This window comes from Talpa occidentalis, unplaced genomic scaffold, assembly GCF_014898055.3.
Source record: "Talpa occidentalis isolate TD23 unplaced genomic scaffold, MPIMG_talOcc4v2.1, whole genome shotgun sequence".
Classification (NCBI taxonomy): Eukaryota; Metazoa; Chordata; class Mammalia; order Eulipotyphla; family Talpidae; genus Talpa; species Talpa occidentalis.
In genome coordinates, this window is record NW_026555331.1 from 153111700 (window position 1) to 153172647 (window position 60948).

Below are 60948 nucleotides of genomic sequence, written 5' to 3' on the forward strand. Positions count from 1 at the left end.
TTGGGCTGTCAGCGGGTCGGGTTTCCCAGGTTGGCGCCGCCGCTGCGGGGCTGAGCTGCAGTGCCCGGCCCGTCCGCCAGGAGGCGCACACTGTAAGTTTTTGGTTTTGTTTTGTTTTTTAATTTATTTTTTTATTTTTATGTTCCCCATACAATTGAAACCCCCTGATTTTGACCCCAATCCCTCCTTTCCCCGCCCCCCCCAAAGTGTGTCTCTGGTTCATAGTTGTTTGTTGATTTTGATTTTTTTCTTTCTTATATTCTTTTTCCTGGTCCCTTATTTGGGTTTTCTAGATTCCTGCTATGAGTGAGACCATCCGGTATTTTTCTTTTTCTTTCTGGCTTATTTAGCTGATCATGACCCCTTCCAGCGCCATCCATGTTGCTGAAAATGGCATGTGTTTATCTTTTTTGATTGCTGAGTAATATTGAAAATAGGTTCATTGATTACATGTTTGAGTCTATAGGGCTGCCTCTCTCCCGTTCTGGAGATTCGTGAGAGGGAGGAGAGCGGCCTATGTGCTCGCGCTCAGGCCTCCCAGAGCCCCTCCGTGGGTTCCCAGGCCCTTGCTCCCCCGCCCGGGCTGGGGAGCTCCAGCAGGGCACGTCCCTGGGGCTTCCTGACCGCTCGCTGGTCCACGGGGTCACCCGCAGCTCTGCAGTGTGTGGGGGACTCGCTCTCAGCAGGAGTCTGGGGCCCTGGGAAGGTTCCTGGGAACAGGCCGCCTGCCTTGGGGCCCTGCTCACCCAGAAGGCGACACTGTCTCCCCAGCGCCCTGCCCTGTTCATCGGCGCATCAGGACTCGCAGAAGGGAGCCCCCCTGCGCCCGGCAGCGGCAGAATCCTAAACCTGTCAGCCTGCACTTAGGGCACCCGGGCAACCCTAACTCACACCCTCATGACCCTCCTCTCAGCCGCAGCGCCCTCGCCCAGGAAACAGGGCCCACTGGCCTCTCCTGGGAGGGAATCCAGCCTCGGCAGGCAGGCCCTGCAGCAGCCTCTTCCACACTCCAGGGCTGGCAGTGCTCTGCTGGCTCTGGCCTCGCCCAGCCCTGGGGGTTTGCCCTTGGATGAAGGACGTTAGACCTGTGAGAAATCACATTATTTTTGTCATTTGGCAGTTTTCGCCAGAAACACAGCTCCACAAGGGCTGACGTCGCTGGCTCTGCCGTGCCCGGGGGACACCCCTAGCAGCCGGCACACAGTAGGCGCTTGCTGTTTGTTGGGAGGACAAATGAGAGCGCAAAAGGGGCCTGAAAAGAGGGGGCCAGTGTGGGGATCTGGGGGGGCTGACTTCCTGAGCGCAGCATGCAGGGCCGTGTGGGGAGCCCAGCAGTTTTAGGATTGTGCCCCCAGAGCTGGGGGGCTGCACTGATGCCCATCCCACCCCAGACAAAAATCTGCCCCAGGGAGGAGGTGGCCTGCCCATGAGCCGGCCCGCCAGGCAGAGCTGGGCACAGAGGGGGCCCTGAGCCTTGCTTGCCAGCTCCATGCCAGGCTCAGTGGAGCAGGGGACCCTGCTGCCTGTGCACTGTCACCCCATCTGTTGCTCAGAGTTGCTGCCATACCGTAGGGAGATGTAAGAGGGCAGGGCACGAGGAAGGGGCAGGGAGGCAGGCCCCCTCTGTGCTCGGCCCAGAGGCACCGGTTCTGGAGGCGCAGCTGGGAGCAGTGGGTGGGTGACTCTCCGGGCTGACAGGAGCAGCAGAGCCGGAGCCCAGGATTTAGGCCTTTCATGGCATCGAAGTTGTGGGCCAGATGGACTCATCACCACCTGCTGCCCTCAAGGTCCAGCTGCACCTGGACTCCCCACCTGCCTGCCTGCCCCTCCTGCGTCCCTCTGACCTGGCACTGCAGGCCTCTCCCTGAGGACGCCCCCTCCCAGGCCCCTGTGGACCCCCCCTTCTCCGCCTGATGCAGGACTGCCCCCTCCCCTCGCCTCGCACGCTGACCCAGGATCCGCATTCGCTCGCGTTTGCAGTCATGACATTGCACCTGGGCCTTGGTGGTGTTTGTCCTCACTGCGTGGAGTCCCCCAGGCCCTTGGGGCTCAAACACTGGGGTGGCTGCGGGGGGACTAGCCCTGCGGGGGGGAGCGGAGGAGGGCCGCAGCAGCTCTTCCTTACACTGCTTGGTCTGCTTTCGCTTGTGTTTGACATTTCCCCTGCAAACAAGTTTCCCCCGAGACTGCGAGACTGCGAGGCGGACTGGAGCCGCGCACCCAGAGACCTGGCCGGGGGAGGCTAGGGGCTGGCGCGGGCTCTGACGCCCCCTGGCGGCCGTCTCGGGACCGACCTGGGGGCGCTGGGGTCCCCCAGCCCCTCAGGGCCCCAAGTGGACAGAGGCCTCCCAGGGCCCCCTCAGGCCTGCGCTCCCCACTCCGCCTTGGAGGCCACGGGCTCGGGCAGTTCTGGGCGGGAATGAGCATCTTCCACACTGGCCGGGGGGCCGGGGTGGCGGGTGGGCCGGGCCCTCACCACGCAGTCCAGGCAGCTCCTCAGGAGCCACTTCATGTCCTTTTAACAGAACCACAGAGTTTAGGGGGTGCTCGGCTCCGGCTCCCAAGTACACTCCCGCGGGGGCTGGGCCTGAGGCCCCAGGCATAGGGACCCCCCACCATGAACAGCATCCTGTCTGCGCTGAGGCCCCACCCCAGCGCGACAGGTGTCTTCCAGGAAGGGGGGATGGCACAGACAGCATGGGGGGGCTGCTGTGTGAGCCCAGGGCCTCACTGCCACAAGCCAGGGGACCCCAAGGCGACCCTCAGCATCTGCAGAGAGAGCCTGACCCTGTGGCCTTGGGCTTCTGACCAGGACAGCGAGACAGTGACTCTTTCTTGCTACAGCCCCTCGAGAGTGTGGTCCCGCGTCAGGTGGTGGCCCCAGGAAATAAGTGTGTCACCCCAAATGTCACCTGGTTTCCGCCTCCTGCCTGCCAGGCTGGTCTGTCTGTCCGCCTGTGTGCTGTGGTTGTTTCCCAGCCCCCCGATGCAGTAGGTAGTATCCAAGAGAGGTCACGAACCCCCCCCAGCTCCATGGACTGCATCTGGGGCCCTGTAGTGGCAGGAATGACACTGAGCAGGTTTTCTAGGATCCGGCAGACCGGGTAAAGGAGGAGGCAGAGTTGTAGGGTAAAGAAAATGTCAGGCTTTTCTGCCCTCCCGCCATCAGGAGAGATGATGGATCCTTGTCCTGAATGCATGCCTGATGGCGGGCACCTGGAATAGGGTGTGGGCATAGGGAGATGGGATTCAGCTGAGCTAAGACTGGGCTTTTAAGGGCGGCGTCACGGGGACGCCAGCAGCAGGAGCAGCAGAAGCAGCAGCAGCAGTAGAAGCAGTAGAAGCAGTAGAAGCAGTAGAAGCCGAAGCCGAAGCCGAAGCCGAAGCCGAAGCCGAAGCCGAAAGAGAAGCCGAGAAGCAGCAGAACGAACTCCAGAGAGCCCAGAGAGAGTGAAGACTTGCTGGGGGCTGGGAGGCCTGCCAGCCTCCTGGCCCCCCAGCACCCCTGCCTGCCATATGCCTGGCGAACCCCAAATAAAAAACCTGCAAAAACCCACTAAGGACTCTGACTCCTCCTTTACCCGGTCTGCATGGGATCAGAGAGCCTGCACTGCAGTCCAGTTCCTGCCTTTACAAGAGTCCTCAGTGGTTTTGCAGGCTTTTTGGGGGGATTACCAGGTACACGGCAGGCAGGGGCGCTGGGGGGCCGGGAGGCTGGCAGGCCTCTCTCGGCTTCTGCTGCTTTTGCTTCTCTTTCGGCTTCTGCTGGCGCCCCCGTGACGCCGCCCTTAAAAGCCCAGTCTCAGCCCAGGTGAATCCCATCTGCCTAGGCCCACCCCCTAGTCCAGGTGCCGCCATCAGGCATGCGTTCAGGACCGCAGGGATCCATCATCCATCCTGATGGCGGGAGGGCAGAAAAGCCTGATACCTTTTACCTCAGCCTACAGGCCCCCACAGGGTTCAGGAGAGGTCCAGAGGGACCGGCTCAGTGGAGACACAATGAGAGTCCCTGGTGGGGGCTCTGGGGGCGCAGCTGGAGGAAGAGGGTGGCCACCTCCTCGGAGCCTCTGCAGCCATCTCCCCTCTCCCACCCTCCCGGGCAAGCAAGGTCCAGGGCCTCCCACCTCAGGCGCTCGGCTCGGTTCTGCTGGTGGCCCGGGCCGGTGGGCACCGCTAGAGTTGGGGAGGGCGTCTGGGGGCCTGGACCCAGGGCCGGAGTCCCAGGACTGCATCCGGCAACGGGCGGGCCGGCCCCCTGCCTCCCGACTTGCCACCTGCTCGCTGACCCCTTTCCTCTCTCGGAAGGACAGGGCACGTCTCTTGGGTGCGCGGGGTGGGGGAGGGGGGGTGCCCAACCCCACGTCATTTGCATGTGCAGCCTTTTAGGTGATTTGACTTGTAAATTTCCCTCAATAACTCCAGCTACACCCTGATGGCAGCATTTGAATTTTCAGTGTCCCGCACACCTCCCCGAGAGGCGCGGGCACAGCCAAGGCAGGCGGCTACCCCGGCCCCCGAGTGGAGGTCCTGCTGCGCCGGCAGTGCCCGCGGGGCTCTCTCACCTTCCTGTCCTGCTTTGGGTCTCAGGCACCCCCCCCCCACGGGCTGCACCCCCAGTGGGAGCTCCAAGGTGGAGGACAGGAGCCCGGGCCCTCCTCGGAGCGCCAGCCCTGTCGGCGCTCCCGCAGCAGCTTCCTCCCTCCGCCCGCAGCTTCCTCCGGGCCTCGGCCTTTGCTGCCCACAGCTTCGCAGTCCCTCCTGTCCGGCCTGGGCGCCAAGCTTCCTGCGGGCTTAGTCCTCCACGGCGGTGCTGGGGTCTCCTTTTTGGGTTTTGAAGGAAACAGTAAAACAACAAGGACAAAGCGAAAATCAAACACCCGCTGCCAGCCCTACAGCTCCCTTCGCTTTCTCTTCCGCCCCCAGAGCCTCAACTCAGTCAGCGGTGCCCCCTAGTTTAACTTTGTTTCGCTTCGTGGGTCCGCCCCTTGGCTTCCTGACGGGCTCACCCACGTGGGGTCACCCACATTTGCCTTTAGCTTCCCACCACCACTGCGCACAATCCCCTCAAGTTCCTTCCATTTTGCTGGACATGGCAAACTTTTGTCTTTCCTTCCAGCGGAAAGAACGCCTCCGTGAGAGGTAGGCAGAGTCTGTCAGGCATCAGCGTGCGGGCGGAACCCCGAGACGGCCCCCAGAGCTGCTCCCACACCCCAAGTTTGAGCTTCTTCACAGGGGAGGAGCAGGGAGATGCGGGTGCTGGACATGGGCTCGGTCCCCGCGGGCCTTCTGGCCTCCGTTGTTTTGACCTAAACGTGTCAGGCGTGGCGAGGCTGCAGTGAGCCGGAGAAGGCCTGTGAGGCTCGGGCCTGCCGCCCTGCAGAAGCCCCGGGAGACCGGGCCCCACTGTTACAGCCTCTGTGCCCGGCTCCTTGGTCCCCAGTGGGGTGCAGGGACTGGCTTCACCTGCGGGCGGCACGTGGGCACAGCTGTCTGACTCCAGCCTGCGCGGGACACGTGGGTCCGTGGTGAGGAGAGACCACATCTCTGGCCAGTCCGCCAGCGGGCGCTTAGGCGGCCGCCACACCGTGAGTGATGCCACAGGAAATGGTTTTGCCTCTGGCCTCATGGTTGAGGTGAGGCCACAGGGAGGTAGTCATCCTGTTCCCTAGGCCGCGGCTTCCACTGGGAAGACTGGACGGCCCAGGCCAGAAGCATCTGGAGGGGCCTCTGCTCTCCTGAGGCCTGACCCAGGAGCCTGGCTCCTGTGGATCCCCCACCTGCCCTGGGTGGTCTGGGGGTTCAGGAGCCCACGGAGCATTTCACGTGGGCTCACCACTGCCCCGGCTGCAGAAGCTGAGTGGTTGGCCACTGGACCGGGAGATAATTTTTGCCTGACGACAGGCTCCCCTCCCACCTGACCACAGACACATTACCCTACATGGAAGACTTGGATGCTGGGGCTTCCAGAGTCCAAGGGAGAGAGAGCTGACCCTCGAGCTGGAGACATGAGCTCCGCCTTGCTTGCAGAACGGGCTGGGCTTGGGGCGTCCCTCACACCCAGTCAGCAGAGGCTACAGCTCCATGTGGGCTAGTGTTTTTTTGGATGGCAATGGCATGTTTGATAAAACTTGAATACTGCCCTTCACAGTCATTTCAAAAACTGTTGTGGAACTTTTTAATGTAACAAGTAAAACTTACAGATGCTGGCTCTTGGCTATATGTATGAAGGACACCTTGCGCTGGCATCTTTAAATTCAACTCCAGATTAATGGAATCTGAAACATAAGCCATCAAGAAGAGAGAGGAAATCCATAGTAGTTATTCTGACACCGAAAAGCGAATTATAACAAAAAAACATTCAGATCGCATAAAAAAGATTGATTCAGAGAAAGAGAAGAATTTTGAATAGAAGCAGTGAATAAGTTTTGGGATCGCTTGATAACCCAAAATGAATCATGTGAACGTATCGGAAGAGGATATAATTTCTTTGCTAACTTGACATGAAATGCTGACATTGACAAAAACAAAATAAAATGCACACATCACCACTTCAAGGAGGCCATCTGTGACATGTGATTAATACATGTCATTAATTTAAAAGGTTTTAAAAATTAGTCTCCAAGCTAAAAAAATCTTGAAATGCAGGCCTCCCTGGTGATGCAGGGGTTAAAGTCTCAGCGCTATCAAGCTATCATCAGACACTGTGGCACAAGTTCGATCCCCAACCCACATGGTGCAGCAGACCTCTCCTGTCTCCCCACTGCTCCCCTCAGCAGTGTATTTTTTTTAATTTTATTTTATATAATTCTTAGATCATTTTTCATCTTTGCACAATGTATGCATTTTCATTTTGGTTATATTCCCTAAATAGTTGCACCCCCCCTTATTTTGACCCTAGTCCTTCCTCTCCCCGCCCTCCCCCACCAACCCCGTAGTGTGTCTCTGGTTTATAGTTGCTCGTTGATTTTGATTTTTACTTTGTATTAGTCTTTTTCCTGGTCCCTTATTTAGGTTTTCTAGATTCCTGCTATGAGGGAGACCATCCGGTATTTTTCTTTTTCTTTCTGACTTATTTCGCTGAGCATGATCCCTTCTAGCTCCATCCATGTTGCTGCAAACTGCATGTGTTTATCTTTTTTGATTGCCTCAGCAGTGTATTTCAGTAGATCTGCCTGTTCTGCTCCCCACTCTGTCTCTGGTGAATCCTCTCACCCCCCGCACCTCTGGCCTGTACCCCAGTTCTTGTATACATAAATAAAATAAATCTTTAGGGCCTCCCTGGTGGCACAAGGGGTTGGGATGCAACCTATGAAGGCATTCACAGCCACTGAAGCATGAGTTCAATCCCTGGCCAGAGAGCTGCCCACACGGCACAGCAGACCTCTCCTGTCTCCCCGCTGCTCCCCTCAGCAGTGTATTTCAGTCAACCTGCCTATTCTATTCCCCACTCTGTCTCTGGTGAATCCTCTCACCCACCACAGTTCTGGTCTATACCTCAGTTCTTGTATGCATCAATAAATAAATAAAATATTTTTTAAATAAAAAAATAAAATAATTCTTTAAAAAAAATCTGAAATCTGACAACTCAAATGTGAAACTTGTTATGTGAATTGAGATTTCACCAAATGTGTTAATAGTTCTTAAAACTTATCATAATTATTACCAAAAATGTAAGGATGTATTTGCCAGGGTTCAAGCAGGAGGCAGAAACCACATAGCAATTTGATCAAGGAAAGTTGAACACAAAGAATGAGCTTTAGCAGGTTGGAGTAGTAAGGGATTCTGAAGATACAAAGGCAGGGCAGGGAGAGAGCAGCCAGCACCTTGCCCCTGTGGGTTCCTGCAGGACTGAGGTGCAGACTTTAGGGGACTTTAGGGGACATCTCTTGCCTGGCAGAGATATCACACAGGTCCAGGTCAGCACAATTTGTCACAAAGTCATGGGAGAAAATGCCGGGAGAGGCTCTTCATGGGACAGCTTTACAGGTCACGGACCCCATGAAGTTGCCCCAGGGGTGCCAAGGGAGCAGACAATTGTGGAAACCGGATGCTGCAGAGCCACCCACTGCAGGAGCCAGGGCCAGTTCTCAGGAGCCTCCCAAGGAGAACCCACCAGAAGGAGGAAGAGAAACCTTTGCTATCCTGTGTCCCTCCAGCGCCCTCTGCTGACAAAATTTAGCACAGCGCCATGGCCAAAAAATATTTCTAGGGTCAGCTTAATTGCAGGAAAGCAGCTGATGAAGGTTTATTGGAGCTCAGGTGCAATAAATTGACAATTGATACAGAAACCTAAACTTTTCTAAACAAACAAGTCACTAAACATTTATCCACCATGCTGGAGGTCTGATTTCTCTAATGAGATTGTTGTCATTTGAAATCCAAGAACTGGCAGCCAAAACCATCCAGAGCAATGTATTACAGAGGTAAAGTTAATCAATTAATTAAAGTTAATTTGTTCACGAAGCTATTTTCTTTTTCTGGATTTTATCCTACCTGTGCATTTTTCCACTTTGAAAAAGTTGTAACTTGTATTTTTCTCATTCTAAGCACATAACTGCTTTCTAATATTGTATTTGTAATTGTATTATTTTTTATTAAAGGGCCTCCTTACTGAGATTAGCCTCAGGGCCCCCAAATATGGATTTGCCAGGGGAAATGCTCCTCAAACTCCTTGCAGATGTTGCTCATTAAGACCCAGGCCAAGGGCCTCCCCGGTGGCGCAGCAGTTGAGCGCTGGGTTGCAAAGCTGCCCGCAGCCTCTGCAGCGCCGGTTCGATCCCCGGCTGCTCCCCGGCCGCTCCCCAGCCACCGGAGGAGGGTCCCACATGGCGCTCAGACCTCTCCTGCCGCCCGCTGCTCCCCTCAGCAGTGTACTTCGGTCCTTCTGCCTGCTCTGCTCCCCGCTCGCTCTGGCTCTGGTGAATTCTCTCGCCCTCCTGCACTTCTGACTGTACCCAGTGCATGTATAAACAAACAAGCAAACAAACAAATAAATAAATAAACATGCCTCTATTTAAAAAAAAAAAAAAAAAGACCCAGGCCAAATCCCCGCTTCCTTGTGAAGCTTTCATTGAATACCTGAGTCTAGACAGACTTGCCCCTCCATGAATTTCTGTGCTACTAAATGGGAAGATGTTGATTTCCTATACTTCTGACACCAAACGTGTGGGGTTTTTCTCCAGTTCTCCTTGGACATCAACTGGGCATCCTACAATTCAATTCTGACCCCTTTTGCCTGAAGTTAAGGCCAGCCCCACAAGACTGCCCCCCTCATTAGACACCAACTAGAAGTTCCGGTTATCAACTGTGCTCCGACCAAGGGGCTAGGCGCCCTACCCAGGCTTGGGAATTTGCTAGAACCAGTTCCAGAACTCAAGAAAATGGTTTACCTACTAGACTGCCCGTTTATTATAAAGGGCACCAGTCAGAATAGCCGCGTGGATGAGATGCGTGGGGCAGGGATGGGCACAGAACTTCCATGCCCTCTCTATTGCCCCCTCCCAGCACCTCCCTGGGCTCAGTAACCCAGAAACTCTCCAAACCTGTTCATTAGGGATTTTGATGGAGGCTTTGTCATGTGGGCACATTGATCAAATTACTGGTTGTGGCCTCCCTGGTGGCACAGGGTTAAAGCCTCAGTGCTATCGAGCTATCGCCAGCCACTATGGCCTGAGTTCAATCCCCGGCCAGGGAACAACTCCCATGGTGCAGCAAACCTCTCCTGCCTCCCCACTGCTCCCCTCAACAGTGGATTTTAGTAAATCCACCTGTTCTGCTCCCCACTCTTACCCCCCCACTCTTAATCTCTGACCTACATCCTGGGTCTTGTAGGCATAAATAAATAAAAACAAATCTTAAAAAAAAAATCACTGGTCATTCTGATTAATTCAGCCTCCACCTCCCTTTTCTTTCTCAGAGGGGGAGTGGTTGGTTCCCCCAAAGCCCCCACCATGGTGATCCAGGAGCCCTAGTCCCCCATCATATCGCCAGCTGCAAAGATTTCACTTCAGGGGTTCCCAGTCCTCAGGAGCTGTGCCCCAGAATGGGGTAGAGAGCAAATATGTTCTTCTGGAGTCACGGGCACTGCTGTGTCTGCCACTCATCTGGCACTGAGCCCCTGCCACTCTCTGGACTGAGCTCAAATTTCTATCTAGCGCCCCACAAGTGTGTCTCCTTTCCCTTGAATGCCTGAATAATTCTCTGATGTGTGGGAGCATGGAGACCGCAGTGGGGCAGGCCCCCAAAACACCGAGGAGCCGGGCTACAGGGGTCACGTTCCAGCCCGGTGCTCTTCCCGCCCTCCGCGTGTGTGGCCCCGTGGCTGACTTCAGGCGTCTGCAGCCCTCTCCTCATTCTCGCACAGGCGTGCTGAAGTGGAGCCCGAGCTGCCCGATGAACTTGGAGGTGGTTGGGGACATGTAACCTCAGGGCCACACAGCTTCTGGCAACCTCAGCAGCTGGGGCCAGAGCCGGACACAGTCCTTACAGGGGAATGACCAGGGCGAGAGGTAGGGACTTAACGAAAATTAATATTCCTCATCCCCTCCCCCCCATAGTGGCAAGCAGTGGGTGAGGACGGGTATTTCCCAGGCCACCCACCTTGTTAGCCTCAGGTGTTGTCAAGCCGGGCCTCTGCTTCATCTCACTGTGGCGAATCGTGTTGCTTTAAGTACCGGGGGGTTGACCTCTGTTCAGATGCTTGTGGGTCTTCCACAATTTTTTTGGTGTTAAATCAGTATTGCTGGTTATTGCTGGCTCCTCTTTTTTTTTTTTTTTTAAGATTTATTTATTTATGCACACAAGAACTAGGGTACAGGCAGGTGAGAGGATTCACCAGAGACAGAGTGGGGAACAGAACAGGCAGATCTACTGACATACACTGCTGAGGGGAGCAGCGGGGAGACAGGAGAGGTCTGCTGTGCCCTGTGGGTCGCTCCCTGGACTGCAGACAGCTTCACAAGGCTGAGACTAACCCCTTGCACCACCAGGGAGACCCCTGCTGGCTCGTCTTTTATTTAGGTCCTTCCTTAAGCTCTTCAAAGGTGAGAAGGAGCCAGCGGGTTCACGAGGGTGGGCAGACCCCAGGGTATTTGCCTGCACACAGTAGGTGCTGATCAACACGTCACCTTCATGAAGGATCATCGAGGAGCTGGCTTGGGGAGGTGCCAGGGGACCAGTCTGCTCTTTGTGCTCCAGATGCTGGGCTTGGGAGGGAGGAAAATCTTCCTGCTTTTGTGTGGAGAGCGCCTGAGGAGCACAGGGCCTGATGGCCTAGTACAAGCAGCCTCACTGACTCCTACTTGGCTCTGGTCTTATGGTGACGATCACAGCAGGTACTCCAGGAAGGTGTGGCTTGCAGAAGGGGACAGTTTTTGCTAGAAGATTCTCTTGGGTTTTCACCCCACACAAATTCTGACTCTCACCACTAGAGGGAGCCTGAAGCCCAGGCTGATTCTGAATTCGGGGAGGTATTGCTCAGTTGTATTTTGTTGTTTAAAAAATTTTTTCTTAATGTTTTAAATGTAGTACTTTTTCCTTACATAGTTATTCATTTTTTGGATGATAGGATTTCTCCCCTCAGGTGTGGTCACCGTAGTTCTCCCAACACCAAAGGACCCAGAGCCCATCACCACAGTCCCACAAGCTCTTCCCCTGGCCCCACCTTTTATTCCTCCCCACCCTCTGCCCTCACCCTCCCTCCTGGGTGCCTCAAATCTATGGTCAGCTTTCAAGGTCTATCTGACCCTTTGTTTGGTCCACATATAAGTGAAACCATCTGATACCTCTCTTCTTTTGACTTATGTTGCTCAGAATCACCCCTCCAGCTCCACCCATGTCTCTCCGCAAATGGCGTAGTTCTCTTTTTGATCGCTGAGTAGTATTCCACTGTGCATACAGACCACGTCTTCTTGACCCATTCATGCTCAACCCACACCCCTCACAATTTTCCATTTTCCCATCTTAAATTTCCCCCCATGAGTTAAATGGCTGCTAAGGTTGCAACTCCCAGTTTTTTGTAAAAATTAATATATTTTAAAATAAATCTATTATGTGATTCTTAAGTAGGTATTCAATGGTATCTAAATAGCATGGCAATTTGATACCCACTATTTGAAAATACATATTCTCCTGTTCCTTCTGTTCCTTGTCTTTCCATCCACTTCCCTTGTCTAATTTTATCTTGATATTAAATATGCTACATATTTAAGTCTTTTATGGATTAATTGTATCATTATTCCCAGAAACAAAAACATAAATTGAAATTTTTTTAAGATTTATTTATTTATGCATACAAGAGTTGGGGTACAGGCCAGAGATGCGGAGGGTGAGAGGATTCACGAGAGACAGAGTGGGGAACAGATCATGCAGATTGACTGAAATTCACTGCTAAGGGGAGCAGCACGGAGGCAGGAGAGGTCTGCTGCGTGATGTGGGTAGCTCCCTGGCTGGCTGGGGATGGAACTCGTGCTGCGGTGGCTGCGGATAGCTTCATAGGTTGTGTCTTAACCCCTTGTGCCACCAGGGAGGCCCATAAATTGAAATTTAAATAAATTTTATATCCAATGATTCCAAGTCTCAAAGCACTGGGAGGGAAGTCACCAGGGCTATAATCAGTGACGGACATTTGATTAAAACAACACAGCGATTTGCAACTTTTCTTAAATGGTTGTTAAACACAAAAGTAAATTTTAATTGGAAATTTACTTTATTGAATATAAGTGAAGCTGTTTCGAAGCTCCCAACTGGTTTCCTTCTGTCCATGCCAGGAGATGGGGCAGGAGGCACAGGGCAGCGTCTCTACGGATCCCGGCAAATGGGTAGAGGGTGTCCTGGAGCCCTCGGTGGCCTTTTCAGGTTTTTAATGTTCTTTTTCCGCCATCTGTAGTGAGGCGACCAGGTGCAGGACAGGCAGGAGGGCTGGGGGTCGGGGGAGCTGGGGCACTGGGAGGCTGGAGGCCCCCCCAGCCCCCAGCAAATCTTTGGGCCCTCAGGGCTCTCCGGTACTCTCCGCCGCTCTCCACTGCCACACTTGGACCCGGCCTCCGCCGCCCTTACATGCTCAGTGCCGGGGCTCAGGTGCGCCCACCTACCGGCGCCCACACCCCGCTCCAGGTGCCGCCGTGAGGTGCCTGCGAGATCGCAGATGCTGATGGCGGAGGGTGGAAGAAACCGTTCAACTTCCACTTACCCTGCACCAGGATAAAATACATTATTAACATAAACTCCACGCTTTCATTTTTATTGTTACAGAGACTGAGATATTGTTTCATGTATCTAAGTAGAAGGGACTGGGAGTTTTGTTTTTTTCTTTAAAGATTTGTTTATACAAGCACTGGGCACAGTCAGAAGCGCGGGAGGGTGAGAGAATTCACCAGAGCCAGAGCGGGGAGCAGAACAGGCAGAAGGACCGAAGGACACTGCTGAGGGGAGCAGCGGGCGGCAGGAGAGGTCTGCGCGCCATGTGGGACCCTCGCCCCGTGGCTGAGGATTGAACCGGCGCTGCAGAGGCTACGGGCAATTTCGCAGCCCAGCGCTCAACCGCTGCGCCACTAGCGGAGGCCCAGGACTGGGAGTTCTTGTTGCTCTTAAATAATGAAATCCAGGTTACAGTTTTTTAAAAATTTATTTATGTATGTATAGAAGAACTGGGGTGTAGGCCAGAGGTCAGCAGTGGGGAGCGGGTGGGTGAGAAGATTCATCAGAGTCAGTGGGGAGCAGAACAGTGGATCTATATTCATTCTTCTCCCACTTTATTATTGAGACACTGGTCATGACTGCAATGAGCAGGCTTGTTGGCGGCGCCCCAAGCACCACAGGTCTCCTCCTGGGACGTGGCCTCCCGGCCAGGTCTCACCCTGCAGAGAAGACACAGGGATGACAGGATCCCCCCAGCTCCCACCAGTCCCCCTTCCAGTCTGTCCTGATCACAGTGACCCCACTACTAACACACTCTGCTGAGTGAGATGGGGGGCTGCTGTCTCACCCCACTGCAGGGTAACCTACTAAGTATCTGACACATTAGGATGAGTCACCCGGGCTGAAGCAGCTTGGCAAGGAGCACTTTTGAGACTGAGTAGGGGAGGGGAGGAGGTAAGAGGGTGAGGAAAGGGTTGGGGGGAGGCAGCTCTCGCCAACCCACAGGTGCGTTCTGGTGGGCCCCGTGCCGCTGGCTGCCTACTCGATGTCCCTTCTCCAGTTCTTCAGCACTAGCGGGTCGTGTGTGTGTGTGTGTGTGTGTGTGTGTGTGTGTGTGTTGGGAGGAAGAGCAATGATTTCCCCAAGTGGCCTGAGCTAGGAGTGTCTGTGACTCCTGGTCAGATGAGAGAGGGCGGGAGGGCTCAGGGTAAGTCACCGCTCTCCTGGTGAAAATGGACAGGTATGGGCCTCCCCTGGTGGCGCAGCAGTTGAGCGCTGGGCTACGAAGCTGCCCGCAGCCTCTCCAGCACCAGTTCGATCCCCAGCCGCCTGCGAGGGTCCCACATGGCACGCAGGCCTCTCCTGCTGCGCCCACTGCTCCCCTCAGCAGTGTATTTCGGTCCTTCTGCCTGTTCTGCTCCCCTCTCTGGCTCTGGTGAATCCTCTCACCCTCCCGCGCTTCTGACTGTACCCAGTGCTTCCTTCCCTCTGGACCACGACGCGCTTGGAGATGTGATTGCCGTCTTCCCTTCATGCCATTAAAATGTTAAAAGATGAATTTAGGAGAAAAGCATAATCACAACTTATATTCCGGCAGCAAACGAGCACGTGTTAAGGTGCTGATCTCTTGAGGGCGGCTGGCAGGTATCGCAACAGTTCCAAACAGGAGTGGAGCAGGGGAGTAAAGGAGGCTGAATGTTGGAGAAAGAGGGTAGAAACTGGTTTTCCATGGTGGGGGCGGACACAATCCAGCCTCTCTCTCAGGACAGAGTTTGCTTAATTATAGAGAAGAGCTGCACTTTGCTGCCAGCTTCCCACAATTAGAGTGAGACAGCAGCCGGAAAGCAGCGTCCCCGGGTGGAGGGTGTGCTGGGTCAGCGCCAGCTTTGCGGCCGAGCACGAACATCATCCTATGGGAGGGAGGCTGAAGGAGTTCGTGCTTGAGTGGTGGCCAGCTCGGGTGGTCAGGACTGCAAACTTCCAGAGGGATTTTACCTGAGTCACAGATGAGCAGGCCAAGACTTTTTTTTTAAGATTTATTTATTTATGCATAAAAGAGCTGGGGTGCAGGCCAAAGGTGTGGGGGGTGAGAGGACTCACCAGAAGCAAAATAGGGAGCAGAACAGGTGGATCTCCTGAAATACACTGCTGAGGCTCCCCTCACTGGGGAGACAGGAGAGGTCTGCTGCGTCATGTGGGTCACCTCCCTGGCTGGGGATTAAACTCATGTCGCAGTGGCTGCCAATAGCTTGATAGTGCTGAGACTTAACCCCTTGCACCACAAGGGAGGCCTTTTTTTTTTTTTAACCATTATCTGAATTTATCTTGTTCATTTTCCCCACCACCTCTGTGTCCCCGTGTCCCTTCCCCCTCCCCTTGTTAACCTCAGAGCCCTCACAGTGTTCACTGCTATCTGCTGGTTTTTGCATGCGTTTTAGGTTCCAGAATTATCTGCTGTGTGAATGCCCAGTATTTGTTTTTGTGGTTCTGACAGGTCAAGCCGTTTCTGAGATCCAGCCTCCCAGCCGGATCTAGGAGTTGGAGTAACTCTGATCCGATCGTCTCATAACTTCTTTTTGCTTCTGTCACTTGGTGGGGGGTGGGGTACATTGAAGTGATGTTTTCCTGATCAGGTGGGGGCACATGTCCCTCAGCACCTGCTTGGTGCTTCTCACCCAGCTAAGATGCTGCCTAAAATGACCCAGTAGAGTCATCAGTAAAACTGAAAGCTCACCAGAAAGTGTGTCATTGCTCAAATTTCCCGAAAATTTCAGCTCCTAACCACTCCCCAGAAATTCCCCTTTATAAATAGAAAAAACAAGACTGAATATTTTCTTTTTTTTTAAAGACTGAATGGTTTCTTTGAAATCCACTCCCCCATCATTAAAAAAACGAGCTTGCCACATGACTTAACCCAACATAGATATTTTCTGACCAAAGCAGGAACTGGCAACATTGAGCCTGGCAACGTGCAGACAGACGATTGGTCAAGGATTTTCTGATTTTACTAAAGCAGAAGTCATGTCAGTTATGCAGACCTTCCCTGGTTGTTTATTGGCACAAAACCCATAGCAACAAAACACAAGCATGAATTAGGAAGAATTCTTCTCAAGAAATTGCTGTTGAGTCACTTAGTGTCAGTGTTAGGAACGGCAGAGAAGGGGCAGGTTGGTAGCAGCAACTACCAACAGCAACTACCATTCAGCAACTGAATTCTCAGGCCAAAGAAGATTGCATTCTGATGAGAGAGATGTTGCTCCGTGTCCTCAGAGCAGATTCCCAAGTCACCTCCCACACGTACAACATTGAGTGTGAGGGCGCAATGTCCACACAGCACATTGCGGGTAACGTGTCCTCCCACTCTGATAGGTTAAACGGGGTGTCTTGGCATATTTTTAGTTTCTATTAATCTCATTCTGAGTGAGGACAAGCAGTTGTTTGTTCAGAAACCATTTTTATTTCTATCTTGGTGAATCATTTTCACAACCTTTGCCCAGTTTTTTCTGTTGGCCTTTTTCTTATCAAATCGTAAGAGCTTTTTCTACTAGAGAGATGTGTCTTTGATGTGAACTGGCCATATTTCCCCCACTTCGCAATTTGCCTTGACAGAGAAACTGATGAGGCCCCTGGCAAGGAGCTTCCGTGTCAAGGTGTGCACCAGCGTTTGTGCACCTGCCGGCAGGAGGCGGCAGAGGCCCGGACTTTGCAAGAAGCGGAAATCCACTGGCCTCCTGCAGGGTCCTCAGGCAACGCCTGCCGCCCCAGGATGAGAAGCGGGAAGAGAATCCTCTCTGGACCGCAGGCAGGCACAGAGATTTGGGAACCCATTTTTCTTCCTTAAATGGATTTAGGGGAACATTCCACCCAAGACTTGGCTTGGAAAGATAGAAGCGCCAGGGCAATGGTCCTGCCTCCCCTCTCCTGAGAGGGGGCGTGAAAGGCCAGCTCCAGGAGCCTGCAGCAGAGTCCCCAGAGTGATCTAGATCCAATGCCTCCTAGATCTGCCGGGGTACTGCTTGGGCTAATGGTGTCCTGGGGTGTCCCTGGTTAGTGAGTGGGCCAGATGCAGCCCTGGGATTCTACCTCCCCACCATCTTAGCTGGTGGCCTGTTCCCTTTTTGTCCATCCATTTCATTTAATATCAGCTTTTTTAAAAAAGATTTATTTATTTATGCATACAAGAGCTGGGGTCAGGCTAGAGATGCGGGGGGTGAGAGCATTCACCAGAGACAGAGTGGGGAGCAGAACAGGTGGATCTACTGAAATCCACTGCTGATGGGAGCAGTGGGGAGGCAGGAGAGGTCTGCTGTGCCGTGTGAGTCAGCTCCCTGTCAGGGGTTCGAACTCATGCTGCAGTGGGTGGTGATAGCTTGATAGTGCTGAGACATTAACCTCTGCGTCCACATCGAGGCCCTCATTTAATATCAGCTTTATAGAGATATAGCCCACGTGGCATAAATTCTCCTTTTGAAGAGTGCAGCTTGCGGATTCTGAGTATATTTATTGGGTGATACAAACCTCTCTCTGATGTCAGCACATCCCCATCACCCCCAAAAGAAACTTCAACCCACTCATCTGGGGTTCCCCACTGAAGTTTCTTGACCTGCCCTGTCCTCTGCAGCCCCCGCTGTGGGCCCTGCGGTCCCCAGGGTTTCTCCACTGCACAGGGGTCATGGTCTCCATGACCTCTTTATTGTATTCCCTGCGTCTGGCAGATGCACCGTGACAGGCGTCTGCCTAGAGCTGGCTGTCACGCACTAAGCACCTGTCCCCAGGGCCCTACAAGCAGCGTCCCCAAACTCTCACGACAACAGTAGTTAACCAGCACAAGAGAAGCTATTCTGAGAACTCTTCTTAGGAGGGAGGATGGAAAGCGGATGATGGTCAGGACAACGTGGACATTAATAATAATAAGGGAAATAATAAGAACAGGCGGTACTTCCAGAGGCTTTGCCTGCAGGGTCTCCCCGAGAGTCCACAGCGCCGCCCAGCAGCAGGTGGGTACTACCCGGGCAGAGAGGGAGCGCGCAGCGCGCGCCCTTACACCCTCCCCGGGGCCCTCTGCGCTCGCGCCCACCCCCCGCCAGCCTGGAGCTGGGCCAAGGCGGAGTTTTGGGGTTCCGGATGGGCCAACGGCCCCTGAGCCAAAATTCTGAGGCCCAGATGGAGTCGCTCAGGCCGCCTGTGAACTGGAACCGCCTCTCGGAGCGGCCCTGCCCGAGCCTGCGGCCTGCCCCGCGGCGCCGCACAGCCGGGCTCTCGCCCTCCCGCGGCGGGGGCGGCGCGGGGCCGGGGGGCGCGGGCAGGCCCCGAGCCTCCCCGGGAGCGCCTTTCCCCGCAGGCGCAGCGGGCAGAGCCCCGGGCCCGGCGGACGGAGACCTGCGCCCCCGCCCCACCGGCCCTCGGGCCCCAGCCAGCCTCTCCCCGACCCCAGGACCGCCCTCGCCGCCCCCGCGCTCCGGCCCGGGCCACCCCGAGCGCGGCCCCGCCCCGCCCCGCCCCGCCCCGCCCCGCCCCGCCCGTCGGCGCCCGAACCCCGCCTCCGCCCGCCCGGCCCCTCCCCGTGCCCTTCCCCGTCGCCGCGGGCCCCGGGCCCTGCCCCTCACCCCGACCCCAGCCGCTTCCGGGGCTCCCCCACCTGCTTCCGGGACCCTCGCCCCGCCCGCCCTAGCTCCGCCCACACCCGGCGTCTCTGCGCCCGCGGCCCGCCCCCGCCTAGCCCCGCCCCCGCCCGGCCTCGAGCCCCGCCCACCTCCTTAGCTCCGCCCACATCCTGGGCCGCGTCCGCGGCCCGCCCACGCCTAGCCTCTCAGCCACGCCCGTCCTTCTTAGCTCCGCCCCCACCCCCGCCTAGCCCCGCCCCCGCTCGGCCTCGCACTCCCGCCCACCCTTCTTAGCTCCGCCCACACCCCGCTGCTCCGCGGCCCGCCTGGCCTAGCCCCGCCCACAACTCGCCTCCCAGCCGCGCGAGGGCGGATGCGGAGGGCCGGGGCGGGGCGGGGCGGGGCGGGGCGGGCCTCACCCGGAATGAAAACAAACGGCGGCGCCGCCGCATCCGGGCATTCGGCGGGCGCGGCGGGCGCGACGGTGGCGCAGGTGAGGCGACGGCGGCCGAGCGTCCGGCCGAGCCGGGTCCCCGCGGGCCTCCGGGCGCCCCCGCCCCCCCGCCGCGGGCGTGCGCGGGGCCGGGCGTCCTGCGGGAGGCTGCGCGGCGCCGGCGTCCGCGGGGCCCAGGTTTGCGCGGGCGGGGCCGGGCCCGCGGGGCGCTCCCGGCGCCAAGTGCGGGGCGGGCGCTGCGGGGTCCCCGAAACCAGCCGGCGGAGCCCGACGCGCCCTGGCGGCCGCTCGCCCCGGGGCCGCGCCGCGCCGGGGCCCGCGGGCCCCCCCGGGCACGTGCGCGGCCGGAGCGCGCCGGCGGGGCTCGGGCGCGCAGGGACGGCCGTCGCCGCGGCGGGGCCGGGGCCTGGGCGGCGCGGCGCCGGCGGTTGGGCCGCGGCTGGGCCTGCGCGGCGCCCGCGGGGATTTTCCGTCCCGGGCTCGGGCGCGGCGAGGCCGACGAGCTGCATTTCCTTTCGCTCTGCCGCGACCTGCGGCGCGTACCCGAGCTGCCTTGCCTGCGGCGCGGCGCCGGGAGTCTCGGGGCGCTGGGTTCCTCTTAAAGTAAATCTCGGGCGGTGCAGACCCTCGGGCCGTCGGTGCGCCCCGGGCGGGGGCGGCGGGGGCTGGGGTGGAATCGGGGTGGGGGGGGCAGCGCCCTCTTCAGAGAGCCGCCCCCCCCCCCGCAGCCCTGAGAGGCCCTGCACGCCGTCCCAGCGGGGTAAGCACCCCATGAACCTCCCCAAGTGATTCTTCTCGGACTTTCTGAAGATTTGGGAGCGCAGAGTTGTGTGGGGTGCCCCCGTACGTTGTTTGTGTCGGGAAAGCGAATGCTCAGAAGCACAAATGTGCTCTTCTGCGTGAGAAGCGCGAAAATGTCTGCAACTTCCGCTTCGGTGGCGCCCCGAATGCACAGAACCCCTCTTTTGATGTGTTCCGCTCACCCCTTCTCCTCCCTATCCTGATTACCCTTTCACCCCCAAACTGAAATAAAACAGGTTTAGATTTTTTCTGAAATAGTTGATTTCAAATCAGGTGGCTTGGATTTGGGGTGTGGCGGGCGGGCCCTGGCCGCGGTCATGTAGCCAGAGCAGCTCAGGCTGTTGCTCTCTAGAAGAGCCTTTCTCATCAGCAGCTGGCAACTTTGTGCGTTTCTCGCTGCTTCTCTGAATTGGCTACACTATCCCTGCCACCTGTTTCACTTCTGCAGCAGCCTGCCGCGGCCATTGAACGGCTGGTGGTGAGAGATGAATAAACAGCACGGGCGCTGTTTGGGGGAGAAACAGGCAGACGAGGGAGTGGCAGTGCTCAGTCCAGGGTTGTAGGTGGAAGTCCAGCGCTAGTTATGGACCTTTCTGATTTTGTCACCTTGGCCAATTCATTTTACAAATGGCAGCCTGGATGTCCCCAGCTTTAAAATGATGATCGACCCAAGTTAGATTTGAGTGGATCTGCCAGTGTGCCCTTGTCACAAGATATACACCCGTCTGCTGCTGTGCAGTGATCACTGTTGTGGAAAGCTTGTCTAGTACCATAAAAACAACTCAGATATAGAGACTATTCATTATTGATAGTTCAGGTTTCCTGCTAGCTTTTCCTTTTGTTCACCTACCAGAGTGGCTGGTCTTTTGTTTTGTGTTAAACCGGCCAAAATACAAGAGAATATGTATACGCTATGCTGAGTTATTTCTGAAAGTTCCCTACTTTAGGGATTCATCTTTCTCTTGTTTTCATCTTTTTTTTCTTAATAGAAAATAATAGTGGGTTAAGAAATAGAGATGTGTAATAAGCCTTAGTACATGTTAGCAACTTTGAAATACAATTTTATGCTACATGTACATGTAGTTAAATATATAACAAGTATTTCAGTTTATAGATAAAATATATTTTAGAGAAGTCTGGGGTTAGTTAAAACCTAATTGAGGTTAGGCTGGAGAGGGCTCTGTTTTCTCTATAAAACATGATTGTGCTAATAGGTTACAAAAGACTTTGAAGTGTGGTGTGGTGGCATATCACTGCTGTACCTTTTTGCTTTGAAGGATGGCGCAAAAGAAATACCTCCAAGCGAAATTGACCCAGTTTTTAAGGGAAGACAGAATTCAACTTTGGAAACCTCCCTATACAGAAGAAAACAAAGAAGTTGGTTTGGCGTTAAAGGTATTTTTCTCTTAACATGTAATTAATTAGCAGTGTTATAAGTCTTCCTGGTAAATGAGCTTCTGAAATTGCCAGGCACAACCTTGTATACTTTCACCCTAATCAAAAGTGTTAGTGACAAGCAGCTATCTACTTTTTGCCAGGAGTTGACAAGCTTGTTTTTGTTTAGTAAGATTTTAGGCATGAGAGAATGTTGTCTTATTTTGCAGGGATATACTATCTTTAGTATCAGCATTCCGCAAAATCCTTCACCTGGGAACTGGGGTGGGGGGTGGGCAGTAGCCGCGCTGCCAGCCGGTGTGTTCGTTCAGCGTGGCCGCATTCTCAGCCCTCCTGCTCGGTGGGCTTGCTGTGAGGCAGAGTCCTTCCCAGCTCTCTTTGCACTAAGGCTGTCTTTCCAAAATATGTATATTTAATAATTTTGCCTCAGTTTCTTTTATCATGAGACATGGGTGAAATTTCTGGAAATTGAGGTTTGCTTTTCTTTTCTCTTATTTATGCAAGATCTGGGGTACAGGCCAGAGGTGTGGGGGGGTGAGAGGATTCACCAGAGATAGTGTGGGGAACAGAACAGGCAGACTGCCTGAAACACGCTGCTGAGGGGAGCAGCGGGCGAGACAGGAGAGGTCTGCTGCGCCATGTGGGTTTTCTCCCTGGCCAGGGATCGAACTCGTGCAGCAGTGGTTGCAGTAGGCTTCATCGGTCGCGTCTTAACCCCTTGCGCCACCAGGGAGGCTGCCTGCTTTTCTAGGCAGAGACACATTCATCATCTTTGCTAGAAATCCATTATATTGAACTGACCTCAAACGTACTTCTTTGCTCTCTGAGTTTCACTGTCCCGCAGTAAATGATGGGGCAGTTGTCAGGGACTAAGGATTGTCATGAGGGCCAAGGATTGTCCTGTGTGGCGACACATTGCTGCACTTGGGAGTGGACGAGCTGCACCAGGGTGTCTCCTGTGCCTAACAGGCCTCCCTTTTATTTTTATGTGACCGACTTCTGGTCTTCTGAGTGTGTTTGGTAAAAACTGGGTGTGACGTGATAGGGAAGCCATTGGTCATTGACTGCATTTCCTGGGGCAGTGATCTTGAAACCCCTGGAATTCCCCGAGTGGTTAGGGTGATAGGAGCAACGCTTGGCCATGACTTCAAGGTAGGGCTGGTCTCCAAAAGGACAAACTTAGAAGCTTGGAACGTTCAGCACTACCTGCCAAGGGAAGGGAGAGGAGCTGGAGATAGAAGCAAGCCCCAGTGGTCGGTGATTTAATCAGCCGTGTGGCATGAAAGACACTTCCTTGTGCCCCAAGAGGGATACATGCCACCTCCGCAAGGACGGGTCCTGTGTTTTGGACCCATCCAGACTTAGTTTGATGGACCTCTTCACCTAGGCCTTTGTCTCTTTTATAATAAGCCATAATCGTGTGGCATTTTTATGACTTTTTTGTCTTCCTGGTAAATTACTGAATCTGAAAGACTGGGGAAACCTCACTTTGCTGTCAAGTCAGAACAAAAGTGTGGGTAACCTGGGGACTAGGTGTCTGAAATGAGGGCAATCTTGTGTACCTGAACTCTAGACCTGCAGTGTCTGCTGCTCACTCTGGGTCGATGTGGTATCAAAATTGGTGTCACGGGAGAATCACCCTTCACATGGTAACTAGATTTTCTAAATAATATAGGAAGCATTTTTTTAAGTGTTTATTAAAGGAACACTTTTTTTTTGGTGATAGCAATAATGAATCTGTGTATCTATAGATATACAGTCAAACAGATATTTAAAAATATTTTTTGTCTTGGGAGAGAATTGGGTGTAGGCGTGGGGGTAAAAGAATTCACCAGAGACTTCGTGGAGAACAGAGCAGGTGGATTTCTTGAAACCCACCGCTAAGAGAAGCAGTGGGGAGGCTCTATTTATAGCCCAGGTGTCAGTGACTGGTCAGGGGACTGGTCTTGGGTGTGACCTGAACTGGCATAGAGGGTCATCGGCTCTTTGCAGCATCAGCTCAGTGTCCAGGTTCCCAGGGCAGCCCTGTCCACTCCCTTTATTCATTCAAGTCTCCCAGACTTGCCTGCTGGGCAGGATGAGGGCTTGGGCTTTTAAAATTAGCAATGATACCAGGACAGTACCACAGCGGATTTTAGAAATACATTTAACATAGCAACAGTAGTATATTTCTCCAGTCTTTTTCTATGTAACTATTAAGAAATGGTATTTTTTTAAAGATTTATTTACTTATGCATACAAGAACTGGGATACAGGCCAGAGGTGTGGGGGGTGAGAGGATTCACCAGAGACACATTGGGGAGCAGAACAGGCAGATCTACTGAAATCCACTGCTGAGGGGAGCAGCGGTGAGACAGGGAAAGTCTGCTGCGCCCTGTGGGTAGCTCCCTGGCCGGCCAAGGATCGTGGATAGCTTCAGAGTGCTGTGCTTAACACTTGCGCCACCAGGGAGGCCCAAGAAATGGTATTTTTTTTAAAAACAATACCCACCACCAGCATCCACACCTCCACCCCCGCTCCCCACACTCTTCACCTCTGGGGACCTCATTTTGGTTAACCGTCTCAACTAGCTTATTTTTATTTTGTTTTGTGTATTTGCTTATATTATTCCCTTATATCGCACGTACAGGTGTAACTATTTGCTCTTTATCTTTCTCTTTCTGGCTTATTTTGATTTTCATGATCCCCTTGAGTGATTTCCATTTGCCGATGCCAGAACTTCTTTCTTTGTGCCGACCGGATTCCGTTGTGCGCACACGCTGCGTGTCCTGGTCCGGTTCTGTCAGCGAAGGTTCAGGTTGCTTCTGTGTCTCAGCTGTTGTAGGTGATGCTGGGTAAGCATTGGGGTGTCTTTTACTCTCTGACTTGATGATTTTCATTCTTCGAATAGACCCCTGGAAGTGGGAATTCTCCACTTTAGTTTTTCTGAGGTGGGGCCACATCGCCTTCCAAACTGGCTGCACCAGTTTCCGTTCTCACCCACAGAAAGAGTAAAGGTTCCTCTTCCTCACACCCTCGCCAGCCTTTGCTGGTAGCAGTCTTCTGTGTAGGCCATTCTCTGTGTATGAGGTGAAATCTCCTTGTGGCTTTGACTCGCATTTCCCTCAGAAGTGCTGGTGAGCATTTCCCTGTTGCTGGGCTGCCTCTGTATCCTCTGCGGAAGAGAGCCTGTTCAGATCTGCCCGTTTTCTCATTGGGTGGTTCGTACTTTCATTGTTAAAGTGCGTGAGTTCTTTATGTAAGCTGGATATTGACCCCTCATCAGATGTGTGATAAGCAGATTTCTCCTCCCGAGGAGCCTGTCTTTCAGCTGCTGATACATGCAAAAGTGTTTTCACTTGTGCCCCGTTTGCTTTTGCTTTCATTTCCCTGGTGGGCGTGGAGCTCCCTAAGACAGCTCTGTTATTGCTGTCGTGGAAGGTTTCAAGTACGTTTTCTTCTGTGTGCTTTATGGCTTTAGGTCGCACATCCAAGTCTTTAATCCATTTTGAATTTATTTTTGTGTGTGGGGCTAAGAGAATGAGCCGGCGTCACTCTTTTCCCAGAGCCATTTGTTGACGAGACGTCCCTTCTCCATTGTATGGCCGTGACTCCTCTGCCTTAGCTCCTGTGGTGATAGATTTGTGCATTTATTTTGGGGCTCTGGAGTCTGTTCCATTGGTCTAGTTGTCTGTTTTTTTCCCATACCATACTGCTTTAATTTCTGTTCGTTTTTAATGTAGCTTAAAATTGGACAACATATTTGTTTTTCTTCTTTTTTTTTTTTTTTCCACAATTGCTTTAGCAACTTGGGACCTTTGTGTTTACGTACAAATGTTGTATTTTTTGTTCTAACTCCTTGAAAAATATCATTGGAATTTCAGTAGGAATTGCATTGAATCTGTGTCTTGTGTTTGGCAGGATGGCCATCTAGACTACATTAATTCTCTCCTTTCATGAACATACAGAGTATCTTTTCCATCTTTTGGTGTCTTGTTCTGTGTCTTTTAACAATGTCTTGTAGTTTTCATTGTGTAGATCTTTCACTTTCTTTGTTAATTTTGGCTAGGCATTTGATTCTTTTTGTTGCTGTTGTGAAAAGGGATTATTTTCCTATTTTTTTTCCTGTTATTTGCATTTAGGAATGCAGCAGATTTTTGTGTATTGATTTGGTAGTCTACCACATTTCATAGTGTTTTTGTGGAGTCCTTAGGGTTTTTTATACTTTTCATGTTATCTGAAATAATATTTTCATTTCTTCACTTCTAGTCTGGATTCTGTTTGTTTCCTGTTGTCTAATTGCTGTGGCCAGTACCTCTAGTACTATGTCAAATAGTGGTATGTCAAATTTTTGTTTGTCACTTTCATTTTTCTTAACATCAAGTATGATATTGACTGTGGGTTTATAGTATATGGCTTTTATTATGTTCAGGTGTGTTGCCTCTTATCCATTTTATTAAGAGTTTTTGTCATGAGTGGGTGAAATGCTTTCTCTGTATCTGATATGATCGTGTGATTTTTGTCCTTTTGTTAATGTAGTGTTATATTAATTGATGTAGTATGGTAAACCATCCTTGCATCCCTGGAATAAATCCCACTTGGTCATAATGTATGGCCTTTTTAGTAAATTGTTCACTTTCCTGGTATTTTGTTGAGAATTTTTGTATCTGTGTTCATCAGCAATATTGGTCTGTGATTTTATTTGTGATGTCCTTATCTGGTTTTGGTATTAAAGTAATATTGTCTTCATAAAATGTGTTAGGAGGTAGTCCCTCTTCAGTTTTTTGAAAAAGTTTGAGCAATAATAGGTGTAAGTTCTTCCAGAAAAAGCATATGTTTTATTTATTTATTTGTTTGTTTGTTAAAGATTTATTTATTTATACAAGCACTGGGTACAGTCAGAAGCATGGGAGGGCGAGAGAATTCACCAGAGCCCAAGCAGGGAGCAGAACAGGCAGAAGGACCAAAGTACACTGCTGAGGGGAGCAGCGGGCGAGACAGGAGAGGTCTGCGTGCCATGTGGGATCCTCGCCGGTGGCGGGGGATCGAACCAGCGCTGCAGAGGCTGTGGGCAGCTTTGCAGCCCAGCATTCAACCGCTGCGCCACTGGGGAGGCCCAAAAGCATATATTTTAAGTAGATTTATATTATTTTATTTTTTTTAGATTTTTAAATTTATTTATTTATACAAGCACTGGGTACAGTCACAAGTGCGGAAGGGTGAGAGAATTCACCAGAGCCAGAGCGGGGAGCAGAACAGGCAGACTGACGAAACACACTGATGAGGGGAGCAGCGGGAGCGGCAGGAGAGGTCTGCGCGCCATGTGGGACCCTCCCCGGCGGCTGGGGATCGAACCAGCGCTGCAGAGGCTGCAGGTAGCTTCACAGCCCAGCGCTCAACCGCTGCACCACTAGGGGAGGCCCAGATTTATATCATTTTAAAAATGGAACACTGATTTTTTTTTTTAATAACTTTGTGTATCATAAGCATTTCCCCATCACAAATACATACTTACATTGTCATTTTTAAGTGCTGCATGGTATGGCCATGTACATTTAACAAAACCCTAAACTGTGAAGTCCAAATGAAAATTATTCTTTAGGGGAGTGAGCATAGTGGCTTCACTCTAAGCACGAACTTAAATCTTCTAAGGTTTCTTTACCATTCTGAAGTTTTCTCTGCCAAATAACTTTATAACCAGTGCCAGTGATTCAGAATTTTCCAAAGTCTAATCTGATTGTGCTGACAACCCCAGTGGGGTTGGTCAGGTCACTCTTCATTAAAATAATTTTCTCTATTGTGGTCCTGGAGTCACAGCCCTCCTTTCTCCGCCTCTTCCCCCCCCTCCCACCCCCGGGTAATCTCAATTACTTCAGCTTTTTCTGTTGGGCCTGTTTTCCTTTTTATTTTTCTCTGGGTCCTCCCTAATCTCTACACCTGTCTGAATGCCCAGTCACCTGAATTCTTACTGCAGGTGCGGGACAGCGCTCACTGGAGGGGCCTGTGTTTTGCCTTTTTTTCCACTTGCTGCTGGACTCACGTGCTTTCTGACCTTTCACTGCAGGACCTTGCTAAGAAGTACTCCGACAGGCTGGAGTGCTGTGAGAATGAGGTCGAAAAGGTGATAGAAGAAATACGCTGCAAAGCGATTGAGCGTGGCACAGGCAACGAGCATTTCAGGACAACAGGAATTGCCACCATCGAGGTGTTTTTACCTCCGAGACTAAGAAAAGTGAGTCAGTTCCCCCACGTTTTCATGGTGACTGATGCTTAGTTAATGGAGGGATGTGATTGAATAAGTTGCTGGTGTTTGAAAGCTACTACCCAAGGTTAAAATTCCTGTAGGTTACTTTCTTTGCTGAGTAGTTATCAATTTAAAAATTAATTTTATGGGTTCTTAAACTGCAACATTTATGAGGTGGGTTTGGACCTCGGAACTTCACAAGCTCACAAAGCTCACCGTCACATTGTTAACCTTTCCCAGAGTTTGCAGGGAGTACTTCAGGTTTTATAAAACTGGGTGCAGTAGGATACCTCACAAAGAAATTTGTCCCATTTTCTATGCTTTTGGAGGTCAGAGGGTGGTCAGCTGAAAGGTGGTGGCCTCGGGACTTATCCTCTTAATCACCCTCCAAAGAAATGAGTGTGTGTGCATGCATGTGTGTCTGTCTGTTACCATGGAAACCAATGAAAAGAAATGAAAACTAACTACACAAAAAAGTGTATGTGGGTATTTATGGCAGCACCTGTCCACAGCCACCAGGAGGTGGCAGAGCCCAGATGTCCATCTGTGGGTGAGTGTGGTGGCACCCGTCCTGGAGGTGCAGATGGCTCTGCAGAGTGGACAGGCCGCCACATGATTCCCTGCGTGGGCAGTGCCCCAGATGGGCAGATCCAGAGGCATAGCAAATAGGGTCGTGGTTGCCTGGGTTGGGGGTGGAGGAGCAGAGCTGGGGGTGTGTGGGCTCTGGTGTTTTGGAGATGGTGATGAAAATGTTCTGAAATGCTTGTAACATCCAGGAGCCATTGGCCCTTGCTCTTCACACAAGAGCTCAATAAGTAAACTATGAACTTTAAGCTCTGAACTGCATAATGAGTAAACTATGTCTCTGTAACACTGTTAAAAATTTCTATGAAAGGTATAAGGGCTTTCTGAAGGGGAAAAAATGATCTAAGTGCCAGCACGTGCTCCCACGGCGGTAGGGAAATGCGCAGGAGCCCTCCTCACTGGCGTGCGCTGCTGCCCAGAAGTGCTGTCCCCAGGCAGGAAGCACTCGGCGCGTCTGGAGGTGGAGCAGATTCATCTGGTTTCCCAGTGTCCTCAGGCTGCCATGTCTTCCCCTCAGGCCCCGCCACTGTGTCTCATTCCTTCCTCTACGGGGACAGTGACGGGCAATGTCCCTTGCTCACTGGGTTGCCCTAGTGCTGTTGCCGAGGCCAGGCCCCCAGAATAAAGACCCCCATGAACAACTACCCCCTCCAGCGCAGCTGGGCCACAGGGTCACCTGGGCCAGGTCAGGTTCAACAGCTGCTCCTCTCTGCGTGATCCTTTCAGCCTTCCACCCTGTGTTGCACAGTCCCGCCTTTCCGATTCTGTAGGTGATTATAGCTCCCAAGGGCATCAAGTTCAAGTCCGTTTCCTTTTATTCTGTCTTCTTTTAAATAGGACAGGAAAAACTTGCTGGAGACCCGACTGCACATCACTGGCAGAGAACTGAGGGCCAAGTAAGTTGTGCTCTGGGCCCTGCTGTGGCACCCTCACTCTCCCCGGCTACCCCGTGAGCCAGCTGGGTGGGGGTTGCTGCCGTGCTCTGGAAGAGAAGGGGAGGCTTTGAGGCCGAAGGACTTACCGGCCCAGGTGGAGCTTAGGAGGATGAGGACTCAGGGCTTCTCCTCTCCTCCGCCTCCCCGAGCCCACTGTCTGCCTCCTGCAGCGCTTGCCCTGGGTCTGGAAGAGTGAGCGAGTGGTGGAAATGGGAGCCAGCACGCTCCCCACATCATTTGTGTTATTGATTGACTTCTTTATTGTATAAAATATGATGAAACTGTCCATTCAACAATGGGGGGTTGTTTAAATAAATTAAGGTAAAATATCATATAATGATTGAAACTTACTTTTAACTTTTATAAGTTAAATCCACAAAAAAAAAGCTATAAAAGATACATGCTTTAGTGATTTAGTCATCCAACTAGTAAACTTAGAAACATTTTCTAAATGGAATATACATTCAATTAACATTTGTGTTAAATTTGATTCCCCCTCGCTGGTGGCTGGCTATGACGTTCAGCAAACTGTTTTAGCCCATTCCAGGCTGTTCCATCTGTAAAAAAAAAACGTACCTGCTTGTTATATACTAGTGAAGTTCCTTTTTTTTTTAAGATTTCATTTATTTTTGCATGAAAGAACTGGGGTGCAGGCCAGAGGTGTGCTGGGAGAAGGGGGGTGAGAAGACTCACCAGAGACAGAGTGGGGAGCAGAACAGGAAGAGCTACGGAAACACACTGCTGAGGGGAGCAGCGGGGAGACAAGAGAGGTCTGCTGCGCCATGTGGGTCAGCTCCCTGGCCGGGGATCCAACTCAGGGCGCCACAGTGGGCCCTTGCGGTGGTAGCGCTTAGCCTCCCTATCACCAGGAGGCCCTGAAATTTTAACTTTTGAAGGCTGCTCAGCTAATTCAACCACTTACATATTTTTAAATGCTGTGGGTGGAGTTCTCTAGTGTTCTCCAGGCTTTCCAAAGCTGGGTTTCCTCGCCTGTAGCAGACCCAGTAGCTGGGTCTGTAGCAGGGCAGTTAGGCGTGGAGCCGGGACACAGCCATCACCCGGCGTGCGCGCACACACCCCCACGGCCTGTGGAAGGTGTAGAGGGTGAGGCCAGAGCCACCTGTTCAGGTGGCCACGTGCCCCCGTGGGCTCTACCTCACGGGAAAACGGCCATGAGCGCTGCCCCTTGCAGTTTCGGTCACGGTGTGTCCTTGTCACGAGGTGGTGATGGAGAGTCAGGGGTTGAGATTTGGGGTCAACCTCGCAAAGCCGCTGTCAGCATTCAAGTCTTTATGATGGCAAAAAATAAATTTGATTCCTATGGTTTATTTTACAGAATAGCTGAAACCTTTGGATTTCAAGAAAATTATATCAAAATTGTCATAAATAAGAAACAGCTACAACTAGGTATGTTCTGGCAAGGCATGCCAACAGTGTTGATCAAGTTGATGTGGGAACAATGATCTTGCAACTTTTTTTCTCATTCTTCTATTAAAAAAATTTCTGGTGGCTTTATTGCATATGTAATTCAAAACCAGCTATTTCAGAGTTTACTAAAATAAGAATGTTAAGGCAGAAAACAACCAGTAAATATATATTGTCAGCTCTGTTAGTGGAGCTGTACAGCTCCTCGACCTTGGCTGTGAACTGAGTTATTATTTCTCTAACTTGAGGGCATTGTGTGCCCTCATTTTCCTTCCTGTTGCCTAGCACAGGGCACTCCCTGGAGTAGGCTCTTAAGTATTTATTGGTTTTATGAAGAAAACAGAGCATAAGAAAGGATGAATTTGGGTGTTTTCACAGACTGATTCTAACCACTTCCTGACAGTAACATAGTTACACACCAGATTTAAGCTGGTCGCCTGCCAAGGATGTGGCCTGGTTTGCAGGTGCCACTTAAGAATGCCAGCTGACATAGCAAGTGGACTAATCCCCAGAAAATTTAATGACACTTTTTATAGTGTGCATTTCTGACTTGTGCAGGGAAGACACTGGAAGAACAAGGAGTGACCCACAATGTAAAAGCCATGGTGCTGGAGCTAAAGCAGTCTGAAGAGGACGTGAGAAAAAAATTCCAGATTGAAGAAGAGGAGCAAAATGAAGCAGAACTTACAGAAAAAAGAATTCAGAGGACTAAGAGAGGGCTGGAGATCCTGGCGGAGAGAGGTGGGCCTGGCATGGGCTCTGACCTCACTCAAGTGCTTGATGGTGGCAGGGGAGGGGCCAACCCATTTCATTGGCTTCTCGTCCCCAGCCATCTGACACTGCACTGTCCTGTCAGTACTGTCTGACATTGACTTAACGGAGCTCCTTTGGTTTTATTGCAGCTGAGATGGTGGTGGACCCAGAAACCACACCATACCTAGACATCGCTAACCAGACCGGGCGCTCAATCAAAATCCCTCCCTCAGAGAGAAAAGTAAGTGTGGAAGTTCTTGGCTTGTTCTTTGATTTGTTGTCAGAAGAGGGTTTTCTGGTTATTTTATCTAAGCATGAAGGGCTAGAAGCCATTTTCTGTCTTGAACTTGTGAGCAGGGAAGGCAGCCCCTGTGGTGGGCCCCCAGAGCTCCAGAGCAGTACACACTGGGGTGCCCTCCCCTCTCCGCAGCGATGTCCTGTGGCTTCCTTCACCACAGGCTTCCCCCTTAGGGATGGACAGAGCAGGGGACTGGGGCTGCCCAGTTCAGGGAAGTCTAACCTCCCTCCTTTCTCCCCATACCCCCTCCCTTTTCTGGAATTTGGAGCAGTGGGCAGTGGCTCTGCCCTTGAATGTGTCCACACGGTGTCTGGAGCAGTGTTCTCACTGGGGCCCAGGACCGGGCTCTGGGCTGGAGTATGTAGCTTCTGATCATGGAAAGCTCTCCAAACGAGGCGACAAGTTAATTTTAATTTTTCTGCCTTTAAAGGACAGTTTTGAGTGGGTTTTACTACATAAAATATTTTGTATAAAAGAAAGGATTAATGTTAAGCTGGAATAAGAGAAAATTGTAGCTCTTGGTGGACTGATTTTATTTTTAATTGCTGGTGATTATTTGCTTGTTCTTTCATATTAAATTATGACCTCCAGATCTTTTTTGCAAAACTTTTACAAAATTTAATTGCATCAATTTAAAGATTTATTTACTTATGCATACAAGAACTGGGGTGCAGGCCAGAGGTGTGGGGGCTGAGAGGATTCACCAGAGACAGAGCGGGGAACAGAACAGCCAGACTGACAGAAATACACTGCAGCGGGGAGACAAGAGAGGTCTGCGGCGCCCTGTGGGTCAGCTCCCTGGCCGGGGATGGGACTCAGGCTGCAGTGGCTGGTGATAGCTTGATAGCACTGAGACTTTAGCCCCTGGGCCACCAGAGAGGCCCTACACCAAAATTTAAATCTAAAAATACTAATTTAAAAATATTTTGAATCACTTTTTAAAAATTGTCTTGGAAATGCTAGAATTTGCAGCTACTTCAGATGAAATGTAATGTGAATAGAAAGTGACATAAATGCTCTTTTGGAAAAGGGCCCGAGCCTCCCAGGCTTGGTCTCTGAAGGCAGTGGAGGGGGGGTCCATCTCTAGCCTCAGGCCATGCTGGACGGTGGGCAGGTGTTGGGTGTGCATGTCAGCACGTAAATCGAGCCCCTGGCTTTAGGGTCTCAATGAAATAAACCTTTAATTATATTTTTTCATTTTCAGATTTGTTGTGATTTTTTTTTTAATTTATTTGATTTCTTTAGTTTTAATATGCTTTTAATATAATTTGTTTTATTATAGTTTAAAGTGATGTTTTTTTAAATCCCTGTTTTTCCTAGGCCCTTATGTTAGCTATGGGATATCACGAGAAGGGCAGAGCTTTCCTGAAAAGACAAGAGTATGGAATAGCCCTGCCATGTCTGTTGGACGCGGACAAATATTTCTGGTAGGCACATTTGACTCGGGGATGCCAGTTAAGGAAGATGGCCAGGGTACCCGCAGCACCTCCCAGCCCCCCGTACTTCAGGTTTTCACCCAAGACAGCAAGTGACGTGGCAGAGTAGCCGAGGTGCGACCAGTTTGTCAGTGATTTCTCCCCTTCGCGTTTCCAGTTGCGCTCTCTCCTCTGTAAGGAAGGTCAGGAAGGCACACGCTTGCTGTGTCTACAGGAGCGTCTTTTCAGGATGTGTTGTCCACCTCAGCATCCCCTGTGGGCCCCTCCCATGAGCTCTGCTCAGTGCCCCGTGGGACACCAGTGGCCCCGGAGTGACGTTGCTCCTTCCCCAAGTCTGTTACTGCGTTGGGGCTACACAGTGGCAGTGCCCCGTCTTCCTCCTGCCTTTCTTGCTGGAGAAGTCATTTCCCCCTCAGCTGTTTGGCTGCGCAGAGGTACGATTGGTACAGAGAGGCAGAGTGAAGGGCCTGGTTTTTCTTTCCATAATGAGTAAGTTGCTTCCCTGGCAGCGCCTATGAGGTGATCTGACCGGGGAGTTTCCTGTCCTTTTTCAAAAGTATCTGGGTGAGCTCGTGGATTGTCGCGTGTGCCACACTGCAGGGCTACCTTGGTTGTCTTTGGCCGGCAGGCAGCCCCGTGGCCTTCTGCCCTGGGCCTGGCAGTCTTCGTCTCTGGTCTCAGGGGCCCGGCCATGTCCCGGGCTGCATACCCGGAGCCGGCGGTGCCCCAGGGTCTCCTGGCACCGTGAGGTCATAAAGCAAGCCAATGGACATTTGAAAGACAGGCTGGGTATTTGAAAATGATCAAGTTTGGTGTTATTTTTTTCATTTTGATGGATTCCTGAGAACACTGGACCTGGAACAAGGGGCATCAGAGTGGTGAGAGGAGAGCAGCCAAGGGAGTAGTCGGGGAGCTTCAGAGGGTCCCCTTTGGGTCATCTGCTGAGTGAGTGTCAGCACAGGCCTATGAGGAAACAGAGGCGGGGGACACAGCCCCTGACAGCAGAGAGAACCGTCCTCAGATAACTGGAGGGCCAGGAGTAACTTCGCTCCCAGCAGCCAAAGCGGGAAACTGCAATCCCAGGCCCTCTGGTCATGGAGGGCTCAGAAGGCCATGCCTTGGTGGAAGGGCAAGTCTGGCCCAGGCTGCTGTGGTCCCACTCAGCAAAGCTTAGAAGTAGCCTGCACACTGCTTCCCACAGCGGCATCCCAGACGGAGCTCGGTAGTGCTCACAGCGACGTAGCATGTCTAGCATCCAACTGGAAACTACTGGGTACCTAAAGATGCGAGAAATTACAAGCCCAGTGAGGGTGAAACACAATAATTAGACTCAGACCCCCACAAGTGACACAGAAGCTTAGCGTTAGTGGGGACGACAGTCACTTGGGAGACGAACCACTGCAGACCCATGAACAGGACCTCTGCAGGTGGTGGAGCTGCCCCCAGGCTGAGATGTGTGACTAGAGTCCCTGAAAAGTAGGCAGGCCGGACAGAAACATTCTTCCAAACAACGTGGCCAGACTGTTTCCCCAGTAGAGGGAAACCCTGACCCCCCAGGCACCAACCCGAGGACAGTGTAGACCCACATGACGAGCGATGGAGAACACCCAGGCCGCCGCCACCAGAGATGCTGTCATAATGGACCTCCGTGGGGCCCCAGCATTAGTACCTCACGGGAAGGGGAGGGGAGGGGAAGGAGTTGCCTCACACCCTGGCCGTTCTAATTGGCCCAGGAGCGGAAGCCACTGCCCTGAAGCATGGTCTCCCTGTCTTTGGCCCCCATTTCCTGCCAAGGCTTTTTTCCCAGCATAGTGGGAACCTCCATCCCCCCCGCCCCCAGCAGGTGGTGGTGAGCTGCTGTTCTTGAGCCCTATGCCTTTCCCCCACTGGAAGGCCCAGATGGTAAATGCAGCTCCCTTCATAAACACGGGCCCCGGTGCCAGAGCAGTCAGCCTTTGGGGAGACCCCGAACCAGAAAGGAATTCCAGTCACCCCATGGGGCACTGCTGTGCAGTGACAGTGCCATCTGCTTACTCCCAGCGAGTGCTGCAGGGAGCTGCTAGACACGGTGGACAACTACGCGGTGCTCCAGCTGGACATTGTGTGGTGCTACTTCCGCCTGGGGCAGCTGGAGTGCCTGGATGACGCGGAAAAAAAGCTCAACCTGGCCCAGAGATGCTTTAAAAATTGTTACGGAGAAAATCATCAGCGACTGGTCCACATAAAAGTATGTTACTGTAATCGGTGCGTTCCCAAGCCCCTCTCTAGAATTTGGGCGCATCTGTTTAGAGTATTTAAGAAGCTGCCAGACGCAACTGCTGTGGACGGGAGTCACTCTGCAAGAAGCTGTTCTGTGAGGGAGGGTTCAGGTCTTGGAGACCCGGCTCCACTGTGGTCTGTGGCCCCCAGCCTGTCCGGGACCGTCTTCAAGGCCCAACTCCCAGACCAGGACACCGGGGTGGCTCGGACAGTCTAGTGGATGATTTAAATGCGGGAAATAGACATCAGAGCACGGCGCTTCACATAAGCAGGCAGAGCTCAAGAGCTGTGATTTGAATGAGGATTTTTCTTAGGTGATTCCCACAAGTTGTCCAAAATCTGGGCAGGAAGGAGCTGGTCCTGGCTTAGGCTTTGGCACCTCCCTGCTGACCACCAGGGCTGCTGTCTGGGGGGCTGGAAGGGGTTTTAATGCCCCTTCTGGGGGGTGGGCTGCACTGTGTGGTTGGCCGTCAGGGGTGGTGAAGTGTAAGCACTCTCGGAGTGCCACCACCCCGTGGAGCCAGAGGGAGTGCAGATGTGAGGGTTCTGACCTGTGATTAGAAACAACATTGTGCCTTTTCTCCTCCGATAATTTTAGGGAAATTGTGGGAAGGAGAAGGTCTTGTTTTTAAGACTTTACTTGCTTCAGGGCATCCGAAATTACCACAGTGGAAATGGTGAAGAAGCTTTTGAGTATCTCAACAAGGTAAGCATGGCTGAGGTCCCTCCTGGAGGTCAGCGGGGAGCGGTGGGCGGAGCCCGGGCTGCACTGTCAGTGCCCTCTCCTGCCAGTAGAGGGGGCGGGAGAGTCCAGCTTCTGCTCCAGCTGCGGGGCAGGATGGTCCAGGGCCTCAGCACAGTCAGGGCTTTAAAACAACAGGAGATTGTGGACACAGCCCCTCCCACCAGATGTGTGAGTCACGGGAGCGCAGTTTTACTACTTGATAGATGGGTCGGGTTTTGGGTTTTCATCTAAAATCTGATGCCCCTCCTTCACATTGGGTACAGCCCCTTTCCCGTGCTAAGCTTTAAACTGACACGCTACACGCTCCTGCTGTTCCTCTATCTGCAGGCACAGCAGCTCTTCAAAGAGCTATACATCGACCCATCGAAAGTTCACAATTTGTTGCAGTTGGGATTCACCCCCCAGGAAGCCCGACTTGGCCTCCGGGCGTGTGAGGGGAACGTGGATCACGCGGCCGCACACATCACCAACCGCAGAGAGGTACCTTGACCTGGCGGGGCAGTGACAGCGCGGCCATAGAAGCTTCTTCCCCAAATGCGTTAGCTCTGGGCCGTGAAAGGAAAGTCTCGCATGATTCCATAGTAGGTACTGATGCCCTTCAGCTGGGGAGCCGGAGACACTCGTGTTCTTGAACTGCGTCAGTTTTCAGATAGTGCATGTTTTTCCTTTCATTTCTTGCTGCAACTTCAGAGCTACGGGCCGCCAAGTTACCCAGGCAGTTGTCTGTTACCATAGTGTGTTTCTGGAAACCACTTTAAAGGGGCCTTTTTTCCCGGTGGTCATGTTTGTAATTTGTGGTGGGAATCTTGCCTGGAAACATGAGTGAAATCACTGGAAGGATTTCCCTTAAGTCACAAAAGCAAAGACTCAAAACTGCAGTTACTTGGAGCAGGCTGAGGTGCATCCAGACCGGGCTCCGGAGCGGGGAGAGGTGCCGCTGTCTTGAGTAGGCAAGTTTTATAGCAAAGGAGCTGGGTCGAAAGGGCAAGGTAGCTGGTGAGGAAGGGACCCTCCTGAGACAAGTCAGGTTCCTCAGGTCCTTTCCAGCTGTAGACTCTGGCCCTAGAACCTTCTGCGTCCCTTCTCGGGACCCGGGTCGGGGAGGGCTGGGCTGGCCGGTGAGAACAACACATGCCTAGAGTGTGGGCTCCAGGGAACTGCGCCCTCTCAGCCCTGGGCAGAGCCTCTCCCTGAGCAATGAAACGCGAACTCCTAGGAGTTTGTCCCTTTGTGGTCCTGAGCGCAGGCCACTCTGGTCTACCTCCACTCTGGTGGGGCCAAGCTCACGTGCAGCACCGAGGGGACGGCGAGTGTGGTGGCCCCTGGGGTTTCCACAGGGCCTGGCCACACGGTCTGAGCCCTGACTTCAGCCCCCAAGTCCCAAGTGAGATTCCACCTCTGTGTCCAGAAATGTTTCAACTCCACACTCATTGTCATTTCCTTGGTCTAGTTTTTCTAATTCTTTGTACTATAAAAAGAAATATCACAAAATAATTTCCTTATGCCTATCATCATGATTCAAAAAAAGTGATTTAGATGTTTGGCATTAGAGAACACGTGCTCTCTGAGGGCCCAGTGTCAGGCCCGTGGTGGCTTATCCGTGTCCCAGGCCTCGAGGGAGAGCAGAGGTGGGGCAAGTCCGGGGGCAGGTGTCTGCCTGCTGGTCTCACAACTGACTCTGGGAGTTCTGGGTCCACGGTGGTGACTCTCCTAAGAGGTGGGCCATACTCCTGGCCTGGGCAGGTGGGGGCGCCGGCTCCGGGGCTGACCCTTCGCCCCCAAGGACTGTCTCCGCAGGGCAAGGAGTGGTGTCTCAGGAATCAGTAGAAACCCCCTCGTCCTGCTGCTGGCCTCGGCCAGGCCACCCCACGTGGTGAGACTCCTGGCTCATGGGCTCTTGAATAGGTGCTTTTTTTTTTTTTTTTTTCATATTTATTTATTTATTCATACAAGCACTGGGTAGAGTCAGAAGTGCGGGAGGATGAAAGAATTCACCAGAGCGGGAACAGAACAGGCAGACTGACGAAATACACTGCTGAGGGGAGCAGCGGGTGCAACAGGAGAGGTCTGTCGCGCCATGTGGGATCCTTGCCGGTGGCCGGGGATCGAACCGGCACTGTAGGGGCTGCGGGCAGCTTTGCAGCCCAGAGCTCAACTGCTGCGCCACCAGGGAAGGCCCTGAATCGGTGCTTTTAAGCTTGTTTAGGTTTTTTTCCTCTTTGGCAGCAAAGTCCCTTGAAATAACATTTTAATGGGCATCACAGTTTACAGAACAAACTCAGAACTCTGCTGACAGGGCTGGAATGGGAGAGAAGGGACTAGAACCATCCATAGGCCTTCTTAGGCTTTTTTTTTTAAAAGATTTATTTATACAGGCACTGGGTACAGTCAGGGGCGCGGGGCGGTAGGAGGGTTCACCAGGGCCGGGGCAGGGAGCAATGCTGCTGGGGGGAGCAGCGGGCGGCAGGAGAGGTCTGCGCGCCATGTGGGATCCTCACCGGTGGCCGGGGATCGAACCAGTGCTGCGGAGGCTGCGGGCAGCTTCGGAGCCTAGCGCTCAGCCACTGAGCCACCGGCGGGGAGGCCCCTTTCTTGGGCTCTTGCAGCAGCTTTGGTGCCTGGGACATGGGGCCAGGCGCTGCCGCCGGGGATCGAGCCAGCGCTGCGGAGGCTGCGGGCGGCTTCGGAGCCTAGCGCTCAACCACTACACCACCGGGGGAGGGCCCCCTTCTTAGGCTCTTGCAGCAGCTTTAGTGCCTGGCGCTCAACCACCGCACCACCAGGTGGGGCCCCTTCTTAGGCTCTTGCAGCAGCTTTGGTGCCTGAGACATGGGGCCAGGCGCCGCTGGGGATCGAACCAGCGCTGCGGAGGCTGCGGGCAGCTTCGGAGCCTAGCGCTCAACCACTGCACCACCAGGGGGGCCCCCTTCTTAGGCTCTTGCAGCAGCTTTAGTGCCTGGCGCTCAACCACTGGACCACCGGGTGGGGCCCCTTCTTGGGCTCTTGCAGCAGCTTTAGTGCCTGAGACATGGGGCCAGGCGCCGCCGGGGATCGAGCCAGCGCTGCGGAGGCTGCGGGCGGCTTCGGAGCCTAGCGCTCAACCACTACACCACGGGGGGGGGGTGGGGGGGCCCTTCTTAGGCTCTTGCAGCAGCTTTAGTGCCTGGCGCTCAACCACTGCACCACCAGGTGGGGCCCCTTCTTAGGCTCTTGCAGCAGCTTTGGTGCCTGAGACATGGGGCCAGGCGCCGCTGGGGATCGAACCAGCGCTGCGGAGGCTGCGGGCAGCTTCGGAGCCTAGCGCTCAACCACTGCACCACCAGGGGGGCCCCCTTCTTAGGCTCTTGCAGCAGCTTTAGTGCCTGAGACATGGGGCCAAGCGCCATGGGAGTAGATAGGTGATCTTGTCACCCACCTTCTGGGTGTTAGAGATTTCTGGGCTCCAGGGGCAGCAAAGGGCTTGCTGCCCACAATGTGGTGGGCGGTCAGTGCTTTGGCATCCCCCAGGGAGCCCCTCTCCTCTACTGGGCTCCCCCGCTCCCGCTTAGCAAGATGGCGGGGGAGGCATCTAGCTGAACTGCCCTCCTCCCGTGGGAGGGGCTATCCTGGGCCAGCCCTGCTCAGGTGCCTGCTGGGGGCGTCAAGGCGCTCCCTACCCACCTGGAAGTCCCTGCTCCTGCTGTGGGCTGCTGGGCCCGGGAGCAGCCCCAGGCTCTGCCCTTGAGGCCTCATCTTGTTTTCTGGGCTGCCTGGTCACCCGACTCCTGCATAGATGCAGCATAGACAGGGAAGGCTTCCCACAGACTCGGCCCCAGCTAGCGCCCTGCTGTCCTCCCACAGGAGCTGGCCCAGATAAGGAAGGAGGAGAAGGAGAAGAAAAGGCGCCGCCTGGAGAGCATCAACTCTCTGAAGGGGATGGGCTACTCCGGCCGCGCGGCCCGGCAGGCCCTGCAGCAGGCCAGCGGGAACCTGGATGAGGCCCTCAAGGTGAGGCTGCCCAGCCAGCCCGCCCTGTCTTCCTCCAGGAGCAGCCTGCGGGGGCCTCCTCCCAGCCGGCACAGCTCCGGGTTCTTGGAATTATCCCACTTCCTCTGACGTGAGCTGTGTGCCTGGCCAGCCTGGCATGTCCCTCCCCCTCGGCGCCAGCCCTGCCTGGCAGAGCCCCGTCCCACCCTGTCCTGCCTGCAGGTGTGAGCCCCAGCTGTGTCTGCCCAGCCGGGGTGCGCGGCCTCGCCTGAGAGCACAGATGAGTGACGAGAGCGTGTGTTCTGTGTGTAGATTCTCCTCAGTAACCCCCAGATGTGGTGGCTGAGTGACTCGAATCCTGAGAACCACCACCGCCAAGAAGGCTCTTCCCAGGAGAATATTGACCAAGTGAGTGAAGGGCCACGTGCCCCTGCCCTGCAGCCCGCTGGGACTGGCTGGGTGACGGGTGGTGGCAGGACTGCTGAGTCCCGCTCCCAGGGGCAGTGCAGGGGCAGGAGCAAACAGGAGGCGTCTCCGTGGAGAGGGCCCAGGAGGAACGCGCCCAGTGGTGGTTCTTCAGGCTTCTATCCCTCGTGCGGGCCCCCGCCAGCTGCTCAGGAGGTGGCGGTGGCGGCTGTCATGGGCCCCCTGCACTAGCACACTGCTCGGCGGTGGCTCCTCAGCTGATGTACCGGGGGCAGTGGGCAGCACTGTCCCTGCAGCCCCAGCCTGTACGCGGTGCCCCCAGGCAGTGCCCAGACCTTGCTGAGGCCAGGCTGTCCCGCCGCGGTACGTCACCCCGTGCTCTCCCCCAGCTGGTGTACATGGGCTTCGATGTGGCGGCGGCCACGGCTGCCCTGAGGATGTTCCGGGGTAGCGTCCAGCTGGCAGCTCAGACCCTGGCGCTCAACGGAGGGAGCCTCCCCCCCGACCTCCAGCTCTCGCCGGAAGATTCCTCATCAACGCCCTCCACATCCCCTTCGGACTCGGCGGGTAGGTCCTGGCTCTCCGCAGCCCCAGAGGGTGACGGTGCGGCTGTGCGTGCGCGGGGGCGACGTGGGGGCGGGGCGCCCGGGGTCTGCGCCAGATCAGCGGGGCATGGTGTGGACCCCCCCTTTCTGCTGCGCTCACCTGGCTCCGCTGTCACTTCACGGCAGGCACCTCCAGTGCCTCAACCGATGAGGACATCGAGACCGAGGCCGTCAACGAGATCCTGGAAGACATTCCGGAACACGAAGAAGACTATCTGGACTCCACGCTGGAAGACGAGGCGATCATCATCGCGGAGTACTTATCCTACGTGGAGGGCGTCAAGGCAGCAGCCAAGAAAAACTGAGTCATGACGAGAAGTGCTAAGTTTCCGCTTATAAACTCTATCCTCATGAAGGTCTCCTGCAGGTTTCCTTTTTGTCTTCTTCCTTCTCCAGAGCCTTCCTGCCTGGGGACTGGGGGGCAGGCAGGGAGCAGGGGCACAGAAGGTAGGAAGGCCTGGGGGTGCTCTGGGGGGGAGCTGCCTTTAGGTTCTGAACCCCTAGTGCTGCCCTCTCCGCTCACCTTCCTTCCACCCAGAAGTGGGCCGGGCTGGAGCAGGGTGGCCTCGGGGAGGTGCTGGGAGGGTGAGGGAGCCCCCCTCATCTGCCCCGCTGCCTCTCGCCCAGCTCTCCTGCCCTCCTGAGCCACTGCTGCCCCTCCTCCTGCCCAGGAGGTGGCCTCTGCTTTCCTGCTTCACCCTCTCAGCTCCATCCCTAAAATGCCCTGTAAATCTTCAGCCATTCCAGGGGCTCGGGCCTGGGGAGGTGGAAGGGGCTGCCGCAGCCGCCGCGCCATGGCCCGTGCCTCCCGCCTAAGCCTGTGCTCTGCCGCCTGCAGTAAGACACGTTCCTGAAGTTCAAGGTCGAAATTCAGAATTTATCTGCTTTTAAATTTCTCCTTTACAAAATAAAATCTTTTACCAAGCGGGAAAGTGTGGCGTGCTCCCCGAAGCAGCTTCTTTTCACTCGGCAGTCTAACGCCGCGCTGCGGTCAGCTCGCCTCCGGCTGGGATCTGGCCAGAGGCCGAGAGAGGTTTTCGCCAGGCGTGTGGTTTTTGTCATTTCCGTATCACACCGCCAAGGGCACCAGACAGCCTTGCAGGGGCTCGAATCCCTCCTCGAGTCCTCCTCCCGTGCCCACCTGCAGTGGACGGAAGAAGTTGCAGCCCAGGACCCAGCCGGCAGGCGTGTCCCCGCGCCCTCCCGCCCGTCCAGAGGCGCCGGGCCGAGAGGCTGACGGGTCGTGGTATGGACAGAGGTTGCGTTGGGATGGACACACATCCTTTCTTTTGAGATGGATGATACGGGTGGAAATAAAGGGTAGAAAAAAGATTCAAAAACCGCCTACCTTTGTGTGAAGTGACCCAGCTGCCCGGCCTGGCGGAGTGGAGGCGAAGCGTCCGGGCCCACACCCAGATCTGGGGGTGCGTCCGCAGAGGCTGGGGATGGAGTGTGCCCTCGGCGGTCCGCGTCTGCAAGGAGGGGCCTGTGGAGCCGGGGCCGGGCTTGCGTGCGGAGCAGGTCTGCTGGGGGCCCAGAGCCTGTGGAGACCAGGTCAGACCAGGCGCGCTCCGGCCTCGACTGCAACTTTGACCAAGTTGCTGCCTGAGCCTTGGGCCGGGCGTGGTGCCTCGTTTCCCAGATGCTCTAACCACCAGAGAGGCTGGGGGCGCCGTGGCGCCGGGACTCTGCTCCGTCCCGTGACGGGACGCCTGCGCAGGCAGCCCTGGGCTGAGGGACCGTCCGGCCTGGTTCTGTTGCATCTGGTCGCGTGCAACTGGGCAGGCCGTGACCGGCATCGCTCCTGCTCTGCAGGGCATGTGTAGAAGCCAAAGTCACCAAGGAAATGGGTCTGTGGGGCTGGACTTTCCTCCAGAGTGGGAGAAAGAACATTCCAGACCCAGGAGGAATTAAAGAATAGTGGGGGCAAAACAGCCAAATGCACCCCTGCCAGAGGGCAGGGGGCTGGGGTGGGCAAGAGAATCATGAAGTTGCAAGTCCAGCTGCGGGGCAGGTGGAAAGGGTGGGACGCAGACAAGACTGGGTGGGGATGGGGGGTGGGGGAGCCTCCCTGGGGGCACACGGGGCTGTGTCTCAGCCTGTCAAGCTGCCACCAGCCTCCGCAGCTCAAGTTCCATCCCCGGCCAGGAGCTACCCACAGGGCGCCGCAGACTCTCCCGTCTCCTCGCTGCTCCCCGCAGCAGTGGATTTCAATCTACCCGTTCTGCTCCCCAGTCTCTCTGGGGAGTCCTCTCACCCCCCACTTCTGGCCTGCACCCCAGCTCTTGTATGCATAAATAAATTGAAAAAAAAAAAAAGGACTGGGCAGGCAGACTACAGCGACTAGCTCTGGGCTCTGCTCCGTCTTCCTGCCACCGTCCCTGAGGGCTCTGCCCTTGCCCTGTTGTACCGCGCGCGGAGAGGACTCGTGTCAGCCAGAGGGCGGCTCTGGTCAGCGGGTCCTCCACGCCTCGGCACCCAGCGAACGCCTTGGTGTGGCTGAGCCGTCCTGTGCTGGGGGAGCAGGAGAGTGGTCTTCCGTGCTCTTGGGGGGGCCTGGGGGGAGGCCCCGGGAGCATGTGTATTCTGGTTGGGGTGCGATGGGGCTGTAAGGTGGCGGGAGCGAGGCGGTGGCGGGGCACACATCAGCCCTCAGCGTCGGGGGCTCTGGCTGCTGCCCAGCTGCCTTGGCAACAGGACAGGCTGAGCGCAGGCTCTCCTGGATTTCTCCGTGGCCAGGGTGCCCCGGCTGCTCCCCGGGGTGCCTGCCCTGAAGAAGAGCCCTGGGGGCAAGTGCCCGCGCCTGGGCACGAGCCGCGCAGACATCACCAGCCCTCACGGCCGCTGCACCGCTGCTCCCTTGAGAGGCCGCGCTGGCGGGCTGTGTCCCCTCCTACTGCCCGCGTTGCCACTATGGACGCGCCCATTCTGCTCAAGGGGGCCATCCAGCGTGGACCTGGGCCCTGAGCGGTGGCCTGCAGGGCCCCTTGGCATGGAGACACAGGTGCTGCCTGTGTGCCAGGGCCGCCTTGGCACAGGAGGGCTTCTGTCTGGGCAGGTGCCAGCCTCCGGGGCAGACCCTGCCTCATGCAGTGTCTCTTTCCACACCAGGGGCCGGCCAGGCCCTGGCACTGGACATGTGCCCCTTCAGGTCAGGAGAGCGGCTGCTGGGGCCGCAGCCCTGAGGCCTCTCCCAAGTCTGAACACCGCTCCCTGCTTCTCCCACCCCCCAAGATCTCAGGCTGCTCTGAGTGTGCCCTGCTAAGCACAGAGCTGGCTCTGGGGAGCGGGGCTAGGTGGCTCCCACCCAGTCTTCCCAGCCCAGGCCCGAGAGAAGAGGGACCCGCCTCGAGTCACACAGAAAACAGTGGGAGCCCCAAAGCAGGATGGTCCCTGCTGTCACTAGACGGCGGGTCCTTGTTCCCCGGCTGCAGCCAGGGAGGGCAGGAGGGCAGGAGGGGCCCCTGGACCTCTGGGCCCTGCTGCCTGACTGCAGAACAAAGCAGACACACGCAGAGGCTTCCAAGGTGTATTTCGGGTCTCCAGGGCTTCCTCGGGACAAGCAACAGGGCAAAGCAACACTCGGAGGCCCGGCGGCTTTGAAAAGGAGCGCCCCGTTGGCTCCCGGTGGGGGAGGCCTGGCCGGGGTCCTCGGGGCTGGCCGCGCCGCTGCTGGGGGCCTCTGGATGTGGGGGTGCGGGGACGTGGTCCCCCAGCCGTCCCGGCGCGGTGGGTGGGCTCAGGCCGGCTGCAGGGGCGCGGCGGCGGCGCAGCCCACCTTGTTGCTGAAGAGGCGCGAGAGGCTGCGCTTGGGGGCGGCGGGGCGCGGCGGCGGGGCCCCGGGGAGCCCGCGCACGTCCCAGAGGCGCAGGGCTCCGTCGTGCGAGGCGGTGTAGAGCACCTGGCCGTGCACCTGCGGGCGGCGGGCGCGCGCTGGAGGGGGCGCCCCGCGACCCCCCACCCCGCGGGCACCGGGCCCGAGGCGCTCGCGCGCGCGCCCCGGCGGGGCCGGGCCCCCCCCCGGCCTTCCTCCCCTCAGGCCGGCCCCGAGGTCGCCCGGCCGCGCGCGGCGCCTACCTGGAGGCAGTTGATGACGAAGGCGTGTCCGCGGAACACCCGCCGCAGCGCTCCCGACCGCGCGTCGAAGGCGCGCGCGCAGGCGTCCCCGCTGCCGGTGAACACTGCGGACACACGCCGCGCTGACCCGGGCCCGGCCCCGCGCCCCGCTCCGGACCCGCCCCAGCGCCGGGCGCCGCGGCCCCTCGCCGGCCTCCTCGGGGGGCCGCCGGGTGTCCCCCACTTGCCGGGAGCTGGCGAGCCCCAGCCCCTCAGCCACCCCGGGGCGCTGGTCTAGAGCGAGGCGCGGGCCGCCCGCGTCCGGCCTGGAGGAGCCGCGGCAGGTGAGGGCGGGGCCCGCGGGCTGCTGCTCCAGGTGCCGCTCAGGGAGGTAACAGCCGCCACCTGCGCCCGCCCGCCCGCCCCGCGCCCGTCCCCCGCCGCTCGCTCGCTGCGCCGCCTCCTCAGCCTCGGGCCGCCGCGCTGCTCCGCTGTCCCGCACGTCCCTCGAGGCCGGTTCTCCGCGTCCAGCCGGCGCGGCGCGGGCCTCGGCTCCCCCCGGAGGGCGTGGCCCGCCCTTCCCTGGCTGGACAGTGACATGGGGGGACACACCCCATCTCCGCGAGCCCCCTTCGGTGGGCTCTGAGGCTGCTTCCCAAAGGAGCGCCCCGTTCTTACCGGCTTAGCCAGGGCCCCCCAGCAGCCAACCCTGACTAGGGACTGGGAACTAACAATTGCTTGGGGAGGGCCCCCCAGGAAGTGGGGCAGAAGTAGGGGTGCCCCAACGGCTGTATCAGTCAGCAGATGACGGCTGGGGCCTCTGGGAGTAGGTGTGCCGCACATCTCAGGGACCCCACCTTGGGCCAGGACACCCCGTGACTCCGTGACTCGGCCACCAACTCCCCCCTCGTGGGCGGCAAGTGCTGGGGCAGAAACTCCCACCCAGCAGCCTGAGCAGAGCCACGGTGTAGGGTAAAGAAAATGTCAGGCTTTTCTGCCCTCCCGCCATCAGGATGGATGAGGGATCCCTGCCGTCCTGAGTAATGCCTGATGGCGGCCCCTGGAGTGGGGTGTGGGCCTAGGGAGATGAGATTCACCTGGGCTGAGACTGGGCTCTTAAGGGCGGCGTCACGGGGACGCCAGGAGCAGCAGTAGAAGCCGAAGCCGAAAGAAGAAGCTGAGAAAGAAGCCGAAGAGAAGCAAAGCAGTAGAAGCAGAGAACTCCAGAGAGCCCAGAGAGAGTGAGGACTTGCTGGGGGCTGGGGGCCTGCCAGCCTCCCGGCCCCCCAGCCAGCACCCCTGCCTGCCATATGCCTGGTGAACCCAATAAAAAACCTGCAAAACCACTGAGGACTCTGACTCCTCCTTTACCCGGTCTGCATGGGATCAGAGAACCTGCCCTGTGTCCTGTCTTGCCTTTACACACGGCAAGCACCCCAGGGCACCCTGGCCTCAGGGTGTGTTCCCTAGGCCGGTTCCTGCCTCACCTGCCCACCCAGCCTTTCTGCAGAAGCTGCGGGCAACTGTGGCCCTGGGAATTTCACTTCCGGCCGCCTCCTTTCTGTGTCCCCTCCCCCAGCAGACACGGCCCAGAGACTCCAGTGGGGTTGCTGGGTGCCCCCCGGTGGGAAGGGGGTCAGTAACACTGACGAACCTGGAGCCTCGGGCCAGGCCAGGCCAGCAGGGAGGGCCTGGAGCCGCGGGTGGGTCTGGTGCAGCTGCTCAGTGGGGAGGAGCCTCGAGGCGACACCCCTCTTTGTAAGTGAGAGGTTCCCCCCTTGGGAGCAGAGTCATGCTCACACTTACAGGCTTGGGCACAGGAAGAAGGAAAAAATAAATTTCCCTGTCAGACACCCGACTCCCGAGGGCCTCTGGCTCTATTTGCAGAGTGCGGGTCCACGCCACCGCACACCTGGGCCGGGAAGCAACTCCACGCCCCCTCGACCGTCCCTCCCGCCCCCTCCCCCAGCGCTGCGGGAGGCCTGTGGGAAAGGGTTGGGGAAAGACTTGGGGAACCTGGGGCCCTCGACCCCGTGGGTATAGTAGCGTCTACCTTCTGGGTGTGTGCGGGGCATAAACCTGTGGCCGGCCAGTCGGGCAGAGCCGCAAGGCCAGATGCGCGGCAATTTAGGCCTGTGGACAGGGACTGCTCCTCCCCAAGAGACTGTTCTGCTCTTTCTTTCCCAAACAGCTTGGACTAATCCAGCGGGGCCCCGCTGAGGGCCCCGTCCTTCAGGCTCTTGCAGGCGGAATGGCCTAAGAGGGCCCCACGGAAGTCTGTGTGGGGTTTCTGGGGAAAGACCTTTCAGTGGGTCTGCTCAGCCAGGAAATGCCTCCTCTGCCCCTCCCTACTCTTCTCCTGCCTGCCTGGGACACACAGCGATGGCCGGCGCAGCAGCAGCCATGTTGCCCTCAGAGGCCCCTGTAAGGAGGTGCTATGAGCTGGGGATGGTGAAGCCAGATGGCAGAGGAAGGTGGGTGCAGACGACTGTGTGGAGTCATCGCTCCAGCCCAGACTGTCGCCCTCTGAAATTCTTCTACCTGAGAGAAAAATGAACCACTCTCTCACTTCCACCACGGTTGCCTGGTGCCAAACCCACGTGGTCCTCAAGAGCGGCTGGAGTGACGGGTGTCACTGCCTCAGTTTGAGAACCAGACTGTGTCCTTGAGATGTGCCCTCGACCCTAGGACTTCTGCACATTCAGGGTGAAGGTGCAGGGAGCCCCCCTCACTTGGGCCTTCTTTGTGAATAATGTTGGAGGCTAGGGAGGAACCTGCTGCGCAGAGGGCAGAGGAGCAGGAGGCCCTAAGCAGGGTGGCCTGGGGGGAGCAGGCGGGGTGCAGGGTTGCGCCGCCGGAGGCCGGTGGCTGGCAGGGTGGGCAGGGCTGGGCAGGTGACTTACAAGTGCCTGCATGGTACTTGAGGGCGCTCACGCCGTGTCTGTGGGTGGAGAAGGTGCGCAGGGGCTCCCCGGTGTCCGCCAGCCAGCACTTGACAGTCCTGTCGGCGCTGCCCGAGTACACGTGCCCATTCACGAGCTGGGGGGGGGAGGGGCGTCGGCAGCGGCCGGGGTGCAGCGGCAGAAATGCCCCGTGCAGCCCGCCCACTGCCTGCTGTGGCCAAGGCCCCTCCGCCCCCGCCCCGGCTGGTGTGGGGTCAGACAGGCCACCTGGCGGGCAGCGCTTCAGATCTTGCCGCTCTGTCCAGGGTCCAGGTCCCGGACCCGGCGCTTCCACCACCTGGCCCGGAGGGAGGGTCCTGCCAGCGCCGTCCTCACGGGGGCGACACCCGGTTGCACAGAGGAAGCCCACGAGGCTCCCTGGCCCTATGGGTGTCCCCCGAGGCGCCCCCAGAGTCCAGCTGGGGGGGATCAGCTGCAGCACCTGCAACCCCACCGGCCTCGCCCTCGGCCGCCCCACCTGAGCAGAGGCAGCAGGCGTGACTCCCGCACGGGCCTTCTGTTTGCAGAAGGACGTTGAAGGTCTAGAGAAGCCTGACCAGCTGGGGCGAGGGTCCGGGTGGACCTCTGCTAGGTGGAAGATGGGCACGCAGGGGTGCCGGGCGGGGAGCAGGAGGACCCCACTTCTTGGCCCCAGGTGGCTGGAGCGGAGCCCACACCCGTCTGGGTCGCAGGTCAGGAAGGGGCCTGGGAGATGAGGAAGCTGAGGGAGGCCTCTCGCGGCCTGGGGCAGGGGCTCCCCCAAGGACACCCCACGCACGGCCCCCGCTGGCAGCTCCGGGAGAGATGGGCTGGGCTGGTGGGGCTGGTGAGCTCCCCTCAACCACTCTGCACCCAGGGCAAAGCAACCCCCTTTCTTCGCATTGCCCCCGTCGGCCTCACTGCACACAGGGTCGCCAGCTCCTCGCACATCCCCACCAAGCACAGGTCTGCTTCCCGGGCACCCGCTGGGGTCTAGGGGCCCTGTGGGACTCACTCTGTCCCCCGGAGCCTCTCTGACTAGCAACACTTGTGGGGTCTTGCTCCTCGTGGCAAACTGACTCCCTGCTCACCTCTGGGGCCCCCCTCTGTCTGTGGCCAGGCTTCCTGCACCCCAAATCCTGCTGGCCTGAACCCTGCAGATGACGTTGGGCGGGTGTCCCCTGGTGGAGGAAACTGGGGCTGCAACAGGTCCCCCCCTCAGCCAGCACCCCGGTCCGCGAGGTGTCTGCTCAGCTGTTTGCTGCTTGGAAGAGCAAGACAGAGGCCTGGCCGGGCCCACGGCGGTGCCAGGCTGCGGCCGTGGGCCCTTGAGCGTGTGTGAGCCGTGAGTGTGCGTGCACGTGGGGTGTCCACGGCGTAAGCAGCAGGGGGGTGGCATGTTCCTCAGGAAGAAGCTGGGACGTGGAGGGGCGACCGGGGGACGCGTGGGGAGGCGGCCGGGAGGGGCCTCGGGGGCCGGCCCTGCTGACGGTGACCGCGGCCCGGCCCGGGGCGGCACGGCAGACAGGCCTCACCTCCAGGCAGAGGACGGAGCCCTGGTGCTCCCGGAACACCCGCAGCTGCTCCCCGCGCAGGATGTCCCAGGCGCGCACGGTGGCGTCGGTGCCCCCGGTGAAGGCCGTGTGGCCGGGCGCGTCCAGCACCAGGCAGAGCACGGCCCCGAGTGGCCCCGCAGCGTCTGGTGGCAGCAGCCGCTGGCCACCTGCCACACCTTGGCCGTGCCGTCCGTGCTGCCGGTCACCAGGAGTCCCCCGGCCGCAGCCGCCTCCGGGCCGGGCGCTCCGGGCAGGCCCCAGGGCTCGGAGTAGGCCAGGGTCAGCACGCAGTTGCGGTGGCCCCGGAACTCCCGGGACGCCTGCCCCTTGTCCACGCTCCAGGCCCGAGCCGTCCGGTCATAGGAGCTGCTGAAGAGCTGGTTGTTGGCGACCAGGATCCTGCGGCGGAGGGGGGTCGGGGTCAGGCGGCACGGCGCCGAGTCTAAGTCTTCAAGGTGATGGGGGCTAAGTGACCCCAGAGAGCAAACTGGAGACACCAACCTGGGAAATCACGGGGCTGGGGAATCCCTGGACCCCCGCCCTGGTCGGGGGGCATCCCCAGGGCCGGGAGAGGCCTCTGGGCTCCCCCACCCACAGCTCGCCTGCCCTGCCTGGTCACCTGCCTGGTCAGAGAGCAGCTGCAGCCGGAAGAGCAACTCCTTCCCTCCTGCCAGCTGGCTGCACCCCCCTTCCAAGCCCAGCTCTAAGTGTCCCTTCTCCAGGACGCCCCCAGAACGTCCCGACACCCTCTGTGCCCGCCTGAACCGTCCCCTCGTCCATCCCTCCCAACGTGTTGGGTCCCCCCCCCGCCCCAAACAGGGGGCTGCTCCCCATAACAGTTCTAGGGCTGGGGGAGGGAAAAGTGGGGGTGTACGCAGCATGGAGAGGAGCAGCAGGGACACCCACTCTCGGCTCACCCAGAGCAGGAAAGTTTCTAGGGGACCCAGGACTTGTGGTCTTAGAAACAGGGAAGTCCTGGCAAAGTGGGACCCGCAGCTGACCCCAGGGGGCTGGGCAGACTCGGGAGCCTGGGGGCCTCCCTGGAGAAGCAGGGGAGAGGTGGGGTGCCCCGGGCCTCTGGGCTCCCAAGGCGGGGCCTGCGGGTTCACAGCCACCGCCCAGCTGAGAGTTTCAGTCCACAAATGAGGGTGAGCTGCACCCCAGGACCAGCTTGTCCCACTTGCCCACCCCTTGCCTCAGCCCCTCTGCCCCCAAAAGAGACTCCCCTGGACAGTTTTCCTCAATCGCCAGTTTCTTTCTGGAAAGAGCTGGGGAGGCGGCTGCTCCAGCCTCTGCCGCTTGCATGGCCTGACCCCGGGTCTCAGGCCGCCCCGGCTGCTGGAAGGCGGGGGCTGCGCCTGAGCTCCACAGGGCCCCTCCAGACCGCCGTCTCCCCCTGCTTGGGATCCACCGAACTCTCTCTACCCCAGATGGCCCTGGAGCCGGCCCTGCTGGGCCCCCCCACGGCTCGCCTGCCTGCCAACCACCGAGCAGACGCGTGAGGCCAGCGTGAGGCCAGCGTTGTGCCTGGTGAGGGTGGGCAGCACCCGAACCGGGCCCCGAGCAGTGCACCCCGGGCAGCGCCCTCCGGTCAGCCAGGCGGCCTTGGGGCTGGGCAGGCCTCCTCGAGCCTCACCCCACTAGGGTCCGGGACACCACAAGTTACATAAATAGCATCAAATTGATCAGATCAGCAAAGGAATTTCCATGCTCAGCTCAGGCCCAAATTCAATAAGGGAAGGAAAAATTCAAACCTCCCCAAGAAGGGGGTGGGGGAGATTTCCAACAGCAACATGCAAAGGAGACCTTTAAAAACACCCCACTCCCTCTCCAGAACACCCCCGTGCTGCGCCCCGCCCCCCAGCCCTGGCCACCCTCGGGGACCAGTTCGGCCGTTTCCTCGGAGATGCGCCCATCCGCAGGCGACCCCGCGGGGCCTCCAGCACAATTCACTGTGCTGCCCCCATCGGACCCCACCTCGCCCTGGGCAGCTAGAACCTGCCCCCCGGGGACAGTCTGTCCGGGGCTGTCCACCGCTATCGCCCGAGGACTCCTGACTGCAGCCACGGCCTGCAGCTCCGCCCCGGGCCCGCCAGCCGCCTCGGGCGAGGCCTGTCCCCACCGCGGGGCCGCCAGCCACGCTGACCTGTTCACTATGGACGTGTGTCCTCGGAACACCTGCAGGCACTGCCCGGTCAGCACGTCCCACTTGCGGATGGTGCGGTCGGCGCTGCAGGTGAAGGCGGCCTCGTCCTCCAGCTGGCAGAAGGTCACGTAGCTCTCGTGTCCTGCAGACGAGGGGCCCATGAGCCGCGGGCGACACTCTTCCGGGAGGCTCCAGGCAGGCAGGGAGGGAGGAGGGTGGGGGTCTGAGACCAGACAGGACGGGACGCCCCTTTTCACATGACAACTTAAGTCTGGGAGCCTCTAGGGGTGCTGGGGCTGTTCAGGAGACATCCTGCCGCTGAGCACGCTGTCTCCCTCCTTGCTCTTCCACTCTCTTCCCGACTCTTACTTCCCTCCCATGCCCGGCTTTGAGCGCCTGTAGTCTTCAAACTTCTCAGCTGTTTGTATTCACTCAGTCATTCAACAAACCCAAGATGGAGGCAGGCGGCGCAGAGGCCGGGGGCATGGCCTAGGCTAGCTCCCGCCTGGGGACAGGCACCCCACCTCTCCGTGCCTCAGTTTCTTCGCCTCTGGGGTGGGGAGCACAGCAACACCTATCTCTTGGGGTCACTGCATGGACTCCTGAGCCGGGGCCAGTGCCCCCTGGCCTGTCTGGGGAGAGACGCTGGGAGGGACACCAGGCCCTCTTCCCGGGCCCTGACATGTTTGGGAAGAGACACGTTTGCAGCTGTCACGACGTCAAGGGGTGGGGAGATGGTCCTGGACATCCTGGGCCCTCGGCGCAGTCACAGGCGCCTTCCTGAGAAAGCGGCAGCTGTGGGGATGCAGAGAGGCTCCGCGAAGACTGAGCCATTTGCAGCTGCTGGTTCTGGGGCCCAGAGTGACGTGGACGCCGGTTCAGGAGCGCAGCAACCCCCAGACCCTGGGAGAGGAAGGGGACTCCCGCCGCCGGGTTTCGGGGGCAGCTCGGCCCACACCCGACACTCACATGGGACTTCCGGCCCCTGCGTTGCGCAGGGAGAGGCTGTCCCACGTTGCCCGGCGCGTCACATGCCACGGCCAGGGCCCCGCTAAGGCACAGCCCCCTGCCCCGAGGGCCCCGGGGGGCCTGTTGGGGGAACACTCTGGAGAGGATACACCTGGGGCACATGCCAGGTAGGAATCCCTGAATTTGGGGCCAGAATTTAGGGGTTCAGCACAAATGGCGGATGAGGCTGAGCACAGTCTAGCGTTGGGGAGGGTCTCGGCCAAGCACACCTGCCGCCCGTGTTGGCGTGTCCAGCGGCGAGGGCAGTGTTGTCCAGGGGCCCTCACGTTCCTGGTCAGGGGAGAGGCTTCCACCTCGGACAACTTCCGACAACAGACCGGAGCCGAGTGTACTTGAGGGGAACCGGGGACCAGAGTCCGCGGGTGTCAGGCCTCAGGGCAGTCACACCCTCCGGTGTGTCGCGGCGGCCGCACTCCTGGACCCGCGCGTGTGGGGCACATCCATCATGGGAAGGATTTTGGTGGAATTTTAATATTTCACCTACATGTCGGGTCAGGTAGATTGGGTTGGGGGATGATTAGAAGCTTCTGGTGGTTTCAAGCTGATCCACGCCTCTTTTTGGTTTTGCCCCAGATTTTAGTTCCTTTTGCAAGAACCCAATTTTCTGGGTTCTAAGAAACATTGTTTTTTAAGCAAGAAAGAAAGACATGTTTTCCCGGCTCCTTGGACAGCACATGCCAGGCCTCCCAGGCCTTCCCTAAAATACATGTCAATTTAAAAACTGAGGGCGTGGGCCTCCCCGGTGGCGCAGCGGTTGAGCGCTGGGCTGCGAAGCTGCCCGCGGCCTCTGCAGCGCCGGTTCGATCCTCGGCTGCTCCCCGGCCACCGGAGGAGGGTCCCACATGGCGCGCAGACCTCTCCTGCCGCCCGCTGCTCCCCTCAGCAGTGTCCTTCGGTCCTTCTGCCTGCTCTGCTCCCCGCTCTGGCTCTGGTGAGTTCTCTCACCCTCCCGCGCTTCTGACTGTACCCAGTGCTTGTATAAATAAATAAATAAATCTTAAAAAAAAAAAATAAAAACTGAGGGCGAAATGTGTTTGGCAAAACGTGGCCGAGCTCTCACCAGCCCCAGTGTTTATGAAACCTCTCGCGATGTCAAGAGGCCTTCCTGGAGGCCAGCTCGTGCTGAGGACCAAGAAGGGGCGGCCTTGCTCCATGGAGGGGGCGCTGGGCCGGGCCGGGGTCCCCAGGTCTGAGATGCGGGGCCTGTCCCTCAGCCCGGAGCAGCTCCCAGGCTCTCATCCCTGTCCCGGCTGCTTCTGTCATGTCAACGGCGTTCCGGCAGCTGGGAGCTAAGTGCCAAGTGTGTGTGGTAAGTTAAGCCAAGAAAAGCATGGAGAGCCCTGGGGGGCTCAGTAACCCCAACACCCCTGCTCAGCGAGGCGGGGGCCCGCAAGCAGGGAGGCCCAGACCCCGAGCGGAAGGGGGCTGCTTTCGTGACATGTGAAAATTTAAAAGGGACACACACTCACTGCCCGCGGGCCCGGGAAAGTGTACGGGCGTGAGCGAGGGAGAGAAGCCGCTCTCTCGAAGGGGGCTGTTGGGAATCAAAGAACCTCAGCTCCGACACTCTGCCAGGAGGACCCTCTACCCTCAGGGGCCCGGCTGGAGCTGGCCCAGAAGCCCTGCGGCCAGCAGGCTCTCGGTGGACAAGCTCCCTCCTCTGGGCCCCTCCTTCTGCAAACACCAGCCGAGAGCCCTCTGGCCACAGGGTCCCTGCCCTGAGGCACGGTCTGCACCCCAGGCCTGTGGGTCGCCCCAGGAGCAGGGCCCGCCCGTGAATGCGGAGGCGGGGTAGAGGCTCCAGCCACTCGAGGGCCCACGGCGCCTTGCTGAGAGCTGCTGGAATTGTGCAGAATAAGCAAAAAAGCCAAACTAAAAATAAATATTTTCAAAGGGATGAAGAACGCAGATAAGGTGCAGCGCTTGCTTTCAAAAGGGCACATCGGGCCCGGGTGCCGGCAAGGCCTCTGCTTCCCGCCTCCCGCCCGCACACCCTGGGACTCGCTGGAGGCGCCCTCCACGCCCAGGTGGAGTAGCTGGGTGCTGGCGTGGGGCACTGGTGGGGGGCTGGGGCGCCAGCCGAGCTGGGCTGGCTCCTCACTCCTCATCCTGCTGCTGTTGGTGAGTCTTCCAGCTCCCCCCGCCCCCCAGCAGCAGTCCCTCCTCCTTCCCGGCCTGGTCTCAGCCATCCCGCACCCCCCATCGCTGTAGGGACCCCTCCGTGAGCGCCCTGGTGCCCCCACTTCTCACAGCCCCCAAGCAGCCAGAGCGCCCCCTGAAGAGACTGGACCAAGAAGAGGTGGCCGGTCCACGCGCAGGGCCCTCTGCAGCCAGAGGGAAGAGGACACTGCGCTCAGAGCAGCCGAGGGGCTGGGGGCCGCCCAGGGTGGCCAGAAGGACCAGGTCAACCCCAGAGGTTCCGGGGGCAGCAGCGCAGGGAAACAGAGCAGGTGAGTGGACAAAGCCAGATGCTCGCGGCCTGGCGGGCTCTGGAGCCCACGAGGGCGGCGGGCGGGCGGGATGGGGGCGGGAGACCAGCAGGAGCGAGAGCAAGGGAGGCAGGACAGTCAGGCGCTCGAGGGTGCGCAGGGCGCCGTTTTAAACGCAGTTACATCCCCACGCAGGTCGCAGAGGGACGAGGGCAGAGAAGGCCTGCAGGGAGGGCGGGAGGCTGGGACTCCCCCGGAGGTGGGTCCGCAGAACCACTCAGACAACCCCGACGGGGCCGGGGCGGCAGGAGCCCTCAGGCAGCGCCCCGAGTCCTTGCCTCCCGGAGCCCTCCTGCAGCCGGCCCAGGCCACAGCGCCGGGGTCCTCGCCCCAACCTCTGGCCACGCTTTGCCAGGCCCCTTATTAAAAACTCTCCAGTTACTCTTCTGGGGCCCTTCTGTTTCCTGCCAGGGCCCAGCCTGAGAGAGGCGCCCTGGGGTGTGTCCTCAGACCACGGGGGACGGTGCCCAGTCCAGAGCAGGGCAGAGAGTCTGACACGGGCCAGCAGGACTGGGGCCGAGTCCCCAGGACAGGCGGAAGCTCTTGTCCCCCGGAGCCGGGCCTGCCTGCTGGCCCCGCTTCTCTCCCCACGACCTCGGTCATGCTGCTCTGTCCGACCTCTGCAGCCCACACCCGAGGGAAGCCCGGCACCCCACACGGGGCCCTCCAGACAGCTGAGGACGAGCTCCCAGCGTGGGCCCCCGCAGACTCAGCAAACCGCACTCTGACGGCATTCTTCCTCGACCAGCACAGTCGATAACGGCTTGTTTATGTCTGAGAGCCTTCCCTGCGCTCCCACAAGCCCTTTGCAAAACAAGCACGAGATGACTCAGCAATCTGACTTTGGGGCTGTGCCCAAAGGGGCTAAAAGCAGGGCCCACGGAAACCATGCACCCCGTGTTCACAGCGGCGATATCCCCGTCACCAGAAGTGGCGGCGACCCCCGAAGTCCACTGACAGATGCAAGACAAAACAGACCCTCCACCGTGGAGTAGTACTCAGCCTCGAAAAAGGAGAGAATCCTGGCAGTTGCTGCAACAGGATGAACCTGATACTCGGTGAACTAAGCCGGGCACAAAAGGACACGAATGGCGAGATCACTCACGCCAGGGCCCTGGAGTTGCGGGTCAGAGAGACAGACACAGGATGATGGGGGGGGGTGCGCCAGGGCTGGGGCGGGAGAATGTCAGTGTTGAACGGGGACGGGTTTAGTTTTGGAAGACGACGAGGACGTTCTGGAGAGGAGGGTGGTGATGGCCTCACGTGGATGGACTTGGCGCCACAGAACGGGGCTTTTGGGAGCCATCAGGACGGCAGGACGGAGGCCCTTTCTGTTTTTTTTAAATTACAATGAGAAATGGTCTCGGTTCCAGGCCCACGGGCCAACAGGTGGGCCCCATCTACCCAGCTCACCTTGTCCCGCTTACCTGAAACTCAAGGCGCAGAGCCCCACAGCTGAGCATCTCCCACCCCATCTCAACCCCCTCGTGGGACAAGAGCTGGACCTCGTGGACCCCACCCCAGCGCCCCACGCTATCACCGGGCGAGGGAGTGATGTGGGGCCGGAGGGCGGCTGGCTGGCCCTCTCGTGGCTCCGTTTCCAGGGCGGGCAATAAAAGATGGTGGGGGGCAAAAGAGGCAGCGCTTTGGAGTTGGCGAGGCCCCAACACGGTGCTCTCAACCCAGGGCTTTCGATAAAGGCAGGGGCTGTTCACCAGCTGGCTTCACCCCTCAGGGAGGCTCTGTTAGTATCCTCGGCACCCCCGATTCACAGATCAGGGCACGGAGCACCGCACTGAGGACACGGGATTCCAGCCGAGCGGGAGGTGGGGTGCCACGGAGCCAGCCCCTCCTGCCCCGCGGGGCTGGGCCCCAGCCAGAGGGAGGGAGGGAGGCTGCCTGGAATCAAGCCCAATACACCCAGTTGTCAGCAGCCGGGCGGGGGCTTGTGGAACAGCCCCCCCACCCCAGGAACAGCCCCGGGCAAGAGCCGCCTCGTGGGAAAAGCTGCTGCTCACTGACCACGTGTCCCCGATACGATACACAGGTCCCCAAAGGATGAAAGAGAAAAGGGGACGGGGGGGGATGGGGGGGGTTTCCCAGCCACTCTCCCCTTTGCAGCCCGCTTGGCCGTCCAGCCTTCCTCGTGGAGGGCTCACCTGCGCCCCTCAGGCAGCTCACCTGGTGCTGCTCCTGGCCCTGGCGGGGGGAGGGGCCTGGGCTACTGTCCAGGGGCTTCTGACCAGCCCCTGAGCCCCCACTCTCTGGTTCAAACTGCCCTGAAGCCTGAGGAGTCCCAGCGAAGCCCCTGGCCTCCCGCCAAGAGGGAAACCCGGGCGGGCGGGGTCGTTCCCTGCTGCTCTACCACCCAGGCCGGACCCCACAGGCTCGTCGGAGCCTCTGTGGGCCCAGAGCCCTCCAAGGACCTCGCACTCACCCCCGCCCAGCGGCACCCACGAGAGGCTCGCGGAGGGCCTGGACTTGGTGTCAGGGGACTGCGGGCTCTGGCTGCGTGGCCAGTGTGTGGTCTTGGGTGCCAGCAGGCAGGAGTCACACCGTGGAGAGAAGCCCCCCTGCTGACTGCACTACCCTGGGGACACCAGCACCTGTCTCCAGGGGCATCTCAATGCCTCAAGTGCGGTATTGGGGAGTAACCGACACACCCCCATTTGCACTATAAACCTGTCGGCCTCTCCTGCTCACGGGTGAGTCAGTGACACAGGACACGGAGGGTGTGCAGAAAATACTGGGGCCCGAGCACACGCAGAGACATTTATTAATATTGCGCTGGATATAATGGGCCTCCCCGGTGGCGCAGCGGTTGAGCGCTGGGCTGCGAAGCTGCCCGCAGCCTCTGCAGCGCTGGTTCGATCCCCGGCTGCTCCCCCACCACCAGGCAAGGGTCCCTCAAGGGGCGCAGACTTCTCCAACCGCCCGCTGCTCCCCTCAGCAGTGTACTTCGTCGGTCTGCCTGTTCTGCTCCCAGCTCTGCCTCTGGTGAATTCTCTCACCCTCCCGCGCTTCTGACTGTACCCAGTGCTTGTACAAATAAATAAATCTAAAAAAAAAAAAATATTGCGCTGTATTAAGCCGTTCTATGGGGGGAGACTTTGCTCTTCCGGGGGCCACACCCAGCACGGCTCTCCGGCAAGTTAAGCCTATCAGAACCACGTCAGAGTAAGGAAAGGAGGCCACCTTTGTGCCCTGTGTCCTGGAGAATTCCTCAAGTGCCTACACTTAAAGGAGAGCCTGGCAATCAGGCAGAAACGGCTGTGGGTTTTCAGAGTCCTGCTGCGGAGGGCTGGCCCTCAACCTGGCCACCCTCTGGTCAGGCTTGGCTGGCTGGCAAGGAGTTAGCGGCCAGAGGGGACAACGGCTGTGAGGGCCGCCAGGGGGTGTGAAAGGAGGGCCCAGTGGCTGGACACAGAGCTGTGGGGCTGGAGGGCAGGAGGGTGGGCCCTGGAGACTCCAGGGATGCAAGGGAGGGGGTAGTGAGGGGGAACCCCCCAGGCCAGAACCGCCCCGTAAGTTCTGGCGCTTCAGTGGGGAGGAAGCCTACCAACCGGCCGCCCCTAGTGGGGCAGCTGAGCCTCAGGCCCACCTAAAAGAGTGTTCGAAATACCGACTCTAGTGTCCTGGCCGCAAGGTGCCTGAACCTGGCACCTGAAGGGTCCCCCCGCCCGGGGTGAAAGGCCCGTGTTCGGGCGGCCACGCAAGCAGAACATAAACTTTAGATCTCGAGCGCGGTCGCTGTGTGTCACTTTGGGAGGGTGGAGGAGGGTGCGTGTCCATGTGTGGCCAACTCGCCCTCGTCCACACCCCCACGGGAATCACCGGCGGCCCAAAAGCCGTCCCTGGGGGTCTTCGAAGGTGCCGCTGTAACTGCTTTTATGTAAAAGCAAATGGAAGCGGATCTGCAGTCCCTGCACCTCCGGGGGCTGCAAGGCCCGGAGACCACCTAGGATTTGCTGACTGTGGAGGAAACCCAGGCCTGACGCTAACCCCGAGGCCTCACACCCCATCAGGCCTGCGCTGGGGAGGGGCCTCCTGGGTGCGGGGCCCAGGTGAGCACCACCACCCCAGCTCCACTGCCCTAGAAAGCACTGCTCGGGCCTCGCCTGCCTGTGTCCTGCAGGGCTCGTCAAGCTTCTGAGCCGGCAAGATTGCAAGTGACCCGAGGGCGCCCGAGAGCCAGGGGAGGCCCGTGGGGAAGGGATTCAGGTTCCCACCCACTCCCCTGGGCCTTGAGGCTCCCGTGCCTCCGTTTCCCTGTCTGCGCCGATGGGATGAGGGATGGCAGGAGAGTGAGGACTGCACAGTCCGGTGCTCGGCACAGGGGCGCGCGGCCAGGCCGGGTTAACCGACCCCGGGAGAGGAACGTGCGGCGCGGCCAAGGGTCTGGCCAGGGAGCGCCCGGCTCAGCCACCTGCCGCGCCTCCCTCTGCCGTTACGGCCGCGAGGGCCGGGACTTCACGGCGAGGCGGAGGAGCGGTCTTCGGGCCGGCGGGCGCGCTCTGCCCACGGCCCCCCTCGGCGCCCCCACCCCGCGCGACGGCGCCGGGCTCGGGGCCGCGGGGGGCGGGCGCGCGGGAGGCGGGGGGGCGGGCGCGCGGCGGGGGTACCTTGCAGGAGGGCGCAGCACTGGCCGTCCGCGGTGCTCCAGAGCCGGGCCGTGCCGTCCTCGCTGCCCGTCAGCAGGCGCTGCCCGTCGGGGCTCAGGCTGAGCCAGTTGATGCCCCCGCGGTGCTCGGCGCAGACCCTCAGGGCCGACCCGCCGCCCCCCATGCTGCAGGCGGGCGCGGGGCGAGGAGGGGCCGCGCCCCGCTAGCGGGGGGCGCCCCGGCATCGGCGCGGCGGCTCCCGGCGGCTCCGCCCCGCGGCCATCCCGGTCCCCGACGCGCTCCTGCCGGGCAGCGGGCGCGCGTGAGGCGGGGGACCGGCTCCCGCTGCCCCGGCCGCGCGGCCCTCCGGGGACCCCGGCCCCCCGAGGCGGCAACCCCAGCCCCAGGGGCGCAGACCGCCTCGCTGCCCGCACCCCACCTGAGGAGGCACCGCTCTCCCGGCCCGGCCGGGCGGCAGGGGCGTCTCGGGCCGCGCTGGGAAGTCCGGGCCCCGCGCCGGGTTAGGGGGAACCCCGAAGCCCAGCGCCCCGGCCCGCTCGCCTGCCCCGCCGGTGCCGCGCGCTCCGGGCCGCCGCGCGGCGAACAATGCGGTCCAGCCTGGCTCCTCCTCGGAGACCACCCCCGCGTCCCCTCCCACTGGCCCGCGCCCCGGCCCCCCCCGCGCCCCGGCCCTCGGGGCCACCAGCCGCGCCCCGGCCCCAGCCCGCCCGGCCCTGCCCGCGGGCACCCGCCGGAGCCAAGGCCGGGCCGGGGCGCGGGCGGCTCGGAGGGGTCGGGCGGGCCCGCGCCCCCCGGGGACTCGCTCCGCGGCCGCCCCGCCAGGCGCGCGCCCCCGGCCCGCCAGAGGGGCCCCGCGGGCTCTGGGGGAGGAGCCCCCAGTCCGCCCTCCTGGGGAAACCACGTGCACCCCGAGTTCGAAAGAAACCCCGCCTGGCGAGGGGAGGGCCGGCTCCGCGGCCGCCGGGGGAGGGGGCGGGGTGCGAGCCGGCCGGAGGGGGCGGTGGAGCTTCCCAGAGAAGTCGGGGTCACCCCCTCCGGCCCCGGACTCCGGGGCGCCGGGTCCCGCCGCTGCAGGGCGGGCGT

At 57.7% G+C, this 60948-nt stretch overlaps 2 protein-coding genes across 5 annotated transcripts; one reads left to right on the forward strand and one right to left on the reverse strand.

The window, feature by feature from the left end:
- Positions 1–19187: 19187 nt before the first annotated feature.
- NUB1 (negative regulator of ubiquitin like proteins 1) lies at positions 19188–42373 on the forward strand. Of its 4 annotated transcripts, none has more exons than XM_037515991.2 (15): positions 19188–19233; positions 21273–21390; positions 27434–27601; positions 29036–29094; positions 30470–30540; positions 31117–31299; positions 31461–31552; positions 32930–33036; positions 35086–35272; positions 35903–36010; positions 36377–36529; positions 39890–40036; positions 40328–40423; positions 40831–41008; positions 41173–42373. In XM_037515991.2, the coding sequence occupies exons 2-15, from the start codon at positions 21274–21276 to the stop codon at positions 41349–41351; spliced, it is 1845 nt and encodes a 614-aa protein (XP_037371888.1). In that variant the 5' UTR covers positions 19188–19233; position 21273; the 3' UTR covers positions 41352–42373. The 4 variants fall into 4 exon arrangements, with proteins under 4 accessions (XP_037371888.1, XP_037371880.1, XP_037371873.1 ...); XM_037515983.2 differs by lacking the exon at positions 19188–19233 and adding an exon at positions 19348–19371; XM_037515976.2 differs by lacking the exon at positions 19188–19233 and adding an exon at positions 19754–19797.
- A 2412-nt stretch (positions 42374–44785) lies between these two features.
- Positions 44786–60028, reverse strand: WDR86 (WD repeat domain 86). Its single transcript, XM_037515999.1, is given in 7 exon segments — positions 44786–44959; positions 45124–45227; positions 48006–48141; positions 49559–49707; positions 49710–49978; positions 51726–51867; positions 59866–60028. Coding segments are annotated over 7 exon segments (1137 nt in total).
- Between the last annotated feature and the right edge of the window lie 920 nt (positions 60029–60948).

Coding starts and splice junctions, on each gene's coding strand:
- NUB1 (XM_037515991.2), top strand. CDS start 21,274: ATGGCGCAAAAGAAATACCTCCAAGCGAAATTGACCCAGTTTTTAAGG. Junction 35,273..35,902: donor AGCGACTGGTCCACATAAAA/GTATGTTACTGT, acceptor CGATAATTTTAG/GGAAATTGTGGGAAGGAGAA. Junction 36,530..39,889: donor ACATCACCAACCGCAGAGAG/GTACCTTGACCT, acceptor GTCCTCCCACAG/GAGCTGGCCCAGATAAGGAA.